We start from the raw sequence: 69,095 nt of genomic DNA, 5'->3' as shown, positions 1-69,095 counted from the left end.
TTTTTTTTTTCAAAGCATAAAAAAAAAATCAGTTTTATGACTTTTCCAGCCAGAAAGAGAACCTCTCAGTGTTTACATTTCTGCCCCATGCCTCAGGGGCTGTTGTTCCTGTCTCCAGTGTCTCCATTTTCCTCTAGAGCACTGGTCTCCAAAATGGGGTATGAGCAAGACAATCCATTGGGGTGGGGGAGGAAAATAGTCTTTGTACCATTGATAAATAATATAAAATAGAATAAAAATATTAAAAGACCACTGCCGTAGGGAATGGTTTCTCTCCTTGGGTTGCAGCTCCCATGTCCCACAAGGCTTTTCTGTCCTGAGGGCTGTTTTGCAGGTGATAGGAAGCACACTTTGTTTCTAGGTTTAGCCAAAAATACTTCATTCTTTTTTGATCAAACCACATTACTGGGGGAGAGAAGAAAAAAAGGGGGTGCCTTTTGGGGTTATTGCTGTTTTACAGAGAGTGAAGGTTTTCCTTTCGAAGCTGGGGAAAGATTGCCAAAAATATTTAGAGGAGAACCAATGCTCCATCTCAAAACCATTTCCGTGGTACATTTGTAGCCAGCCCTGCTTGAGGTCACTCCTGACCCCAAGCTTTGGGTAAGGGGCAGATGGATTCACCTCCCTTCCTCTGCCCTGGCCTCCTCATTTGATGGCAAGGGGGATCTTTTAACCCTTTGCAGACGGTCACACAGGATTTTCCAGGTGGCCTGTCTGGGATGTGAGAGGTTAAACTCTCCCAGGCTTTAGCAGAAGCAAAGCTGGGTGACAGCATCGCCCTTGACTCCGGCTGGGCTGCAGCACAGAGGCGCTTTCTTCTCTCTGTAGTGGCTGATAGCTGGCTCCATCCTGCTGGGAGCAATTTCCCTCTGCAGCTCCTGCCAGCAAGCAAACACACACACATATATATCCACGTGTACACCCAGGCATGCATGCTGGCTGCTCACAAGGCTCTCATTCAGGGGCTCCCCACCTCCTTTCTTTTGCAGCCTGTCCCCGAGATGTCATCCTGCCCCTGATAAGGTGCAGAGGCTGCTGCGAAAGGAAAGCTTCCCCTTGCTCCCGGCGCCAGGCTGGGTAGAGGCAGACATGTCTAACCCTAGCCTTCTCCGGCAGCGGCCAAAAACAGATGACATCACCCTCTCATCTCCTGTTGTCCCCCCCCACCCCAGCATCCCTATCAGCCCCATGGAGAGTCGCGTGCATGGAGGAGTGAGGAGGAAGAGGGAAGGTGGAGGGGGGAGGAGGGAGGAGGTCAGAAAAAAGGAGGGAAGACGAAGGCTGGAGCTGCAAGTTGGTTACTTTGGCAAAAAGACAAAGTTCTGCAAAACTTCACCGGCTAGACTTCAAAAAGGTGGAAAAACTGGAGGCTCATTTCTGGCAGGTCTTGTTATCAAGGGGAGCCTTATCTGCTCGATGGGACTGATGGCTCGAGCGAGCCGGAGTGGCTGCTAACCTCTGGCTGAGCTTTCCGAGGCCCCCGAGAAGCTGGACCATCACTCAACGGAGAGGAGCAGCATCCAGGAGAGGGGACTGCGTGAAGGCACTGCCGCTGTGTTTGCAGCCTGCGGGGTGAGAGAAGCAAGGATGGGACCATCCCCAGACTGGGAGCCCATTTCCTCACTGGTTTAATTCACAGTGGTAGAAGGAGCGGGGGCTCTCTCCCTGCTCAAAGTCCAGACAGGGATGGGACAGATCTCCACTGGGTGTCAACCAGCACAGTTGGGTCACTGGTTTTACTGGTTTCCCTCTGTTTCCTCCAGAACAAGACTGGTCCCTCTGGGGTAGATAGTGGAGTGGGTTTAGGTTAAAGCCAAGTGTGTAGCTGGGTGTTTTGCAGTACAAGAAAGCTTTTGGGAGAGAATTTTGGCCACGTCCTTTCTCATACGTCCCACATACCACGCTGGGTGTTTTCCAGAGGTGAACCTTCCAGCTTTTCTCTCAAGGAGACTTTAATATCCCTTCATGCCCTCTCTCTCATCATGCCTACTGGACATCTCTATTCTTGCTCACCACACACCCCCTCTTTTCCTAGGTGAGGACCTGCTCCTGGGGTCCTGCTCCAGAGCACATTGTGGTGGGCAGTTCCCCTTCCTTCTTAGCACCACAGCCAACAACATTTACTCCCTGGTGAGTAGCTGGTGTCAATGAGCTTGGCCTTGGCCCATTCCCACTCATAATTCCACCCAATAGATCAGTATATGCAGGAAATGAGACAGTGATGCCCCTCATGTAATGTTGGGATATGGTTTGACATACAGGAGTTTATCACCTTTCACTTCTCAGAATACTTTGCATGGATGAGGAACAGGTGAAACTGTCCCCAGGCTTTTAGCCTCTGCCAGCTGGTCCAGGCATGACCCTGGCATGGCTCAGGGGACAGCGTACGCCAGATGGTCTTCCTACCAGGCAGTTTCCATGCAGGCATCAAGCATAGGGGTGGAAAGCTTTTCCCTTCCCTTCCCTTCCCTTCCCTTCCCTTCCCTTCCCTTCCCTTCCCTTCCCTTCCCTTCCCTTCCCAAGGCATCTGGGACTGAATTTCTCCTCCTTGCATGTCCCCCTCCTCACCAAGCAGCCGCTGCTCGGTGCTGTGCCAGGCCCTGGGGTGACAGTGATGGTTGTGCATGGTGACATGCATCCCAAGCCTCCCTTTTTGGGGGGTGCCAGGGGAAGAGGGGTTTGGAGGGATGGTCCCCAGCCTGGGCGGTGCTTTGCTGGCCCTGATATCTCCTTCTCCTGCTCCACAGGCATGTTCATAATTTCCTCTCTGCAAGAATTTTCTTCCTTTTTTCCCCACTAAGAAAACAGCGTTTTTTCAGCTATTTTATACCCACCCCAAAAGCAAGTGCTTCGTACACATCAGCGTTCAGAGCCTGTCCAAAGCCAGGTTGGACGCTTTCATCCTCTTTCATCCTGCCCCCAGACCCACAGCCACACTCAGTCTGGGGTATCCCTTGCCAGCAACTAGCCGTGAGGCAAGAAAAGTTCCTTTTGCTTTTCTCAACATCCTTACGAGCAGTTTATATTTTTATTTAAACCTCGCACTGTGCAAGTCAGATTTCACATGAGAATTGCTCCGTGCAGAAGCGGCGCAGATGCAGAGCCCACCACGCTCACTGTGTGACCACCGGGTGAATCCTTTTGCCCATGGGAGTGGGATTTCTCCATTTCACCCACTTTTACCTCCTCTCAGAGGTGGATAATGTGAGCCATCCGCCCAGGTTCACCTTGTCCTTGTTATGGGGGAGGAAAAGGGACTTCCGGAGGGCAAAGCATACCTCTGCCTTGGTTCCATCTCCATGAAGAGGATGGATTCTGCTGTGGTGTCTTCTGTAGATGGATAGGGCAAGAGGTAGAGACTGAAAAAGGCTGTGACAGAGACAGAGATAGGGGTACGGGCTAGAAGAGAGGCTTCATAACTGCTTGGACAAGCCCAGCAGGTCCCTCTCTTGCTGCCACACTGGAAGGGCACGGTTGTCCCCTTGGTCCTGTGCCACATCTGCCAGCCTTGTGCAGGTGTTTTGGGAACTCCAGTCCATCTCAAGCAGCTCTAAATGTGGAAAATGCATCAAACCCCAAGCGTTAGGCAGGATGGTCCATCTCAGAGGGAAAGACAGCTGCACTCTGGACCCAGAAGGATATATAAAACCGACAGGTTTATTGGTGATGGACAAACCAAGCTGTGAGTGTAGATGAGGTGTCTGAGAGCAGATCCTACATGCAGTCGTGGTCACAGGGTCACTGGGCTGGTCCCCCTAGGATGCCGAGGTCCTTCCCAGCGTGGCCCTTCTCATCGGCAGCAGCGCAGGCGGCCGTTGCTGCAGCTCCCTTCCCAGCGCTCCATGTGGAAGCAAAGCCTCCGGCAGTGGCCATGGTTGCTTCTGCACTGCTGGCTGTCTGGAAGACCTCTTGCTGCGGGGGAAAACAGGATGGGAGACCTTCTTAGGGGAGACTTGGGAACCCACTCAGAGCCCTGCTGGTGTCACTGGCTGAGCAATGAAATGGTTGCAGTTGGCATCAGGGAAATTCAGCTGGTTTCATGGTGAAGATCAGATGTGCTTGGAAGGAGCACCTCCCTCCAGCAAGCACTGGGAGTCTCTTAACAAGCAACCCAGGCAAGACAACCGGTTTTGGGTTGGATCAGTTAGGTTAGATGAGTTAGGTGAGGTGGATCCCTTGGGCAACATCAAAAGTCAGAGTGTCTTTTTGGAAGAGGTGTTTTATCTATTGGTTTGTTTGGGGGGTTTTGTGATTGTAGGTTCCTTGGTGTTTTGGGAGGGGGGTTGTTTATTTTTTTAAATCTTCCTGTTTTGATGAAAAGGGCATGTTCTGCTTCTCTTTACACACAGCAGGAACAGCAAGTTTGGGGTTTCTGGAGGGATACACTGGTGGATATCCACCATCAGTGGAATGGACAAACCCTTCTTTCTCCTCCCTGTATCCCTAGGACTTAAGTTAACTAAATGAGAGCATAAACAGGCTAACCAAGTAAATCTCCTCTTCTTGGTTATCAGGTTTGTTTTCTGTGAAAGTTATGCCACCATAGTCCTAGTAACACCGTAGTGACCTTACAGCTGAATGAAACCTGAATTCCTAACATAGATATGCAAGCAACCAGTGAAAAAACCCAGCCAGGGGAGATTTTTCTGATAAAACAGAATCCCAGAAGAAAACAGACAAAAAAAACCCCAAACCCAACAAAAAAAACCCAAACTATTGGTCTTTCCCCCCACTTTTTTCCCCCTGAAAAATGCTTTTTGATTTTCTGGGGTTCTCCTTGGTTGTGGAAGATGAGGCTTATATCTTGGCCAGGAGCAGAGCTCAGACTCCTGGGTTAGGCTTAGCATTTCTGGGTGGTTTTTGAGGTGATAGAGAGGAGTCTGTGAACCTGGGACACTTGTACCCAGGAACTTCACGGAGACCATTTCAGAAGAAATTTGTTCCTTGGAAGCCAGAGTGAGGTCAGCCTCAACTTGACTTGGTTTCACTTGAAGGCCCTGTCTTGTCCTTTTCTATCTCAGAGTAGGAACCTGACTTTTCTCTCTCCACAGTCCTGCAGAAACCCCTGTGAGCATTTTGTCCTTACCGGGAACGTCCTGGAGGAGGAGAATGACAATGACTGCAAAGAGCAGCTGGAGGATCCGCATAGCTGAACGTGAGTGGGGGTTCCACCACAAGGAAGAGTGAAGGACCTTAAAGAGTTGGAGAAGCGTGAAATCCTGGATTTATAGTGCCCAGGGGTTGTGTAATGCTCCTGGAGTGGAGGGAACTTTGTCAATCTCAGATGCATTTCAACATGACAGCAAACAGTTGCACTGGGATGTGCCCGCTCTTGGACACATGATGTTACAGGGAAAAAAAAGGGGGGGGGGCGAAATAAGGAAAAAAAAAAAGGAAAAGAAAAAAAAAAGCAGGGTTTTGTCAACAAATTACACTAAGCACTGGGGAGTCTGCTACTGCTTGCTGCTGGAGACAGGATGTTGGGGCTGACCCAGTCTGGCTCTTCTTGTGTTTGTAGGCTCAAGCATGTGATGTTAAAATCCCACCCAAGTATTTGCAGTATCAAAGTCTGTTTTGGTTTGGTTTTTTTTTTTTTATTTCCAGCTCCCAGTCTCTGCGTTTAGCACTGACACATTCAAGAGTGAGAAAATCCAGAGTCTCCTCCTCACCACTCCACAGCACACAAAGTTGGCTTGAAAATCATGAGATCCTTAAAAGTCAAAGGTCTGTTTGGATTTCCCAACTTCTAGGGTGCAAAGAGATGTTTTGCCAAGGTTTAGTTTACAACTGTCAAGAAAAGTGGCAATTTAGCATCTTATTCATTTATGTATTTATTAAATATGAAGCTGGGATACCTCCCTGTAATTATCAGGAGCAGGAGTGTTAGGAAAGCCTGTGTATTACAGCTGTCCCAAGAAAGCTGGCAGGCTCTCTGGTTTGTACTGGTTCTCCAGGTCAGTTCCAGGAAATCATTGGAGGTGGGACCCGAGTTTCAACTTTGGAAAGCACCACAAAGCAAATAATGAGTAGAAATCTCCCTCAACCAACAACAAATAGAGGAAGAGGAAATAAAAACTTTATAAAGGTTTCTTTTTATAGCAGTGATGCAGCAGAGGGCATCACCAAGTCTTCCACTGGCTCAACAACAGAGCTCAGAGGGTTGTGATCAATGGGGCAGAGTCTGGCTGGAGGCCTGTCACTCGTGGTGTTCCCCGGGGATCTGTGCTGGGTCCAGTCCTGTTCAACATATTCATCAATGACCTGGACGATGGGACAGAGCGTAACCTCAGCAAGTTCACTGACGATCCCAAGCTGGGAGGGGCGGCTGATGCACCAGAGGCTGGGCTGGCATCCAGCGAGAGCTGGCCAGGCTGGAGAGCTGGGCCCGGGGGAGCCTCAGGGAATTCAACCAGAGCCAGTGCAAGGTCCTGCCCCTGGGGAGGAACAGCCCCCCGCACCAGCACAGGCTGGGGGGGACCTGCTGGAGAGCGGCTCTGCTGAGAGGCCCTGGGGGTGCTGGGGGGCAGCGAGGTGACCCTGAGCCAGCACCGGGCCCTTGGGGCCAAGGGGGTCAGCGGTGTCCTGGGGGGCATGGAAAGGCGTGTGGCCAGCAGGGCGAGGGAGGTTCTCCTCCCCCTCTGCTCTGCCCCAGTGAGGCCACAGCTGCAGGGCTGCGGCCAGTTCTGGGCCCCCCAGTGCAAGAAGGGCAGGGAACTGCTGGAGCAAGGCCAGGGGGGAGCTGCCAAGGGGATCAGGGGCTGGAGCATCTCCCTTGTGAGGAAAGGCTGAGAGACCTGGGTCTGTTCAGCCTGGAGAAGAGAAGGCTGAGGGGGGATCTCATCAGTGCCTATAAATATCTGAAGGGTGGGTGTCAGGAGGATGGGGCCGGGCTCTTTTCAGTGGTGCCCAACGCCAGGCCAAGGGGCCACGGGCACAAGCTGGAACACGGGAAGCTCCCCCTGAACATGAGGCCAAACCCCTTCCCTGTGCGGGTGCCAGAGCAGGGGCACAGGCTGCCCAGAGAGGCTGTGGGGTCCCTTCCCTGGAGACATTCACCCCCCGCCTGGACGCGGCCCTGTGCCCCTGCTCTGGGGGTGCCTGCTCACGCAGGGGGTGGGGCGGGACGGTCTCCAGAGGTCCCTGCCAACCCCTGCTGTTCTGTGATTCTGTGATTTTCCCTTAATAAGTCACCTTGATGGTTTTTTATTTGCAGGCTGGATGCCAGGTAGTGCTGGAAAATGTAAAACTGATGGCCTTCAGGCTGCTTGAACAGAACAAGGATCACCTTCATCAAACAGTGCAGATAAGAGGCCCTTCACCAGGTGGACTTTGGACCACAGGACACTGAACATTTCAGCAGGGTGTCATGCAAACTGGCCACACACAAAATGGGAAAAGAAAATGGCTCTTTAACCCTATCTGTGGGAGGGATGGTTGCAAGGATGTGTGCAGAGCCTCTCTAGAAGTGTTGGTGCTTTGCATGTCTGGTGCTACTGCTTGGTACAGCAGGTGGAAGACCACAACCCTCCATGTGCCTCTGAGGATCTGCATCTCCAACGTGAGAGATGATGCAATGGGGCTGAGGCAGGGTTTATCTAGCAGAAATGAGATTGCATCTCTTCAGCTACAACCCGAACAGGGAGGAGCATCTGGAGGCTCATATGAGTGTCCTGCTCTGAGTATGTGACCTGACGTGCCTGAACGTGTGTGTGCAGATGGCTTCACACACTCTAGAGAGGAGGTTTAGCACAGAGCCAGAGTACCATGTGGCCACGATGTTCCCAACGATGGATGGCAAAATGCCATCTTTTATCTCCAGCTCAGCTGCTTTCCCTTGGTGGGAGCAGCACCATCTCAGCGGATGAGCCGTGTCTGGAGCTGTTAGAATGCTGCAGTCTCCACAGGGGAAGGCACAAAGATGGCCAGGATGCGTCCTCCACACCACCACAAATCCTTGCTCTGCAGCTGCGGTGCATGGGTCAAGTTGCAGAACGTGTCTTGGGAAAGAGAGCCAAAACCAGACAATACCAACATAAACCAGATTTCCCAAAGAAACCAGGGGCAGGAAGCCTCTGTCCCCTGGGCGGCTGCTCGGACAGCAGCTGGGCTTGCTCCCTCTGGCGTGGTCCCTACGCTGTGTTGGCTTCAGCCTCTGGTGAGCCTACCGGGGCTGGTCCATCAGCCTCCCGCCCTTTCCTGCTCCCCAACCTGCCGCCAGATGTTTTTTTTCAGCACCCACCACGCACAAAGGCTGATCTGTGCTCTGCAACATGCTGCACAGAGATTAGCTCCCAGGTGCCTCAGAGGTTTCGAGGCTGGGGAGGAATCAAGTCAGTCTGCATCTGCCCCATGGCCCCACATGGGAAGGACGTCTCCACTGACTTCATCTGCCTTCGGTCCAGGACCTGAGCAGCCCAATTTTTAAAATGCAGCCTGCGATAAATTTATGCCATCAGGAGCAAATCCTTTGGCGACTGGACCCTTGCCAGCTTGTGATGCTGCCTCTGCCTCCCCATTTCATTGGTGACATTTTACCAAAACACAAGCTGAGCAAGTGCAGATACAGCCCTGCAGTTCAGCCTGGGAAGAAACGACCCTGGCTCAGCTCTGGCTCAGCTCCGGCCCAGAAACACGCCGTGGCCGTGGGCAGGCTTTCATTACAGAGTGCAACACAACCGTCTTCACCAGCCCGCGGGACCATCCACCTTCTGCCTATAGCAGCAGCCATATGGGGAGGTCTGAATTAGAGTAAGCACAGAATGCCTGTGGTATTTATTTCAACTTCTCCTGCTCTCAGGCTATTTTCTGGTCTGGGGAGAGAAGTTTTACATGGCAACATCCTTCAGCAAAGAGTTTCATAGGTCTGCAGCTGGTTACATAAAGGAACATTTTTGTTTGTTTTAAATGTGACTCCCACCAGTTTCCCAATAGTTCTTGTGCATGACGAGACCTCGTACAGTCAGACCCCATTCACCCTCAGCACGTTTCGGCAGACTTTCCTGATCCTCTAGACTTCTGCCATATCCCCCCTAAACCACTCAGTGCCAGTCCTGCTTTGCAAGAGATGCTTCTAGACTCAACCTCAGCCCAGCAGGCTCTGTCGTGCCTCCTGCCCACTCCCCAGGTCCCCCATGAGCCCAAGGGATATGTTTGTAGATAATCCCCAAACCCTGTATGTGTTCAGGCATCTGGTGGGTCATACATATCCCTTAACACACATAAGTCTTCAGTCTCATGAGATGTCCAAGTGCTCACCGAACTTTGTGGAGGTCTAGTGCTCATGTCAGTCAACTAAACAGGCATCTGTTAGGATTTGAGATGCTCTGGGGTACCCGAGTCACCCATGCTGGGCTGGTAGCTGTGACACCAGATCCATGTGCCCTTCTGCTGTGACAGCAGGGCCAATACCCTGGATGTCTCAAACACCTCTAGGTACCTGATGCGTGAACCATATCACATTTCTTTGACAACTAGACTTCATGCTGGTCCTGTCCTGCACCATGCTCCTCTCCACCTGTGAAACCCATATGCTCCTGGTCTCACAGCCTGCTGCAGCTTATTTGCTCCCTGATTAGAAAAAAATTTTTATTTTATATGGTCTGAATCTGCAAATCCCTTGTTTTTCTCCTTTTTTTTTTTTTTTTTTGCAAGATGCTGTTCTTTGCCCCATGGCAGACACAGCACACCGTGTGTCTACACATCTGAGCTCTCCCCGCCAGTGCATGACCACATCCATATGTCTACAAGGAATGGTCCCTGGCATGTTCCCACCTCCAAGCTGTGCTAAGGAATAGTTTGGGAAAGTGTTAATTTGCTGATAGTGTGGGTGGGTATCTGCTAATGTCTGAACCTGAGCCTCATGTGATTTGATTCTTGCATCTAGATACAAATGCTGAATCCAGACCCACTTTAGCTTCCTAGCATGCCCCTGGGACTGGGCTGTGCCAGGGTGATGATATCTTTCACTCTGCAGGAGGTGGAGGAGCAGCTATGTGAGCAGGCTGAATATGACCCCCTTTCTCCTTCATGGGAGGTGAAGGGAGAGCCCAGCATGCAGGTGGTTGCATGGGTTTGCATGGGGTTGCTGGAGATGTAAGGGACAACCTGGATCTAAGGGTCCTGTCCAAGCCTATGAGATCTCAGCTTCCCCAAGCAGGAGCCCATCTGACCACTGCTCTGCTCCTGATTACACAGCTCCATTTACAATGGAGTGTTCAGAGCAGAAGTGGAGGATTTCATTGCTGTCTGGCTCACTCTGCCAAACAAACACTGGCCTGTTGCCTGGGAACAGCAAACACATTCCAGCGAGGGGGACAGTCATGCCATGCTTTGATGAACTAATATCTCCAGTTATTCACGAGACTTGTGCTAGTTGACAGACCAGGTATGAGCGTAGGGATCTACCCTAGCTGTCCTTATGGCTGCAAAGACACAAAGTGTACCTCCAGAGACCCAAAATATACCTCCCAAGATGTCTGGATGGTTTCTGTGTCTCCCGGAGGAGCTGTTATGGGTCTGTTGGGGTAGTACTGAAGAACTCATCTTTTTGTAGCCATCTAAACTCTGCCTGGTAAAGGTAGACGGAGTTAAAGGTTCAACCAAGCCTTTAAAAATTCCCATAAAAATTATCCTCTTCATTTCATTTTTTCCCATGTAGGCAAAAACTTGATGCCTTTTCAGAGTGGAAAATTAATCTGATTTAAATTCTCACCATCCTGCATCTCTTCAGAGATGGTAGACTTCACCTTCTCATTTCTTCTACTATTCTGACTTCCCCACTAGCTTGCCTGACTGTCTTCTCTACTGCTGCATTCAGTTCTGCAGGTAACAGGTTGGATTCAGATGAACTCCACTGACCATACATCAATCTATACTCTGGGAAATGGTCCCAGTTGGGCAGCAATGCTGGTCATGGGTGGAAGTCCTCTGGCTGCATCAAAGGGTCACACTGGGGATGACTTTTACAGAGTGCCTCAAACAAGGAATATTTTTGGCTTTTGGCTATAAAGGGTTGAAAAATTGGGTTTGAGGGCCTGTAGGAGTGAGGTCTCATGGTGATGCTACAGGCTTGGGGAGGAGGAGCTGGAAAGCTGCCGACAGAGAAGGCCCTGGGGGTGCTGGCTGACAGCCGGCTGGGCATGAGCCAGCAGTGCCCGGGTGGCCAAGGAGGCCACCAGCCCCCGGGCTTGTGTCAGCACTGGTGTGGCCAGCAGGAGCTGGGCAGGGATGGGGCCCCTGTGCTCGGCCCTGGGGAGGCCCCACCTCGAGTGCTGGGCTCAGGTTTGGGCCCCTCGGGACAAGAAGGGCCTTGAGGGGCTGGAGCGTGTCCAGAGAAGGGCAGCGGGGCTGGGGCAGGGTCTGGAGCACAAGTGTGCTGGGGGGCGGCTGAGGGGGCTGGGGGGGTTTAGCCTGGAGAAGGGGAGGCTGAGGGGAGCCCTTCTCGCTCTCTGCAGCTGCCTGAGAGGGGCTGGAGTGAGGGGGGGTCGGTCTCTGCTCCCAAGTCACCAGTGACAGGACGAGAGGAACCGGCCCCAGGCTGCGCCAGGGGAAGTTTAGGTTGGATGTGAGGGAAAATGCCTTCCCTGCCAGAGGGGTCAGGCCCTGGCACAGGCTGCCCAGAGAGGTGGGGGTGTCACTGTCCCTGGAGGTATTTAAAAGATGTGTAGAAGTGACACTTGGGGCCATGGTTTAGGAGGCCTAGTGGTGTTGGGTTGATGGTTGGACTTGATGAAGCTAGAGGTCTTTTCCAACCTTAATGATTCTATGATTCTAGAAAAGAAAACACTCAGGTGAAGAGCTCTGCTAAGTGGATGAACGTGGTCACTCAGCCAGAGAAGTTTAGTTCCTTCTCCTCCCTGTTGTTACAGGATACAGCAAGCTGGGGGTAATTAATCTGAACAACATTCCTTATCATACACTCACACCACAACATTTTATACTGTTGTTTAACCAGCTCCTCATGAGCTGTTCTGCTGGCTGGGTGCTGTGCCCGAGGTGAGGTAATGGGGAATAGTTGTGTAGGGTTAATGGAATCGGGGGTGCTTTTCTTCACCCTCCACCATATCCTGGGTGCTTTCTCTCTCCTCCCTCTGGGTCAGACCAGGTCGCTGGAAGGGAAGTCAGTTCATCTTATTCATCAGGCAGAAATGATGTTGGATTTTTTGTTTTTGTTTTTCTTGGGTTGTGTTTTGGGTTTTTTTTAGGGTTATTTCCAAAAGGATCAGCAAGCAAGGGAACAGACAGCCAGGGGAGAGTGGGACCATGCAGCCTGCTTTTACATTACTGCCAGAGGAACAACGTTGCCTATAAACTGTCTGAGCATTTCCACCTTTCTTGACTGTAATTTGGCTGGCCAACAGGTTCAAAACAGGTCCAAAATGTATAGGGGACAGAAGGCCCAGCAACTGGCAGAGAGATTTACAGGGTGAGCTACATGAACCCATATGTTTCACTTTCTTAGGAAACCAGGCTATAAATATGGTGGCTAAGTGTCTCCCAGATAAGAGGTGCAAATCATGAACTCTGTGGACAGATGTGAGAAACAAACTGTTTGATTTGGAAATGCGCCTTGATTTAAAAGCCTGCCTGTGCTATACTCGTACATCAGCGCGCGTCGGAGAGACGGGCTGGATCTGGGGAGGAATTTGGCTCTGGGTTCAGCCTTGTCTCTGTTTTCAGCGATGGTTCCCAAGCCAACAGCCGGCTCTGGGTAATCCGTCTCTCCTGATGGTTCATCCAACTGCAGAGGATCTCCAGGGGAGCGCTGGCGTCTCCCTGCATGTGTTGGTGTCCCGGACTGTGTTATGATGACCTGAGGAGAATAGCCGGGCTGCTCGCGGGAGAATGGAGTTGCTCGGATGAATTAATTGTTGGACCTCTGAGGACGGGTCCTGACCCTGGTGAGGTCAATGGGAATTTTCCTGTTTGATTCATCACAGCAAGAATTTCAACTCCCAGGGAGGACTTTTCCCTGGCTCTGAACAACACCTCAGCTCATTGGCATAGCTCTCTCATTACATCATTGTTTTCTTGCTTTCACGGAAATGATTGACCCAGAGAGAAATATTTTACCTGGAAAGGAAGACCAAGAGCAAACTCATAAAGGCAGGGGGGGTGTCAAAATTTCATGCTTAAAAAACACAGAAGGGCTAAGAGTGGATCTGGACAACAAGTGGATTTAGGCTGATGCAGCTGTTAGGTGCAAACAGGCTAATTGCTTTGAGATTATTGCTGTGTGATTCCAGAGGAAAGGAAGAACATCAGAAATGCAGTCTGTGGATGAGGAGAGCAGCCTATCATAGGCAATGGTACACAACTTTCAGACTCCTTCCCACCATGTTTAAAATAGGCAAGCCTGGGGTCTTCCTTGGTCTTGCTGAATTGTGGAAGAGGGATGAACCTGGGACAGCCCTACTGGGCATTGCATTTTCTGATCTAGGTGGTGGCTGATGGACAGCGCATTCCTGCTATGAACCCCACGGGCAAAGGGGTCTGTATGTATGTGGGGAACCCCTGCTCCTTTTCTGTGCCTTATTTCTCTGGCCAGCCCTTCCCAGTGCCTGTAAGAACCTGGCACAGCCTGGAAAGGAAGAGTAGATATGGGGGGACTTGCCTGAGAAACACAGACCACGCTTGCCTTTATGTCAAACCAGGTAGCTTTTGCACCAAAAATGAAGGAAAAAAGGCTGCCCCCATCGCAGCTGTTTTCTCTGGAATGAGAAATAAAGACACAGAGCCACTCTGCTCCGCTGGGACAGTGTGGGCTGCTGTGTTCACTCCCAGTCAGTGGCAGAGTGCGCATCCCACCACTGGCAGCTTTGCTGAGTGTCAGCAGGAGTCACAGAGGGGCACTTGCTGGTCTGTTAAACTTCAGATTTATTGCATTCAGGTAAGGGGAAAGGCAATTTCTCACTTGTTCATGACAGGTAACAACCAGATGCCAAAAGGGGCAATACATAGTCTGGGTGGCCCCAGTTTCTTCTTGTCACAGTGTTTCCTAGAAAATCACAGCAAAAGCAAAAAGCAGCATGTTCAGAAGTCCACAGGTGAATCCACAGCCATGTTCTCCCAGGGCTGCAACCGCCACAGAAAGGCACAACACTTCCTTCCCAACAGCAGCTCATTCTTTGTGAGTGGCACCTGCAGCTCTCCACGCGCTGCAGTTTGCTGCTTCAGAAATCTTCAGCTTTTTAAGGTAGTGGGTGATAAATTTTTACAACAGAGAATGATGGGTTCAAAGCAGTATCTAGCCAGATATTCACCAAGAATGCAGTTCCCGACTCGACATAAGCCCCCTTCATGGTTACAGCTGTCTGGTCCATGAGCATCTCCTGTGCAAAGAAGCAGCAAGTTGGTTAAAATTGCATGGAGCTTCCTCTGGCGCCATGTGCCTGGCCAGCCAAGATAGGACTGTGAGTGTCCATGAAGCCTGGGCATGCACAGCTGCAAAGAGCACACCAGGGAGATCCCTGTCCCTTCAGACATCTGTTAAAACACCCAAGTTGCAGAGCCACCCTCACTCAAGGAACATTTTATCATGAGGTTGTTTTTTCAGGACATTGGCAAAGACCCTGCACGGGAGGTCAGAGCGGCTGTTCTCGCCCTAGCAAGGAGGAAACTGCAGCCCGAGAAAAGGCAGAAACATTTTCCCAGAGTACAGGACATCTTCTCTAGGGCTTCTTCAATCAGTCTGCTCCTAGAAAGCCAGTGAGGTGCCCCATTTTCACAGCTTCTTCCCTGATCATTTTTGCATTACCCCAAGGGATTAAATCATACATTTTGCCAAAGTGTCTGACCCACTATATCATCCAGAAACCTGAGGGCACCTTCCACCCTCAGTACCTATAATACTTTGATTTGATTACAGAAAAAGTGAGGAAAGATTATTCCTGTTCCCAGATACCTCTGGTTACCACCCTCGGCCTTCCTGGTCTTACCGTGGCTGCTCAGAGAGATGAAGATTAAGATGAGCCAAAGGATCCCCATTGCTTTGGTCCTGCTGGAAAGTCACAGGGCTCAGTGTGAGATTTTGCAGAAGCTTCTGCGTGCTGCTGGCATGCTGGATGGCATCCAGGAAGAGGGAGGAAGTAGGCAGGAGTTATATTCCAGTCTTAGGAGTAACATTTGCTGCTGAGAAACCCTCTGTGTCGTTCTGACCCAGTGCTGCAGCTCCAAACAATGCTGACTTGCTTTATGTTCACTGGTTACCGGCTTCCCCGATCCCTCTCCTCGGCAGTTGGCATTTTGGACTGGTAGATTGCCAGCTGCAGGCAGCTCGGTGGAAAAAGTGGCTCAGGGGGATCCTCCGCCTTTCACCTGCAGCCAGCAAAGTCCCCAGGGAGCTGATGGGTGGGAGGGTGGCAACCTGCACGGGAAGACTCCTGAGGAGCTGCAAGGAGGAGAATGGGGCAGGCTAGGCGTGATTCATTTTTTTTATCTGAGCTCATGTGAATATTTTCTCCAGTTGAAACCTGGCTGTGATTTTTTTTTCCTGCCAAAAAGGCTATTCCAGCTTTGGCTTCCGAGGAATTTGGGAGGCTTCATTCCTGAGTGTGATGAACACACAGCACTGGTGGAGAAGGTAGCCGATTAGCTCAGAAATACACCACTTGGTGGTGACTATGTGATAGATATGCAGCTCTCGCTGTAAAATCAGCCTGTGTTGTTTCAGCTACCCTCGCCTGGCTGCAGCCCCTGCCTGGTCTTGCTGTTTGCTGTCCCTTCAGCTGTGTTAATAAAACAGTATGTGTGAACACATCCTGAACTGGATAGTTGAAAGATTGAGGTTAAAAATTCCCTTCCCCCTCAAAAAATGTAGTTCAGATGTACTAGATAGAGTCAAAGATTTCTGTCCTGGGTCAGCAGGCATGAAAAGCTTGATTTATGTCCCTTGAGATGCCTAGGTATTGGGGATTTCTCCATGAGTGACAGCGGCAGACAAGTCACTCTGGAAGCCTGTCGTGATATCCTGGGTCATCTCAAGTCACATCAACATCCAGCTGTGGGCAACTGAGTCTGGCCCTAAAGCCAAGAAGGACAAAAGACAGATTTTGCCTGTCTCTACGCTCAGACGCGCTAAAGCGTCATGTTCAAAGGCTGACCAGTCCTGATCTGGGGCAGTCAAGTGCTGGGAAAACCTTGATTTTCCTTGTCCACTTGTTATTCTCATTATGCCATGGTCACCTGCTGGACCAGACATAGGTCCACCCACTCTCCTGGAGTGAGAACTAGTCCCTTAGGAGTGGGCCTGTTCCCTTGGGTCTACAGCAAGGAGCTGGTCTGGGATCTCTACACCACTATTTGCACATCACAGTGTTTGGACTTGCCCCTCTGGGCTATGTGGTGGGAAAACCTGTAAGGCAGGTCTGGCAAAAGAGTTTCCAGCCTGGACCATTTTGTGCTAGACAGATGCTGATCTCAGAACAGCAGAGTCAGCAGATTGCCTGCTCTCCCATGTTATTCCAGGTAAAAGATATGTTTTATATGGATCACAGAAGACATACTTACACATGAGGAAAGCTCTGCCTCCTGCCTAATGACCAGATCTGCAGCTGACCTACAGCTGGGCCTGGAGAAAGCCACCAGCCCTCCATATAGTCGATAGATTCCTCGTGCTTAGAGTTGCAATGGTCACAGAAAGGCCTGTTCCCACTTCATCCAATTTACAGGCAGACAGGACTGCTGGAGGCTTTTTCTACGCATTTCTAGGCATTTCTATGCAAGGTGTGAAAATACAAACAACTGCAGAGTTCTGTGCAGGGTTGTTTTAATCACTATGTTAGTCATTAGCATTAATAAGATTAATCACCCATGATTTGGCATCTTCTGTTTTTTGGCTTTTGGTGGAGTTTGTCTCAGATACATGCAAATCACAAGCGGGGTTCCCCTCATCCCACTTGAGATATCTACAGTTTAGAGCCTACATTGGAGCCAGTCATGTAGCCAGCGCCACTTCTACAATGTGATATTCTGGCAGACTCACCCAGTACTTGCTCCTCTCCATTGACTATGAAGGAAGGGTAGAAATCTAGTTCAGATAGAGGCATCTGTAATGTCACCCTCCAAGAGAGGTCAGGTGAAACCCACCGCAGCTGTCTAATCTAACATCATCTTCTGGTTTTCCCTTGGAGTCAATGGAGACACAAGGACTTCCAGGGGGGACTTCAACCCTGTCTTGAGGTATGTGTCTGAAAGAGGTGGGATAGACAGTCTTTGGAAGATGGAAGATGGATAAACCCTTTAGTGATCTTCCTGTTGTGGGGTAGATCTTGCTAATCCTGACTTCCACAGCAATATAAAGTGCCCATATAGTAGCATCCCAACCCACCTCATGTTACGTTAGCTAAATTAACAATAGCCTGAAAAATGTATTCTAAAGGTATCAATCCCACCAGGAGGGTCATCTCTTCTGATGGGGGCATGGGAAGCATTGAGTAGGTATTTAAAGGTATTTCCAGAAGATGCCTGCATTCCTGCTGCGATTGGTGGGGAGGCATGCAGCAGTCATCAATACCATATGAAAACTGGGTGACCCAATGGATTGACTTCTAAAGTTGCAGAAGGCCTGGCCATAGAAGAGCCCTCCAGTGCTGCAGCAAGCTCCTCAGCCATGGGCCTGACAGCCACAGACGTCTCCACCAGACAGTTCTCACCTTGAAGTCCCCATGATGGCTCCTGAGAAGTGTCTGCCAGTTGAAATCATTGTAGCTACATGTCCTCGAGTAGGGATATGCTGATGAAGATGAAGGTCTATCTGAGCGGCACACAGAAATGAGGGAGAAGCTTCCTCCATCATGTGAAATGTCTGTTCTCTCCTTTTGGTACACTCAGAAAACTGTGAATCTTTCCCTGGGACTCACACGTCCTTTCAGAACATGAGGAAGGGTGTATGCAGGAGAAGGGAGGGCATCTGTTTAATTTTTAATTCTTCAGTCAGTGGGCCTGGGCTAGCCCTGAGGTAACCTGGGACACTAAAATTACGGGAAGCATTTACATTATAGCAATGTAAATCAGCAGGATTTGATTGCAGTTGGGGTGCAGGGCTTCTCGAACTAGCTGAGAACCAGACCTTATTTATAACATTGTAAGGAGTTGGAAAAGGGTGTTGGGAGAGAAATGGTGTGTTCTGCTGAGGAAATTGAAAATGCCAGTATTCTATCAAACTGATATCATACAGACATCAACATATTCTGCTTTAAAATAAAAATAAACACAGCAAAGCCAAGTGTCCAGAAATACCTCCTGTATCTCTTCAAGATATTTTATGGCCCTAGTAGTGTATTGCCTGTCTAACACACAAATATACCCCTGCGTGAAGACACCTACTTTAATTGTCCAAATCTTTGAGCTTACTCCCACATCCAGGCAGGATTTAGTTGCCTCTGCATAATATCGCTATAGATGCCCTGGAGCATCCAAGATATCTGCATGGGACGGATGTCTACGGGATACTCAGATGCTTCCAGAGATGCAAATATAGACCAGGCAGCATATCCCATAACACAGCACTAGGTAGCTGAATTTGGGTGGATGAATCTGTCCCATTATGTCATGCAGTTGGAAATTAAGCAAGTACCAGAGTGGGATAGATGAAGAGAGGTGCCACTGCGAGGTGGTCAGCGGGGAGGAGGCAGCAGGCGAAGCTCCCAGTGACCATGTCTGAGGCTGCACTTCTAGAAAACTGGGCTGATGGGAGGGAAAGTCTAACAGTGACCAGTGGGACTGAATAGCCAAAAAAAAAAGAAAAAAAAAAAAGGCTGTGGAAAAAGAACTGTATTTCCAGGAAGGAAACAAGCTGAATTTCCAGCCTGGCCTAGGGATAGAGGGTCCTTCCTGAGCAAAATACATCTCCAGCCTGGCTTTGCAGCTTGTGGAGCCCATGAGCTGGTTCATGGCTCCCTCTTGCGGGAGGACATGCTGGCGGAGGGACAGCAAAGCTGCTCGTGCGGGCTGGGTTTGCTCTGATGGAAAAGTAGGTGCCAGCCTCTTTGCTCCACCTTCAGCACTGAGAATTCACAGAGTAACTACCTGACCATTATTAATATGTCTGGAGAGCAGGGATGGCTTTTGGTTACAGACACTAAACTTTAGGGACTGGAGTGAGTTGCCCACATTCAGGATGAGTGTATGACTATGAAGTTAAACTTCTTCTAGCGTAATACAATTTTATATAACTTTATAAAACTTTTAAACTCTATTAATAATAGGAGTTGTGCTGCCTAAGGCACAAGTAGGCACCCTCCTTGTAGACACATTCAGGTGTTTAAAGCGGCATCCCACCCCAGGAGACCTTCCCCTAGTGCTTCAGGCCTTGCTAATCAATGCTACCTCACACAATCAGAGAGCGGTAACCACATGATGCCAATTATTGTTTTTAAAACAAAAAGTCATTTTCAAAAGCTTGAAAATTAAGGATTTCTGAAAGTCTTCTGCTGGGATTTCTTTTTTTCACAAGTGAAGAACATTTCCATGTAGAAATGTACCCTACCATTAGCCCAGGTGAGATTGCTGTGACTCACTCCCCAAAAAATTATCCACAAATAGAAATAATAAAGTTCACCTGCAATAGAATTAATAGAGTTCACCTGCAGTCTTTGTCCCCAAGCGGATACTGTTTATCTCATGTATTTGTATACAGTACATATACATGGTGGACAAGTAGCTCACTGGCTATGAAATTCAAGCAAACTGCCTTAAGTGTAGCTACGTAATTATATTAACTGCAGAAAATAAATGCATTTATTAAACTACCAGTTATGCCATTCCTCATTAGGGTGCTGTAGGTTTTATTTGCATTTGTTAATAATTTCCTCTTTTTTTAATCCTAATTTCTCAAGGATTTTCTGAAATGGATTATTCTTAATAACAACAATAAATCCTGCTTTACATAACAAGCTTGTACACATATTAAAGCCCAGCCCCCTGCCCATATGGTGCCCCCACCATGTCCCTGCCCCAGCCAGCCTAGTACCCAGCAGACTTCCTCCGGCATGCTGGGGTGGGCATGGAGTTGGAGAGGAAGCAGCAGTTTCATCTCCTCTCTGACACCTTTGTCCATGACAACCTTGTACTAAACACCCCTGGGGAAAGCACTGGGCAGCCAGAGCTGGCAGTGAAACTTGCCTGCACTGTTGGTGGATCTTGCGTGCACTGGTGAGGTGTCTTGCCTTCCTTGCAGAATGTCCAGCTGCCATTCCCAGATGAAACAGGGCTTGTTTAGCTACATCAGGAGCTGTAGTGTCCATCTGTGCCTGGGCTGAGCCCTTTAGCTGTCTGCTTTTAACACGGTCTGCCACCATTTCTGAGTACATTCTCAGAGCCCACCTCAGGCTGTGCTGCAGGAGGGGACCTGGCCCTTCCCTGTGTTCTGCCCTGGCCATCATCCTCCCTCACAGCATCCCTGAGCCTGGCTCCTGCCCACACTGACCCCACAGATCATCCCGACCAGCACATTCATCCTCCAGCCTGGACTCATCCCTGCAGCCAGTCCTTGACCTCCCTTCCCCTCCATAGATGCACCCTTGGGAGCTCCCCATGGAGAAGATGTCCCAACCGACCAGGCTGGAGTCCGTGCCAGGGAGCTACGTTCCATCACCCTGACCTCGTGGCGCAACGGTAGCGCATCTGACTCCAGATCAGAAGGTTGTGTGTTCAAATCACACCGGGGTCAGCCTCGGGGTGCCACCCTCTGTGTTGCCCCTGCTTTTCTCCCGGGCTGTGGCATGGCTCGGCAAGGCCTTGGCCAACCATCAGCAGGCACCTCAGAACCTGCTCAGGGGTGCAAAATGTGATGCCCAGAGCTTTCCTTTCAGCCCAGGCGCTCTGCTGTTTGGGAGGGGTCAGCTGAGAGGTTATGGGGCAGAGGCCAAGACAGGGGCAACTTGGGGGAGGGGTTCTGACACAGTTTGCCTCATCCACAAGCTGAAGAAAATGAAATGCCTTCCTCAGGAAAGTGCAAGAAGCTTCATAACTGCACACTCAGCTGCTCCTTGGGACCTTCACTTACCCGCAGGCAATACTTGCCTGGGAGGGAAACGTGAGGTGCTACAGTCGGTCCCGGGGCATTTCTGGAGGGGATCAAGGGCAATTACTCAATGTAAGATCATGGCAACGGGGACAAGTTTCTGAAGAAGAGCAGGAGAGGCTTTTTCAAGAATATTGAGAAGGTGGATCTGGGAAGCTCTAGTCTGATCAGTCTCTCCTAAGAGCCCACAGGGAGGCTATGGAACAGATACTCCTGAAAGCCATGCCCAAACAAAGGAAGGACGTGAAACAGTGATCATGGATTCACCAAAACCAGCCCACTCTTGGCCAGTGCGATGGGTTTCTTTGGAGAGGGGACTTGCTCTGTGCTCAAGAGGACACCAAGGGCCATCATGTATCCTGACTTTGATTTAACCTCTGACGGGGTCTCCCAGACTTATCGCTGTAGCAGGACGCAGACAGAGCATCTAATCTGAATCACAAGGCAAAGCAAAGTGGCTGGACCGCGGAGCCGAGGGAGTTGCGGTCAGCAGTTGGCAATCCAGCTGATGTTCCTCGCCGCTTGATGTTGCATTGGATGTTGTCTGGTGTCTTTGTGCTGAGCACAGAGGATGTTCTACAGAGCAAAGGGCACGGGCAGCCTGCCAGCTCCACGGGGCCAGCAAGGGGCCGGGGCCAGTGGCGCAATGGACAACGCGCCTGACTACGGATCAGGAGATTGCAGGTTCGACTCCTGCCTGGCTCGATGCTTTTAGCCCAGCGGTGGCTCTTCCTGCTCCCTCCGCGAGGGCCTTCCTCCCCCTGCCCATCACCCTACCTCTGCAGGGCCAAAGTGTTGGGTCATGGCAGTTTGTCAATGCCTTGCAAATTTCAGCATGCAACATCAGTGAGCCCCATGGAAAGCATGGATAGGCACCACTGTCCCACGCCTGGCCCCTGTGTGATTCAGACACCCAACCTTATCATGCAAGTGCAGACTCTCCTTTAGTGAGTTGTGACATCCCTCCATTCCCACTGCTTACTCATGTTCCACACTGGGAATACTGCACATAGCTTTGGGGGCCCCTGTATAAGGACCTTGATCAGCCGGAACAAGTATAGTGGAGGGCCACTAAAATGGCCCTGTGTTGGCCCAATGCCTTCTCCTCATATTCGCTGTACAAGGAAAAGCCATGGGATGTGGCTTTATTTGGCCTGGGGAAAAGGAGGTTTCAACAAGGATCTGATAGCAAACTTCTAGTACCTATGAGGAGGCTGTCGAGCCAGGCTCTTCACAGCACTTCATAATGAAAGGGTGAGAGACAACAGGTATAAATTGAAATGGGAGGTTCTGTCCAAATGTGAGGGAAAAATATTTTCCCAAAATTTTTGTCACCGATGAAGGTGGGTAATAGAGACAGATAGAGAAAGGGAGTGGAAAAGGGAGGGACCTGCAACCCAGGCATGGGAATGGGGGCTCAGCAGTAAGTTTACTGGTGGGTGCCAGGCTTAATGACTGAGGCAGGGCAGGCATACTTGCCCGCAGGATGCTCAGCTGCACTGCCCAGCTTGTCAGGGCTGGGGTCATCCTGGGTCTCCTGGGAGCTGTAGTGGCCAGCTCTGGGGTGGTCCCCATGGGGAGGGTATCCCCACCACCCAGACTGGGTCCATGCCTGCGCGCTGCATCCCTCCATATCGACCTTGTAGCACAAGAGCAGCATGTCTGACTCCAGATCAGGAGGTTGTGGGGTTGAATCACACTAGGGTAAAAGTTCCCATGTCTGTAGGGTGCTGCCGGGATCCTTCCTCCCCACGTGGCAGGGCTTTAGTTTTGTCCTCTTTAAGGTTCATGAGGTTCCCATCAGCCCATTTCTTCTGCCTCACAAGGTCCCTCTGAAGACCAGTCCTGCCCTCCAGTGTATCAGTCTCTGCTCCCAACTTGATGTCGTCCAGAAATTTGCTGAGTGCACACCCTACCCCACCATGCAGACAGTATGTTAATGAGGACAGTATCAGTACCAACACCTGCAAACTCCATTACTAACAGGACGTTTGCTACATTTCCAGTTGGTAATCCCAACACTGGGTCTGGTGATCCAGCAGGGTTTTCACCCACCTTTTTAGCCTCTCATTCAGGCCATATCTTTTCAATCCGGATATACAGGAAGACTTGGAGACTCTATTTAAAAGTCAAGATAAACAAGTGGGGTTTTTTCCCAGGTTCCAGCAAGGAAGGTAGTTGGGTAGGTCAGGTAGGACCTTAATAAATCTATACGGGCAGTTTGCAAGTACTTTTGTGTCTTTCATGAGTCCATTTTACTCAAGTGATTCCTGACTTGATCATCCTCTGCCATGAATAATGCATTGCCGTGGGCTCTGTCAGAAGACAAAGGGACATAAGGCTGAGAGCAAATCTCATCAATAAAGAGAGAAGCAGAGAAGGCATTGAGTACCTCAGCCTGCTCCATGTCTATTGCTATTTCCCTCACTCACTCAGAAGTGTTCCCACACTTTTAATTTTCTTTTGCTGCCAGTGTGGTTCTAAAAGCCATTTTGTTAACCTCCCACACCCCTACCGATCCCAACTACAGCTGAGCTTTGGTTTTCCTGTGTCAGCAGCTAATTCTAGCCATTAGATTAGGGGAATGATTATCACCCTGTTTGACACTTGTGGGACAACATCTGGACTCTGTGGCCAGTTTTCGGATCTCCAGGACAAGAAAGACTCTTACAAACTACATTAAGTCCCAGAGATGACCATCCAGATAAGGAGGTGGTTGAGTGCCTGCTGAGGAGTGGCCTGGAGAGCTCGGTTTCTGTAATGCAAAGAGGTTAAGCAAGGGTTATAATCTTGTTTTATGCTATGTGTGTCTACAGAGAAACTGGAGCCAGGCTTTTCTTGTGGATATAGGGGATGGAGCTCAACAAAAACAGATTACATCAAGGAAAATCTCTATTAGATGATAGGAAAAAGATTTCACACTTCAGTGGTTATGCATTAGGACAGGGTCCCAGAGGAGTTCTGGAGTTCCCATCCTTGGAGACATTCAAAGCTTGAATAACAAAATGACCTAATGTGAAAGACACTTGTGCGCTGAGCAGGTAATTAGATCACTTGGCTTCCAAGGATCTCATAAAATCTAATTTTTTTCTATATTTAACTAAATCCTTTTGCACCGTCCCCTGCTCTCTTCACAAAGCCCATCCAGCGATGGGAAGCCCCCAGAGCTCCAGGAGGACCAGGGCCAGTGGCGCAATGGACAACGCGCCTGACTACGGATCAGGAGATTGCAGGTTCGACTCCTGCCTGGCTCGCCATTTTCCTGCCCACAGCCTGGCTCAGTAGTACTGATGGTGACAGGGACCTCTTTCTCCATGGTGGCCTGGCTTTGCCTGGAGTTTGTCCCTTCTTGCTGGGCTTCCTGCACAGCAAAATCTTCCCTCACATCAGGGGAGGCTCTGACTGTGTATACTGGCAAAAAAAGTTTCACCATTGAGGGCAGTAAATCACTGAGAGAGAGGCCCAGATAGACTGTCGACTCTCCATCTTTGGAGTTATTCAGAGGTCAAGCAGTCAAGGGACTGATCTTAATGTCATAAGTTGAGCAGAAATTTAGACTAGAGACCTCTACATGTCATTTCCACCCCGAACCACTCTATTATTCAAAGGCAAGTTTCTGCTTCCATGTTTGCTGCTCCATCCCACGTTGGCAATCTCATGGGCTTGTCACCACCTTTGTGGTACCTTCATCCTGCATGTGGCTTGGACAAGGAATGTCAAAGATGCCCATGTACAGGCTATCCCAGACCAGTTGGCCATCAAGAAAGGTCTCGCTACCCACAGCTCACCTCATCTGCCCTCTGTCATCAGGCAGGAGTAAGTGGACAATAAAATAGGTGGCCTTGAGCTAAGCTCAACCCTCAGCTGTGCACCACGGCTCCAGAGAGCCCTCTGCTGCTCCAAGCCCTGTGTTGGCTGGGAATTGTAGCCACATCTCCCATGGGGCTGGAGTCCACCATCTGCTCTTTTTGCCTGGCCTCTTTCTGGGTGGACTCAGCAGGGGCACCACTTCTCCTGGGTGGTGGGACTAGTGGGACCAATACTGACCTCTCCTCCATAGGTGAGTGGGGCAAGGCTGTCATGGATAGGACCAGAGGCAGGTGGGCAAGGTTTTGCTACTTCCCTTTGACTACCAACACACCCAGGTTGTACAGAAAGCACAGTGGGGGCACCAGGTGGGACCAGAGGCAGGGGCCAGTGGTGCAATGGACAACACACCTGACTACGGATCAGGAGATTGCAGGTTCAACTCCTGCCTGGCTCGCCTTGAAACTGCCTGGCTGTTGCGGAGGTGGTGGGACAGCTGCCTTCAGGAGGTCCTTCCCCTTCCAGGATTTTTTGTCATCTTTCTAACATCAGCACCACAGCAACATCATCTTACAAAACACTTTCTCAAAGCTGCAAATGTGTCACCTGCTTTGAGAGCCACCACTCCTCAAGTCATGAAATTCAACCTCAGGGAATTCAACCAGAGCCAGTGCAAGGCCCTGCCCCTGGGGAGGAACAACCCCCCGCACCAGCACAGGCTGGGGGGGACCTGCTGGAGGGCGGCTCTGCTGAGAGGCCCTGGGGGTGCTGGGGGACAGCGAGGTGACCCTGAGCCAGCACCGGGCCCTTGGGGCCAAGGGGGCCAGCGGTGTCCTGGGGGGCAGGAAAAGGCGTGTGGGCAGCAGGGCGAGGGAGGTTCTCCTCCCCCTCTGCTCTGCCCCAGTGAGGCCACAGCTGCAGGGCTGCGGCCAGTTCTGGGCCCCCCAGTGCAAGAAGGGCAGGGAACTGCTGGAGCAAGGCCAGGGGGGAGCTGCCAAGGGGATCAGGGGCTGGAGCATCTCCCTCGTGAGGAAAGGCTGAGAGACCTGGGCCTGTTCAGCCTGGAGAAGAGAAGGCTGAGGGGGGATCTCATCAGTGCCTATAAATATCTGAAGGGCGGGTGTCAGGAGGATGGGGCCGGGCTCTTTTCAGTGGTGCCCAACGCCAGGCCAAGGGGCCACGGGCACAAGCTGGAACACGGGAAGCTCCCCCTGAACATGAGGACAAACCCCTTCCCTGTGCGGGTGCCAGAGCAGGGGCACAGGCTGCCCAGAGAGGCTGTGGGGTCCCTTCCCTGGAGACATTCACCCCCCGCCTGGACGCGGCCCTGTGCCCCTGCTCTGGGGGTGCCTGGCTTGGACAAGTGCACTCTGTGCTGGGTTAAAAACTGGCTGGACAGCCAAGCCCAGAGAGTAGTAGTGAATGGAGTCAAATCCGGTTGGCAGCCAGTCACGAGTGGTGTTCCCCAGGGCTCAGTCTTGGGGCTGGTCCTGCTCAATATCTTCATTGATGATCTGGATGAGGGGATCGAGTGCACCCTCAGTAAGTCTGCAGATGACACCAGGTTGGGTGGAAGTGTTGATCTGCTGGAGGGCAGGGAGGCTCTGCAGAGGGACCTGCACAGGCTGCATCGATGGGCCGGAGCCAATGGTGTGAGATTCAACAAGGCCAAGTGCCGGGTCCTGCCCTTGGGTCACACCAACCCCAGGCAACGCCCCAGGCCTGGGGCAGAGGGGCTGGGAAGTGCCAGGCGGAGAAGGCCCTGGGGGTGCTGGCTGACAGCCGGCTGGGCATGAGCCAGCAGTGCCCGGGTGGCCAAGGAGGCCACCAGCCCCCAGGCTTGTGTCAGCACTGGTGTGGCCAGCAGGAGCCGGGCAGGGATGGGGCCCCTGTGCTCGGCCCTGGGGAGGCCCCACCTCGAGTGCTGGGCTCAGGTTTGGGCCCCTGGGGACAAGAAGGGCCTTGAGGGGCTGGAGCGTGTCCAGAGAAGGGCAGCGGGGCTGGGGCAGGGTCTGGAGCACAAGTGTGCTGGGGGGTGGCTGAGGGGGCTGGGGGGGTTTAGCCTGGAGAAGGGGAGGCTGAGGGGAGCCCTTCTCGCTCTCTGCAGCTGCCTAAAAGGAGGTTGTAGCGAGGCGTGGGTCGGTCTCTTGTCCCTAGTAACAAGCGATAGGATGAGAGGAAATGGCCTCAAGCTGCGCCAGGGGAAGTTTAGGTTGGATATTAGCAAAAACTTCTTCACCGAAAGGGCTGTCAGGCATTGGAAGAGGCTGCCCAGGGCGGTGGTGGAGTCACCATCCCTGGAGGTATTTAAAAGAAGGGTACATGTGGTGCTTGAGGACACGGTTTAGTGGTGGGCTTGGCAGTGATAGGATAGCGGTTGGACTCGATGATCTTAAAGGTCTTTTCCAACCTAAATGATTCTATGAGTCTGTGATTCAAGCAGGGGGTTGGATGAGATGATCTCCAGAGGTCCCTTCCAACCCCCACCATTCTGTGATTCTGTGAAGTCCTTTTTGGCCTGGCCTGCTGACCTCCTAGACTGCTGGGCAGCAGAATTGCTTCTGACGTCTCTGAGTGTGTGTTTTCCTCATAAGCCCTGTGCAGATCTCCTGTCTGTCTCCCTGAGTACTTCTGAGTGAAAGCTGGCTGAAGCCTCACTAGGAACAACTGTGGGTAAGGGGTGGGTGGAAGGTGGGCTTTGGTTTTTAAGGGTTGTGGTGGGGGGCTGGAGGTGGGAATGGTGGTTAATTGCTTCTAGTGCTCCTCAGGGGTCAGTGCTGCCTCTGATACTATCAAACATCTTCACTGGCATACGCAGTAATGGGACAGGCTGAATGCTATTGGAGTTCATGGATAACACCAGTAGGGAGAGGAGCAGTTGGCACTGGCAGGGACAGCTGTCATTCAGAGTGACCTGGACAGGGTGAAGGAAGCTCAGCAAAGGTAACACCATGTCTGGCCTCTGGGATGGAATAACCCCATGGAGCACTACAGACTGTCAAGAAGAGGGTGTAGAGGGGCCTGGAAAACAACAACTTGAGGCAAGAGTCAGCACTGTGCCCTTGCATCTCTGAAGGCCCATTGCATGCTGGGCTGTCCTACCAAGAACATCGCTACCAGCTCAAGGGGAAGGACTACTACTCTCCAACAACCACTTCTTAGGTCATCATTGGGGCACTGTGTCCACGACTAACCTCCTCAGTACAAACAAGACACCGACAACATGGAGCAAGTCTAGCTTTGTCCTTTCCCATACTTTTCCACACCTCCTTCAGCTTTTCACCTAGTTAAAATTTTTAAAGCCTGCTGGCAGACATACCTCTGCCTCTTCCTGTCTGATATACCTTGTAGTCACCTGAGCAATCCTAAATCCTAAAAGAAGGTTGCAAATTGATAAAAGTGAGGGATCTAAGGTGCCTGGGTGCTGTACCCTTCCATCCTGCCCATGTGGCACAAGGGCAGCATGTCTGCACTTGCATGATAAGGTTGGGTGTCTGAATCACACAGGGGCCAGGCGTGGGACAGTGGTGCCTATCCATGCTTTCCATGGGGCTCACTGATGTTGCATGCTGAACTTTGCAAGGCATTGACAAACTACCATGAGACCGCTGTGGGCCTCAAAGGTGGTTGGGGACCATAACACACGATCTGCCGGGCTAGACAGAGAGTGCTGGTTCTGTCCAGCCTAGAGGGGAGCTGCTGAGGTGGTGTCTTCTTTCTGCTGTGGGATTTGCTGTGGTGTGGGCCCCAGCTCTGCCCGTTTTGGGATGCCCAGCTCAGCCATAGGGGCTGGAGGAATTCTTTCCATCCTGCAGAGCAGAGCAACAGCACAGCCCCAACACTTTGGCCCTGCAGAGGTAGGGTGATGGGCAGGGGGAGGAAGGCCCTCGCGGAGGGAGCAGGAAGAGCCACCGCTGGGCTAAAAGCATCGAGCCAGGCAGGAGTCGAACCTGCAATCTCCTGATCCGTAGTCAGGCGCGTTGTCCATTGCGCCACTGGCCCCGGCCCCTTGCTGGCCCCGTGGGGCTGGCAGGCTGCCCGTGCCCTTTGCTCTGTAGAACATCCTCTGTGCTCAGCACAAAGACACCAGACAACATCCAATGCAACATCAAGCGGCGAGGAACATCAGCTGGATTGCCAACTGCTGACCGCAACTCCCTCGGCTCCCCGGTCCAGCCACTTTGCTTTGCCTTGTGATTCAGATTAGATGCTCTGTCTGCGTCCTGCTACAGCGATAAGTCTGGGAGACCCCGTCAGAGGTTAAATCAAAGTCAGGATACATGATGGCCCTTGGTGTCCTCTTGAGCACAGAGCAAGTCCCCTCTCCAAAGAAACCCATCGCACTGGCCAAGAGTGGGCTGGTTTTGGTGAATCCATGATCACTGTTTCACGTCCCTCCTTTGTTTGGGCATGGCTTTCAGGAGTATCTGTTCCATAGCCTCCCTGTGGGCTCTTAGGAGAGACTGATCAGACTAGAGCTTCCCAGATCCACCTTCTCAATATTCTTGAAAAAGCCTCTCCTGCTCTTCTTCAGAAACTTGTCCCCGTTGCCATGATCTTACATTGAGTAATTGCCCTTGATCCCCTCCAGAAATGCCCCGGGACCGACTGTAGCACCTCACGTTTCCCTCCCAGGCAAGTATTGCCTGCGGGTAAGTGAAGGTCCCCCCGGAGCAGCTGAGCGTGCAGTTATGAAGCTTCTTGCACTTTCCTGAGGAAGGCATTTCATTTTCTTCAGCTTGTGGATGAGGCAGCAAACTGTGTCAGAACCCCCCACCCCAAGTTGCCCCTGTCTTGGCCTCTGCCCCATAACCTCTCAGCTGACCCCTCCCAAACAGCACAGCACCTGGGCTGAAAGGAAAGCTCTGGGCATCACATTTCGCACCCCTGAGCAGGTTCTGAGGTGCCTGCTGATGGTTGGCCAAGGCCTTGCCGAGCCATGCCACAGCCCGGGAGAAAAGCAGGGGCAATACAGAGGGTGGTGAGTGGTGCTCCAAGGCTGACCCCGGTGTGATTTGAACACACAGCCTTCTGATCTGGAGTCAGACGCGCTACCGTTGCGCCACGAGGTCTGGGTGATGGAACGTAGCTCCCTGGCACGGACTCCAGCCAGGGTGGTTTGGATGTCCTTTCCACAAGGACCACTCCAGGGGCATCCAGGCCACCCCAAGGGAAGGGCTATGGGAGGTGGAGAGGAAAGGGCCACACCTTGAGGAGAGGATGCTGAAGTCCTGCCCACAGCACGGTGAGCAGGCTGGAGGGTGAAAGCCCAAGGAGGGATGGACCTGAGATGCAGATGGAACAGCGTAGGAGCAGGATATGCGGTGGCAGCTGAACTCAAAGCACACTCCATCCTTCTGTAGGGAGGAAAAGGACCCCAGCCATGCCATGCAAAAATTGTGAGGGTCCCTCCTGCTGCAGGGCATCTGCCAGCAGAGTGGGCCTCTCTCCCCAGAGAGGTGGTGGGCCACCATCCCTCCTGTCCCTCTGGAGACACTGCACTCAGGAGCTTGTTTCTGCAGACGGCTGCCCTTGCAATGGTCATGTGAAGGTCGTCTTCCTCTGAAGTGCCTCATTTAGAGCCCTCCTTGCAGGCAAGGCAGCTGGCAGAGATGCTCCATCCTTTGTCAGATGAACCGAAAGTCCCCTGCCTTCAAAGAACCGCCCATGGCCATAAAGTCCTGGATGACGTTTCAGCACAACATCCCCCATCCCTGACCTCGTGGCGCAATGGTAGCGCGTCTGACTCCAGATCAGAAGGCTGTGTGTTCAAATCACACCGGGGTCAGGATGTCCCACCTCCATGGGGTACCACTGTGAGATGGGCAACTTCTTTTTGCTGTCCCACTCCGTACTCCACAGCCCTGCTGAAGGGCAGCAAATGAGCTATGGCAGAGTGGTCTTTCCTTGCTGGACTGGTGTTGGGAAGTATCTGGGTATCTTCAGCCTTCCCCTGTCCTATGTCTACAAAGGAGATAGGATTAGTGGACATCCCAGCTGTGGCTCCACAACTGGGTACCGCTTCTCCTGGTTCCAATCCCCCTCCAGAAGGTCAAGGGCATCTGACTCCAGATATAGACTTCTACAAAAAGCCCAGCCTGCTGTCTCTTGATCCATAGCAGGGCACATTATCCATTGCGGCACTGGCTCTTGCGAGCCTGGCACCCCATGGCAACATGTTCCCCTGTTGCTGTTTGTGCTTTTTACCTCCCATCTTATCACTGTGCACTTTGAGGAAAGTCTGCATCCATCTACTCTATACACTGCTGTTAGGTGGTTGAAGGTTGGGATAAGATCCCTTTGTGTATTCTTCCTCAGGCTGAATAAACCCAGTTCTTTCCACCTCACCTCCCACCTCAAGTCCCCAAGTCCACCTTGGTGGCTGTCACTGGACTTGCTCCACTATGTCAGTGTCTTTCTTTTGATTCTGTTGAAACATCTGGCTGTGAGGAACTGAAACCCTGCTTATCAGGTTAAGGGTTGTCAGGCATTGGAACAGGCTGCCCAAGGAGGTGGTGGAGTCTCCATCCCTGGAGGTATTTAAAAGAAGGGTAAATGTGGTGCTTGAGGATATGGTTTACTGGTGGGCTTGGCAGTGATAGGTACTCGATGATCTTAAGGGTCTTTTCCAACCTTAACGATTCTATGATTCTATCAGGACTAGTCATCAGGTTCCTTAGCACTCTACTTACTCTCTTCCTGCTCCCCCATGCATTTCTTGGTGAGATGGACAAAGGGGATGAAGGTCTGGGAAAAAAAGGAGACTCAAAGCTATGGGAATGACCTAATCTAAGCTATGGTTCATTAAAAGTAGTTGAACTCTTTTAAGGGCTCTTTAAAGGTGAATTTTAAAAGACATAAACAGGGATCATAATGAAAAGAGACAAAGGAACGATGAGGAAAGCAAGAAAAGAGCAGGGGGACAAAAAAAAAAAGTAATTTCTACAGCTGTACCCACACCAGGGGTGCACCCTCCCACGGGAAGGCCAGGCTGCTATGCCTGTGCCAGAATCACCCGTTTAGCAGGAAGAAAAGTCCCACAGTTCTGCATCCTGCACACAGAGGAGGACATTGATCCAAACATCCATGAGAACACAAGTGTGGGACTCACCTAACAAGGCAGCCTTGAGCTCACAACTCCAATGAAGTCAGGCATGTTCCTGACGTTTGGACAACAGCTGAATGGTGAGATCTGAGCACAGTACTGGATTGACATCTTCAGAAGGTCATGTAGCCACCCAAATGTTATTTAGCTAGTGAGGAAGATCAGCTAAGGGTATCTGGTAGATGGAGTGTCTCAAAAAGGTCATTTCCATGTATTCATATGGTGGGACTGCACATGGGCTTTGGCAATGCTGTTGGCCTGAAAGGCCAAGGGGCTTAATTGACCTGGACACAGGCTGTCCTGTCCGACCACCCAGCCCTGGAAGTTCCCCTTTCTACCCATAGCTTGCCTGGCACCATCCACAAGTGTCTTGGGGGATGGAGACAGAGCAAAATAGACAAACCATGGGCTCAGACCATCCCACAGTTGGAGATCACAGCTCTAGAGCGCCCTGGGGTTGCCTTAAGCCTGGCACTGCCTGGGAATCACAGCTGCAGACAAAGGGCAGAAGAATCTGATGAACAAAGTAGGGCAAGGTCCTACAGGGTGCTTCCGCTGTCCCTAACCTTGTACCCAAAAACTAGGTGTAGGTCCTTCCATGACTCCCATTCTCATTTATCTGAAGAACGTGGACCTAAGGGCCTCTATCCCATGTCCCAAAACTCCTGGTTTGTCCCAAACCGATGGGTTGAGTGAGCAGAAGATTTAATTGGTGGCTGTCCTCCAGATGTCGCTACCTCGCTGTTGTTGTATGACCTTGGGGAGCACCCAAAGGCAGGGGAAATGTCTCCTGGCTATGGACCAAACGCACCTAGCTATGACATGGGGAAAACACTGCAGCCAGAATCTCCACCTGCCAAATCCTGTATGAGCTGAGTGCATTCACTCAGCTGCGATCGCTGCTGACCGGAGTAAGATTTATACCACTACCCTGTAATGTGATTTTCTGTCCCTTTAACTTCTCTGAATGGAAAGAAACTCAGGTATTTCCTTTTGCAGATCTTCTACAGCTGAAAAAAGCCCCAATACAGTACAGGTTGCTAGATCTTTTGCTGGGAGTGCTAGCACACACCTGAAAGAACAGTATCTGGTAAGTATTATTCTGGCATAGAACTTCTGGTTAGAAGAATTATTTGCACTGCAGCCAATGGGAACAGTTTTAATATTTCATAAAAGAAAAACGCCGAGATTTACTATTATTCTCACTTTTCAGTGGGATGAACTTTTAAGACTTTTTAAAGTCTATTTTATTTTTTTTAAAGCAGGAGTGACTTGAGTCACAATACAGGCAAGAGCTGGCTGGTGATGAGGTTTAGCCAAGGGGACGGTTTACCAGCCAATAGAACCTGATGTCTCCTGTGCAAGGAAAGTTGTCACACATTACTTAATAACCGAGTTATTTAATAATCTTGAGGGTCTTTGAATTTTTCTAGTTAAAACACTCTACCTCGCATAAACAAGGAAATTTTGGAGGCTGTATCAGATAGGGAAGTGTGAGGGAGCAAGGCTTAAAAATATTCCGTAAAAATGTAAATCCTTGTAACAAATGCTATTTCAGATATATCTTTATTTTCCAATGAAAATCCAGTGCTCAGGAAATTATTATAAGTCCTAATGAGGTGCATTATACAAAAGCTTACTCGAAATATCGACATACAGTGAGCTTGACCAGAGGATGACACGAAGCCTGTAAGTACAAACCCCACTTTCCTGAGTTGGGACCCCTGTCCACAGCACTGGATCGGGTCCAGCTCTTTATTTCCTGTGTCTGGTGAAAATAACTACAGATACTTTAAATAACCGTCAGGCAGCAAGAATTTTTTCTGGCTGTATAAGCATCTGCGCCACTCCTGTGTCACTGGGCTGTGCTCACTTCTAGCATGATCCCATGACTGCCCTGGAAGCTGAAGTTTCGTTTTCATTTCCCTTCACCCTCTTTGCTCAAGGCTCAGTGTCTACGTTGAGGACAAGGTCATGCGTTCCTGTTAGTGATCAAGGTAAGGCCATTTTTGTTCTGCAGGGTCATTTTTAAGCATGAAGATCCTCCTGTTTGTGGATGGAAACTAACTCCTAGGCACTAACAACAAGGTCTTCGGCCTCTTTTTCCCTCAGTATCTGAATCACCAATGAATTCAATGCTAGAGAAGTTATGGAGTCTATTAAGACCTAAACCCCAATCCTTGGGTCTCTTGTTTTCTCTGGTCAGGTCTATGCCTGGAGGTTCTTATCCCTATCCTTATTTACACCTAAGGCTCATCCCTGCCTTAGTGCAAAGGAGGATAGAGGTCCCAGGGCTGTGACCGCCGGTCATCCATGGGGTGTCCCAGTCTTCAGTGTGTGGATGAATTTTTGTAAATATCTTCAGGATTGACATGGAAAAAGAAGGAAATAGTGAAATCTCCAGGTTTGCAGTTTTTATTTCAGATATTTAAAAGCTGTGCCTGTTGCAAGAAACTTCGTAAAATGGAGTGAGTGGGAAAATAGGTGATGGAAGTCCTTCAGTACACTACATCTAGGGGAAAATAACCCAGACTGTCACACTGGACTGGCAGTTACAACCCAAGAAAGAGATCTTGACATTTGCAGGTAGCAACCTTGTCAACCTTGCTGCCATGGGAGGCTGTGAAGGCAGGCAGTACCAGCAAGGTCAAAAGGGTCTAGACATAGATGGTCAAATACGGCATTGCTTGTTCTTATGTTATAATGTGGGGCCAAGACGGCCCCAGCAGACAGTTGCTGGGGATTATTTCTTTCCCAATATATACTTTGGTAATAGCATGTGGCTGATACCAGGAGGCAGAAGAGCTTTCAGATAATACACTGATATCTTTAAAATCAGACCATAAACCAGATGTGGTATGAGATGGATTATCAGCCAAGACATCCACAAGAAATACTTCCTTTGAATGATTTTAGGGCAAAACATCAATAAAAGGGCTCAAAGCAATTTCTTAGATCTACCTCTGTTGCAATCTCCAAACGTGTAAACACACACACACACACACATATATATCTATGGGGTGCACCTTTCTCTTACATAAGGTTTTTGAGCCAAAACTGTCTAACATGTTTATTCCACTGTTTCAGCCAAATATTCAAATCTCTTTGTGACACCGGGGTCAAGACCTGCATTCATAATGGTATTTTTTCACCTCTCTGCTATTTTTCACTTGCTTTTCCAGATGCAGACCCAGGATATACCCCTGAGTGAATGTCAAATTGTCTCCTTAGGAACTGGACAAATGTTAGAACAAAGTCCAAAAAGACATAGACAAAGCACAAGGACCACCCTTGTGAGCAGACATCAATGCTAATAGTGAGATGCAATCAAGAGTAATTTTTTTATCTAGCAGGGTGAGATCCCTACTTCATACAGCTGAAGAAAGGCAGGGGGAAAGCCATGCAGCATATCTGGGTAACGTTCACTTCCCCACCTGAAAGAGCTGGGAGACCTGGCAGACCTCACCTTGCTATTATCAGTACACTTTTCATGAGTGCCTGATCTCATGGCCATATTGTTCTCCCAGCACACCCTTTTCACCAGGTTTGTACCAGTGGAACATGAACAACTGCTTCTTAGTCTTTTGTGCATGGAAAAATCAACCAAATTCTCTTTTCTTTGTATGCATATTTCCCTGGGGTTTTGTCACTTATTTAAGAACAGGAGCTGTCTGCCAAATAGGATTCAGTCCCACAGCTTGCTTGCTTGCTTGCTTGCTTGCTTGCTTGCTTGCTTGCTTCCTTCCTTCCTTCCTTCCTTCCTTCCTTCCTTCTTTCCTTCCTTCTTTCCCTCCTTCCCTCCTGCTTCTGGCATTTTAAATCATATGCCTGTACTCAAAATTGTTCTTGCAACTGAATCGCTACACAAGACCCATGTCCTTTATACTGGTGAAATGGCTGATCAAATAAAGAACTGTTTTAATCAAAATGGCCAATTACATCATAGGAGAAAAGCCTGAGATTTCACTTATTTGTGGTGTGATTGCAACAGCTTTGGTCCAAATAGAATATAAGCATAACTGATGAGTGTTCTGGGGACAGGAGGAATGAGTGAAGGGGAAGGAAAGAGGGAAAAGCTCTATCTACCCTCTCCTGTGAGAACATCCGTAGCAAAATTCTCTGAGGCAGCATCATGCCCATGTTGGGAAACAAACCAGTGTAGGGGCAGAGGTACAGGATCATGGCTCTATAATATCAATTAACCCCGGCACAGTTTGGGCCCAGGACAACTAGCACCGACCCAAACTATCCCTGGGCACAGCTGGGGGTTGGCATGGGCCAAGGACCATTCCCAATAGTTTTAATTCAACCACCTTGTTCTGTGAAACAGTTTAACAGTACAGGGGTGGCCAGCTGTCTTAGCTGCCTTAGGAACGGCCCCTGTCATATTTAGTTCCATCGTTGACACAACTTTCCTTCCCGTCCTTCCTCTGGCAACCTCCATCTGGCCCACTATTGAACTGGCTCCACTGTCACCCATCACAAGCTTCCATCAGCACATCAGCACAGAGAAATAACTTTTAGCATACCAAAATTTCCCTGTTCACCATCTATCCTTCTGCCCCAACCCAATGGAAGGAGTTAGAAAAGAAAACCCAGATTTTAAGGCCAAATATGTACCTATCCACAATCAGCATCTGTTGTTCTGACCAGGCAGCCCAGAGGACTCTGTCTTGCAGGTCCTACCTAAAGAGCAGTGATCCGTGGGGCTTGCCTGTGAAGAAGTGACACGTCTTTGCAATGATAAGGAAATAGGCTTTTTTCTATATTTTTCTAATCTATTACTAAGGCCAAACCTTTACATGTGCTCTTTGTACCAAAACCCACAAAACCATACACAGTACCCCTCTGAAGGGTGGGTGAAAGTGTGTTTTAGACCCCCAGCAAAGAGGTGGGTGTGAAAACTGTACAGAGACCTCTTGAGAAATGCAGCTCCTAATACTGCTAGCAAGTCTTGGCCTTTCCAAAGGTCATTTGCCTGGCAGTGTCTGGCTCATTACCCAGGAGGAATCCCATCCTAGGAGCAGGGGGTTGAGGTGCTGCTGTTAAAGGCATGGTTTCCCAGCAAAGTCATGCACAAGGGAGCGGGAGCTATTAGCCGTGGGTGGCTCTGTGGAGACCTTTATACAGGAGGCTGGAAGTGACCCTTTAGCTGCTGTGGGTTTGGATCCTTTCAAAGGGCCTTGAGCATTTTGTCAACCTCAGCAGATGAAAATCAGGTTGGCTTATGCCCTATAAGTGTATCTGTGAACAAGGGAGCTCGAAAATTAACAGCTCAGTGGCTTCCTTTTCCTTTTGAAGGATTCTTTCAGGCTGGCCTCTACAGATGCTGCAGTATCAGTCCTGCTCCCAGCTAAGACTGGATCCCAAATACTCCCAGCATGGGGACCAGAGTGGTAGGGAAACATCATCCATGGATGGGGAGATGAAATAAGGAGAGAGGTGGACAGCAGGTTTACATGGCGTGCCCAGAGGCTTACCTGATAGATGCTTATCTCTCCTTATCCTCAAGGAGATATTTAAGGGACAGAGACAGCAGATATCAAGGAGACACTTAGGGCCCTGCCTCCGACCTCTAAGAAACGGCATAGTCATATACTAAGGTGTTTTCAACCTGCAAGGGCACAGTTCCAGCCAGAAAATTAACTGAAATGTGTCTTAAACTAGAAATTGGGAAGCAATTTGGTGATGAAGGCACAAGGAAAGACCTCTTGGTCCCCAGCCAGGTGCTGCCCACTGGGTGGTAGAAAGCAAATACCACATACACCTCCAGCCCCTGCCTGCATTACACAACGCACTGATCATTCAGAACATTGGAAATTGGTTATGTACTTGATTACATCATTATTTACATAACTGGGTTTTGCCTGTGATATTGACTTTAGAAGATGTGAGCTGCTTTCTAGAGGGCTAGAAACGAAGTAACTAAGTAAAATGCAGTAACTAGGTATTTATTATAAGGGACATCTCCCAGTGGCTTCTTTAGTTTGTTCTTTAAAGGATTATATTTCAATGCATCTTTTCTAACTCTATGGACATATTTTGTTTGTTAGATTGGTGATAACGTTTACTTTTACTATTATCCCCCACTGTGTGTCATCTGTTCAAGCAGAGATCTGCAATGGCTGACTTCCAACGTGGGATTTAGATGTCACTCACAGGCACCTAATCACTGGGACAGGCATGGGGAGAAAACCCTGTGCAACTCCAAACTTTAATCAGGACACAGATCTGTGTAGAAGATAGTTGTTTTAATCCCAAATTGTGTATGGCAAAGGAAAGATTGCTAGCAGCAGGACAGAGGGGTGTTCAAGACAGCTGAGCTATGGGTAGAGGGAAGGAAAGCAGTTGCACGAGCAGCTTCTTAAAGGCTCATTTGCAATTGGTGTAAAAACAGACAAATACAAATACCTGTAATATGATTAGCTGCAGATACAGTCTGGAAAGCTATACTTGTGTACTAGCAACAGTGCCTTGCTTTAGGTCCTGAGATCCTCTGGCATGATGCGACCATACCCATATTGTGTAACTGTCTTGGCCTCCAAAACAAGGTTACCACATCAGACCGCCTACTGGAATAGTTCCTAGCCAGGAGTCATCTTTGAAACAGCCCGGGAATTTTTGGCAGAGAGATGGCAGAGGTCAAAACTGCTAGGGCTGTCCTAATAATTTAATATTATGGATGATCGAGTTTCAGTGACCATGTCCTGGTGTTTTTAATCTGTTTGTACAGATACAGAGAGATCAGCTGAATCACTGTTCAGACTCTAACTGTATTAGCTACAAATCGACAGGTTATAATGAGATTTCAGATGTAGCAGACACAATGTCTATTACACATGAAAACAAGCATGCATATGCAGGTGAAGGTCAATGGCACGCTGACCTGTGACATATATATATATGGCTCCAATTCTTGTGGCTGCAGCATTAGCAGCTTCCTACCTAACAAGAGCCAAAGGAGCTCCAGTGATTTTACTTTTGATGATGCTGTACCAGAGTCAAAAGAAATCCACCCGATACATCACGGGAGTAGCCATTTTGGTGCTGCACAGAGAGAAACATGTAGACACTGCTCACCATCTAATGAAAACAGTTCGGGTGTTTTAGTTCATAGCCAACTGCACAGTAATTCTTAAAAATTAAAGTTTCTGTACTATTTCATCTGATAGCACCCACACAGAAGCCTCAGCACCTTCCAGGAAAAGCATCACTCCAGCAACATTAGCACTGTGTGACAGATCAGGAAACTCATCATGCAAGACCAGAGAAGTGCTAGTCTTCTCTCCATAATATGCAGGAGATCCTGCCTTCCAGACTTCTTCTCAAACACTGATTATTTTTCCTTCTCACACCTCATCTTTACAGGGGAACCTTCCTTTTGCACAGGATTTAGGGGAACAGAGGATATTACATTCTATGCTTATTTTCAGTGTCATCATGTTACAGGTCTATTTAATATTGACTCACTGTATGGATTGCAACATGAGGCCAAATGCAACTGAGATCAAAGCAACCAACAGTAGGTAATTATTGACTAGGTTCCCAGACCTCAACATTGCAGCATCCCTGAACCTTACATGCATAGAGGCTCTGCAGCCTCCTCTTCTGCCCACCTCAGATTTGTGCCTTTTCAGTGATGCTAGCAAGTCTCTTGCACATCAGGGTTCTTAACTGCTCTTTGCTGTACTTTTCTTCCTCTAAAGGTTTTAAGGAGTTTCTCTAATAAAGAACTATTCTGGCTATCACAAGCACAGTGAAGACTGATGGAAGAACAGAGGTAAAAAGTGTCCGATAGCCATTGCTTTGAGCCTTGTGTAGTCATTTAGCCCATGTGAAATGCTACACGCTTGGGGCAGTGGCTGGAAAGTGCCCGGCAGAGAAGGCCCTGGGGGTGCTGAGCATGAGCCAGCAGTGCCCAGGTGGCCAAGGAGGCCACCAGCCCCCGGGCTTGTGTCAGCACTGGTGTGGCCAGCAGGAGCCGGGCAGGGATGGGGCCCCTGTGCTCGGCCCTGGGGAGGCCCCACCTCGAATGCTGGGCTCAGGTTTGGGCCCCTCGGGACAAGAAGGGCCTTGAGGGGCTGGAGCGTGTCCAGAGAAGGGCAGCGGGGCTGGGGCAGGGTCTGGAGCACAAGTGTGCTGGGGGGCGGCTGAGGGGGCTGGGGGGGGTTTAGCCTGGAGAAGAGGGGGCTGAGGGGAGCCCTTCTCGCTCTCTGCAGCTGCCTGAGAGGGGCTGGAGTGAGGGGGGGGTTGGTCTCTTCTCCAAAGTTACTGGTGATAGAATTAAGAGGAAATGGCCTCAAGCTATGTCAGTGAGGTTTAGATTGGATATTAGGAAAAATGTCGTTACCAAAAGAGTGTTCAGGGACTGGAAGCGGCTGCCCAGAGAGGTGGTGGAATCACCATCTCTGGAGGTGTTAAAAAAATGTGCAGACGTGGCACTTGGGGACATGGTTTAGGAGGCCCGGTGGTGTTGGGCTGATGGCTGGACTTGATGAAGCTAGAGGTCTTTTCCAACCTTAATGATTCTGTAATTCTATGAAATGACATACTGACAAGTAATGTGGGAATACTGTGCAAAAGAGCAAAGTGTATCTATTAGAGGATTTCCACTGATGTAGCTCCATGGATGAAGAAATATCAGCTCTCATCTTCCCATTCTCATTGTGCCTTAGCAAGATGATGCCAAAGGATACCCTGCAGGATGGCAAGTTAATAAATGGACATGGCAGTGGTCGAGACTACACACAGTGATTGGTCTGAGCTACCCCCTCCCCGAACTGAGTGATAAGCCTATGTGTCAAGAGATGTAAGACGCAATGGAGAAGCAGCTTGGATGCCAGCTTCACCTGTAGCTATCCAGGCAGAGAGTGCATGTCTCTTACCACCAGCTATCTGCAGTCAGCTGTGGGAGAGAACCACCCCCTTACACTGCAAAGGAAAGAGCTGTAAATTCGATTGACGTTGGTTTCCCCAGTAGAAAACTGTAAAAGCAGGCTAGCCAGCTACGAAAGTAGGAAAACCCGAATGTGTGTTTTAAAATTGCCTGGTGTGTACATGATGGTGGTGATAAAATGAATGTGAGAGTTCAGTCTATGCTCTTTTATCTTGTTTGCTAAAACTTGGAAGCGTCAGACAAAGGGCACAATTAAAGAACACATTATTAACGTAACTAACTTACTGGTGACTAATGGATGATGAAGCACTGCAGACATAAATCACTCTACATGTATTGTAAGGATTTGTGCCATAATTAGGAAAGCCAGGAGAATACTGAAGTATGTGCTAACATGGACTTGGTTTTAGTGGGATGTGAGCATATGCTTTCATAAATAACCATATGCCTGTGCAGTTTTAAAGGCATACTTACAGTTTAAATTACACAATCAAGTCTTACCAGTGTCCAAATAAATGTATTCCATTATAAGTAACCATTCTCAAAGGTATAATATTTTTTAGGCTCTAAAAAACCCTCATCTCAACATTTTATTAGCCATCGGCTGTTGTGCTTAAGAGAACTTTGAGAAAACGTTGATGCCAAAAGCTCATTAACTTTTATGGGACACAGTTTGTCAACCAAGAAGGGAAAAAGAGAAGAAAAATACCTGCTTTGCAGAAGACTGAGAAATCTGTTCAGTCATTTTATGCTCCTTTATTGGTAAGAAGGAGGTAATGTTTGCAAGCGCTGGCCCCACTCAGCATTTCAAATTTTGCTCGCGATATCGCCTTTGGAAAGCTGTGCTTCTAAGGTAAAATTCAGCAGAACTGTTCAGCAAACATCAAAACATAAATATCTATTCATACCTTACAGATTTATAAAACAGAGAGAAGGAAGGGGAGCACCATTCTCAGATATTGTGTCCTTCATGATCTCCGTTTGCTGATGTACCAAGTTCTTCTTTGGCGTTAGCTGTTGGAGCACAGGTAAGGGAGCTTCTGCTATTATAAACTGGCCATGTCTTCCTGATGTCAAAGGCAAAATTAAATGGCTTTTGAGCATCATCCATGTATTTCCTTTCTCTCATTTCCTACCAATATTCTCATGGAATCTTTTATGTCTTATTTGCATTGCCTTATTCTTGCATAAGGTTTTAAGTAAAGTCCCCCCAACACCTATTTGCTTAGAGAGCTTGATTTATCTGGGGTAGGTACCTACAACTCCTTGAGTTCCCAGCTCATGTCTGGAAGTTAACGTTCAACAGGGATCTCCAGGAGTCCTTCCTGGCCCTGACTGCCGTGGGACACAGCTCCATGCATACACTGTCATGTTGCAGCCCCAGGTCGCTACTGTGCTGCACAAATTGCTTGGCTCTTCAGGCATTTTATACAAATTTGGCCTGGTATTAAACAACCAGCTTGCACCTCTCTGTGTTCACTAGGAACTAAAGTAATGGAATTTTCCTATTGCTCTGAATGACATGTTCAGGCTCCCTGTGCTAGTAGGGCCTAAAATGTTGCTCAGTTTCTTAGAGGGCTGCTTTCCTTTGGCAAGAAGTACAGTTGTTCAGCGAGATCTATGAATGCTATGGCAATTTGCATCACTGAAATTTGAACAATTTGACTCTGATAATAGGTTTATAATATTCCACAGGTGATGAGTGCCCCAAACCCATACTTTTGTTTGCAAAATGTTGTAACACTGTTGCCCTGTCTAAAGGAAAGGCAGATGGGGAAAATTCACATTTCAGTGGGTCTTCATAAAAGCCAGAGCATTTCTTCATGTTCGTGTTGCAGGTCAAGTGTCTGTCTCTCTGTCAGGGTGTCCCACCGACAAATCACTGAAAGGGAAAAGAAAGGAGTGACAAATCACCTCTCCTCTGCATAGAAACGGAGAAAGCTGGAGGGTTGCTGGCAAAAAAAGACATCATTTCCAAGGCACGGGTACAGAAAAGGACATTCTGGAGTTCTTGGCATTTCCTGGTTAATTAGATTTCATGGGTGGAAGAGGAAAATCAGTGTTTATCACACTGTCATTTGCTGCATAAACACTGAAGTAACTCACGTTGTTGCTACTTTCCCAGCCGCTTAAGCTTGCCTGTTAGTACATAGATTAAACATAAACATTGGTAATGTTTTTACCCAACTAATAATTCTTAGAACAAAAATACCATTAACTCCCAGCTAAATGTAATAAACGAGGTAATAAGGAAGCAAACCGCTGAACCAGAATGCCAGAGCTAGGAACTGCAGAAACATCTGGGCTTTGACAGAGATTAACCTGTTTATTATGTGTGACAGTATTTGGGCAAAGGGAGGATTCCCACGGGTGCAAAACTTGCAGTCCTTTGGCATCTACAAGCCAAGGATTTAATGAAGAAGTACCTTCAGTGTTTCGATCCCCTACCCAATGTTTCTCAGAAAATTTACAGCCACGGGAATCATGCTCTGAAGTGAAGCCCAAGAAGATGTTGCACTTCGAGGTATTATGTTCGCCCATCCATTTCAGCTGAACTCAGTTTTTTAAAAACAAGCCAAAGGTCTTCACTTCACAAACTCGGCTCTTCCAGGGCTAAAATTAGCCACTAAGTCATGCAGAAACTCAGAATCAGCCCCATTCTCCCAATCTTTTGGGGCAATATGAGTGGAAACAAAAAGGGGACATCAAAAGCTGGTGAAAATAGCAAGCACTCAAGGGAGCCTATAAGCGAGAATTAAAGGAGGGAGAGAACTTTGTGTCAGTCCTCTGCAGTGGGTGAGGATGTCCTGAAACCTGTTGAAAAATGCCAAAGCAAAGTTGAATTGCCTCAAATGTTTCCCAGTGCTTTCCTCTGCCTTTGACATCATCTGCCTGGTGACAGGGATGGGGAGATGGAGACAAAATGTTATGTGACTTGCCAGTGAGTGACTGATCCAGGGCCAACACTGGGACCAGACCCCAACGGTGGCTGACTCCCAAGCCCTCTGCCTGACCCATGCCGTGCCTGTGATGGAAGCAGGTCTGCAAAAGCCGTTCGAATTGGTGCGGCTCGGTCGGGCTTGGCTGATGGTCACATTATATAACCGACACGGTCATTGGAAATTCACCCTTGACGATTGCAACATGTTCACTGCACATTTCATTGCAACCTGCGATAAGGGGGATAACCAGCCTTTTTTCCAGAAGGTTGGTTGCAGTTACTTATTGACGAAGCACTCAGCCATCAACCTTGCATAATCCCGCAGGCCCTATAAATACCAGCTGACTTTCCTAGCCTCTTCCTCAAACTTCATCCTCCGTCGATCTTTCAGGCGCTTTGCAGGGACACACAGTCCACGACTGACCGGCAGCCATGAGGATCCTCTACCTCCTCTTTGCTGTTCTCCTCCTCCTCTTCCAGGCTGCTCCAGGTGAGAAGCAAAGTAAACCCTACAAAGAATAAAAAGGCTTGTAGGCAGAAGTGTGTTCATAGGAGGGGAAAAAGCAACCATCATGCTGTCGGCATGGTGCTGTGCAGCAGATGGGACCAAGAACATCTGTGCTCATGTCTTCCTAAAAATGCAACGCATGATATATTGCATATTTATATATACACTGTAATTTTAGACTGAAAAGTGATATTTTAATGTCTTCCCCTTCCCACAGGTTCTGCAGATCCTATTTTTGAGGACACCGCACAGTGCAGGAGCCAGGGAAATTTCTGCCGTGCTGGGGCATGCCCACCCACCTTCGCTGCCTCCGGCTCATGCCACGGGGGGCTGCTGAAATGCTGTTCAAAGTAAGTGCTGCAGGACTGAAGGGCATCAGAGGGCATTTTTGTTCTTCCATTTTATCTACTGTTTCTTTGAATAATATGCACAACCCCATGGGGCTTGCAGGGCAGCCATTTGTGAGAAAGTCCAGATGGAGGATGAGCATGTGGATTGTGGATATGTGTTTAAGGAGACAATTCATTCTGATGGAAGTTATGTATGAGAGCAAAAGTTCAGGAGGGTCAAAATTTCCCAGAATTCAATATTTTTCCTTTTATTTTGAATTTTGATGGGGGAAAACAAAGACTTTTTTCCAAGAAATTATTAGGAAAATATCTCACAGTATTTTCACCCGTCAAGGGAAACAATGTCTCTTTCCTTACTCAGTTGTTTTCATTTCCAAAATGACCTAAAAATTAAATTTTAAAGGAGGAAAAATGTTCACAGAACTCTGCTTCTCATTCCCATCTCTTCTTCTACCATTGTGCAGCTTGTAGAAAGGTGAAGAAGAATGAATTTGTTAGTGACTGGAGACAACTGGGAGTGCATTTCGCTTTTGATTTTGGAGACCGTTTTCTAATAATGTCTGGAGTTTCCCTGATAGCAACACTTCTTTCCTTAAGGTTTTGAACATGTTTTGGGGGCATGCACTTTATCTTAGGATAACATATGCCTCAGGCATTCAATTCTTACAAAGTTTTTGTTCAAGTGATTACCTTGTGATGATCATTGCCACCTGCAGTAACTGTCTATCACATACACGATATTTAGTGGCAAATTAGGAGAGATTCCTGTGTCTTGATGAAAAGGACAGCTGTGATGACACAACTCGTCCCGACAGGAGTTGTTCAGTCCTTGATGTGACTGGACAGAACCCAGTTCAAAAGAAAGGATGGACTCGGATCCATATTTTCTGAATTTTCCAGAACTCTTTATTCTGCTACTTATAGACTTGCCAGGGTTTAAAGGTTCCCAGAAACTGAAGAAAGTGCAATGAGAAGGCTGTAGGGAAGAGGTTTCATAGTGTTAGTTCAGCACATGGGGATCCTCAGCCAGGCAGTGGTTTCAGGAAACCCAAGTTAGACCAACATTAGGACCTGTTTGTTGTCAGGAGATTAAGATGCCAAGGAAGCACCCACCTAGGAACTCAGGAAAGTAAATGGTACAGAAGCAACATGATATTAAATGGTTTTATAAAGGGATGACTCTGTCCCTTTGAATAGTCTCTGTGAATCATCATTCTCTTTAGGAAGCTATTTCTACTGACAGCGAACAGGCTGGTAGGAGCAGATGACCAATCTCCAACACCAAACTTCTGTAAAAACATCTGTTGGGCCAGATCCAAGAAGAATTTGGGCTGGGAAAACAAGAAGATATCTTGAATTTAGTTCCAGGTGTTAATTTTTCTACAGAAACACTCTTTCTCAGAAGAATGTACCCATAACGTACCCATATTGATGGATGATAATGTTCAGGATTAAAACTCTTCTTATTGGGCTGTTAGATTTTCAGCTGGGTTGATCAATACAGCAGCAGAAGTTGAAACCAACAGGGTATTCTGAAGTAAATATAATTTTTTTTTTCCAGCTGAGGATTCAACCTGAGTTGTTTGAAAAGAAATCTTTGAAATTGAACACAAAAAGTTTGAGTAAGCTACATTGAGATGCTTAGTGTCATTTGAGGTGCCTTGGAGTATTTGAACTCAAATCTCTGATCTTTATTTTGGGGTGAGCTGAATCAAAATTTAATTACCAGTGGTAACACAAGTAGTTTGCCAGTGACCATAGTCGTGTGGAATGGATATCTGCAGACTTAAATACCCAGCACACATGTAGGCATCTAAATATGGGGTTTTAAGCCTGCAGGCTGAACCCACCCTGTACATTTATTCTGAAAAGTAATTAGAAGGTATTGAGGCTTTTAAAGCCTGAATTCAGATTACACTTCAGCAAAATAACAAGACCCTTTGTATCCTTACAGGATTTTGGCAGAGTAAGAAGAGAAGGCTTTCCTGGGTCAGAGTCCTTGTACCAGCAACATTGCCACTGCCTTGAGGAGGTAATTTTGATGGATTCCTCCTTTATCTAAACCCTCCTGCAAACAAGCATTAAAAGAAGCTTCCAGGGAGCACGGTCTGTTAGCACACCGCTTCTGGAGATCCAGGCTTTTTCCTTGCTGAAGTCACTCCCTTTTTTGCTTTCAATACACAAGCCACTTTGGTATCTTGGCCACCTATTCCAGCCTACCTCACGGGGATGTTTGGATGTTCAATCAGTTCAGGTTCATACAGCTCTTGGAGGATGTGAAGCACTATAAATATTATTATTTTATTCACACACAAAAATAAATGTCTTCTTAAACCAATAACTGTGATCTTTCATTGTTACAAATAGTAATTTTCTCTGTTTTGACTCAAGGTTCATTGAGTCATGCATTCTTTTTAAACAAGTAAGTCTGTGCAGTCTCATGTGTTCACTTGGAACATGTGCACTTGGACAACGCCCTCAGAGACACGGTGTAAATTCGGGATGTCCTGTGCAGGAGCAGGAGCTGGACTTGATGATCCTTGTGGGTCCCTTCCAGCTCAGGGCATTCTGTGATTCTATAATTCCCAAGTGATTTGGAAAAGGGAATGGCTAAAACAGCGACCAGTTTTGATGAAGATACTAAAGTATACAGGATGGCAAGACTGAACGTTGAGTGTGAAGAACTGTACAAGCAACTTTTGACAACGAGTGGTTGGATGACAAAATGGCAATCAATAAACACCTCCAGTATTGCAATCTCTCCCTCTTCCCCCCTTCCTCCCTCTCCCTCTCTTCCTCCCCCTCCCCCCACCTCCACTTCATAATCACAGTGATGAGGTCTGAACTACCTCCACCCAGAAACAAGATTTGGGGTGATATATAGACTGTTTTTGAAAATATCAGACCTGTGTTCAATAGTAGTCATAAAGTAAATGAAATGTCCTGTTCTATTCAATAGTACAACTATAGCCATGAGCTCTATAGTGCTAAAAGTCCAAAACCAAGGTGTTTTTCATCGTTCTCTTCAATGGTTACAGATGCAAAATCGATTTCTTTTCTCCCATCACAACTAGTCATGGAGGCAATAAGTCCAATTTTTTTGCAAAAATTTCCTATATCTGTCCTGAAAGGATGTTAGGGCAACACAGGACTGATTTTAGCATTAGGAAAAGACTAGAGGTTTCACCATGGCACTGGAGCCTATTTTTAAGCAATTTAATTGATTCTCATGTCGCTGAATCTGGAACTGTATCAAGCCAAAGAAAGAGATGCTTCTTCCCCACAACTTTAGCCCTTTTTTTCTAAAGAGTCTGAAAATAACTCCAACCAAAAACATGAATGAAAAGCAGAAATCAAAAAGAGGTCAAATTAATACAGAGATTGTGCAGCATTTTATTTCCTTCCTTTCCTCTCAACTTCCCCATTGGCAACCCTCCTGTCCTGTTAGTCTGAGGAGGACAACATATCCAACATTTCCCTGTTATTTTGCAAAGATTCTGTAAAAGATTTTTATAAACTGTGTTTGTGCAAGAAAAAGAAACATCTCTTGACTCCTGCAGCTTTGGATCTGTCAAGTGGGGCTTGATCATTTTCTTCTGAATCAACATCTATGACAGGACCATACCCTGTAAGTATTAAATGACACCTAAAGGCTACATATTCCACCTACTTCAGTTGTTTTTTTGAGAGAGAAGTCTTCCAGATTTAGCAGTAACCCATGTTTGAAGCTGCCTTGAGTAATCTGCCTGACTGAAATAAACTTACATCTATATTAGCAACTAAAAAGACCAGGGACAGTTTTCTGGTGAGTTGGAATACTACTCACCAGATCTCTTTGCCTCCAAAATAAGACTGTTGCATATAAAATGTGTACCAAGAACTGTCCTTGGTCTATGCTAACCCCTGAAGCATGCCCCAGGTTTGTTCAGGACATGGCTAACTGACCCAAACAAAGATCTTGATAACATTTAAATATCAAGCTAACCATTTAGCGAGGACATCTCACTGCCCATAACCTGGTCCCGTTCAACTTAGTACTGCAAACATGGATGTTCGGTTCTCCATCCCTCAAGTCTTTCCTGAAAAAAACCTCTGGTATTTAGTCTGGATAAATTCAGGACAGAATGAGCCTCCGTTTCCCCTCTTGTCCCAACAAAACACATCTCTAGTGTTTAAGTCCTAGAGGTGTTATTCCAAACAGGGTGATCTCCACTTTGGTCTCTAGATGCTGCACCTCATGTCTGTTAAGGTCTTTTGTTTCACCCCAGCAGCCACCCTCACTGCTGTACATAGGTAACTTCAGGCTCACTTTCCCCTTTTCAATCAATTTTCATGGAACCCATTGAGTCTCTTTCCCACCCCTGCACTCCCCGTGTCCCCTGAGTGGAACCCGAGGTTGGTCTCGTGTGGGATGGGTCACACAGCTCTCCTGTGTCACTTCTCCCATGCCAATTTTTTCGTTTTTCTCTCTCATGCACTGACCACTGAGAGTTCTTCTCAATAAGTTCCTCATCCCATGTCTATTGAGAACTTCCCTCCCTAGAAAACCTTTGGTTTTTCCTTTGGAGAGCTGGCAGGAAGGCAGCTGGACCCAAACTTGATAGTGCAGCTCAAGCTATGGTACAAGCCAGATGGTAGAGAAGAGATCTCTTAATTGATGCACACCTTCCAAAGGTAATGCAGGACCTCACAAAACCTCCTTGATTACCTGATGAAGGAAACAGTTTTCAAAACGACTGGGATAAGGACATTGCAAACAAATTGCTGATCAGTGACTTTTTCCCCTCACAGCTGTCTTCCACAGGCAGGCAGCCAGATTGGAGGTGGTCCCATGGCTCATCTGGGACAGGCACTTCAGTCACTAGGACTGGAGTTCCCCCACTGAAACCTAGTTTCATGCATGAGCAGCCTCTGCCAAGTGCTCCATCAAGGGGAACAAGCATCATGTACCTTCTGCCCGCTGCCATCTTCACTGTGTCTGTAAACGTCTGTGCCTCTCACCATCATTCTTTCCTTGCACTTAACTTTGGGACAGGGGAACTCAACGCCTTTGCTTGCTGCCACCTGTTTATTTATTCCTAGACCATAGGAGATTTTAACTAAATTAATTCTGCCTTTCTCTTCTGGCAGATTAGTTGTCCGTCTGTTGTAATTAAAAGCTGGGACTCTCCAGGTTGAAAGACATTTGCGCTCCTTGTCCTACAACCCAGAAAACAGACCACAAGTAGCGGTTTCTCAAGCTGAAAAGGCAAACCACAAACCGAGAAGCCCCCTGAAGGAACAGTGAGCCAAAGAGATGAACTCACTCTTTCTGGGTGACGAATTGAGGTTTCGTCACAAGGACAGGTCCACGCAAAATTCCCCACCCACTCCTTTGCTGCCAGGTCAAATATTAACTCTAACAGATCCCTCAAGATCAACACCTTCCCATCAGTAACAGCCCTACTGCTTTCTCTGCATGATGGTGACTGTTTGGCAGCATCTTCTCCTGGTGTTCAAGGAGACAGAAGAAGTGGGACATCTCGCCCAGGCTCCCTTTTCCCAGTGCCAAGCAGTCTTCAAGGGGCTGTTTTCACCCCAGGTGTATTTACCTTTCAATTGAGGGAGCCTAGAGCTGGGACAAGTATTGCTGCTGCTCTACAGCTGGAGCTGGGGGAGGGAGGTGAGGAGGATGGAGCTGCTCCCCATTCCCTTCCCTCTCCCTGGTGTTGTTTGGTTCCAAAGAGCATTGAACAATGTGTGATGCTGTGGGCAGACCCTGGCAGGGTTTGCTCAGCAGCCTCATTCCCCAAAACAAACACATCTGCCCCCTGGGACAGGCAAGCGGAGAATTATGCAAGTAGACAAGCGCATTTTCCATCTGCACTAAATCCAGGTATTTTAACAAGTAGCTTCGCCCTTAATGGCTAGCCTAGTGCTGGCCATGTTTTATGATTACGGACTACCCCTTTCTTACCCTCTTTCCGCCATGCCCTGTTTTCAGAAATAAAGATGAGGGTGCATGTGAATGTTGTGCCCATCACATGAGACAGACAGATAATGAAGCTTCCCCGCCTTCCCTTGGGCCTCAGGGGGCCGTGGCAACGCTGCCAGCATTGCATGGTTTCCCAACCAACTGATTAGGGACAACAGTTCGTGACGCAAGGAGAGGAATTTGTCTGCTTTGCCACCTGCCTCCTCTTACACCTCCTCAATCTTCTCATCTATCCTCCACTGTAAAGAAGGCTTCTGCTTGTTTCTAAAATCCTAGTCCTGACAGAGTGAGCTAAGGTGCTTTTTCACAAAGTGAAGCACTCACTTCATGCCCTATACCCAATTGGTTGTGGCCAGTTCAGCAGACGCAGGTCTCTCTGCCCTCTGTGCACAGGCATAGCTCACCTCCTGCTGTTACTCTCCACTGCTTCGGTTTGCGGCTCACACTGAAGCAGTAAAAAATTAAGCGCCCTCATGACTTGATTTCATTAATGATTCTTGGCTTATACAGTTTGTCTGCAAAAAAAACCTGCACTTGCAGTTCTCACATGTCTCAGGCGTGGCATTTCTTGGAGACAAGCACAAGTATTAAGAGTGTTGTTCAAAGCTCTGGTGACACTTTGTCTGCTCCATCTTATATATGGCTGGTCCTTCACATGCATGAAAAAAAATCACTTTTTTTTTTTTTCAGATACAGAAAAAGGTTACAAGGTGATAAGAGATGTGGAGACATCACACAAAAGTAGATTTGGCATGTTGAATCTAAGAACTCAGAAAGGGACATGTGTTTTCTTCATAACCGCATCAGGGAGGTGACTAGCAGCAACGGAAATATATTAAACTGAGGTCACTTGGGGCAGAGAATGAGTAGGTTTAGGCTCTCCACAAAGGCTAGACATTGGAAGAAGGTTCAGACTGTCAGAGTGGGGTCAGGGAATTCAGTGCCTGTAGCAGCAGAGACACACACGACCTCACTGGTTTCAGGGCAGAGCTCACCTGATTGATGAAAGGGACTTGGGATGCAGTTTCCTATGACAGTTTGGCACAACACACAACGGTGCCCAGTTCTTTCTGTCTAATGACTTCTTCAAGATTTGGTATTCTTCAAATCCATGGCTAAAGTCACAAATATAAGATGGAGAGGGTAGCTGAGCTCTGAACCATGGTAGAAGAACATCTGGGAGAAGGAGCTACTCCCATGTCTGCAGATTTCATGGCCGGGAGGGGGAACGGCCACAACCCTTTCACCCCTACCCTGCCTTCTTCAGCTGCAGCCCCACAACTCTTATCCAAGCAAGGACTGAAGCTCTGATCTCTTCCTGTGCCCAAGGAGGAGGGTCTGTTGCCTTCTTGTTTCACACAGCCTTGCAGGCCAGCTACGCAGCCTTTGCTACAACCACTGTGCCTGGTGGCTGGGGGGAGGACAGCCTGTCACAACACTATGGCCAAAAGCCATGGGGCATCAGCAGATCTGCATGGTTTACAGTATTGTAGATCGGAGGAACCCACCTCCCTCCTCCTCCAATCCTGTGCCCTCCCCAGGTGCAACCCACCAGCTGGCACAGGGCATGTGAGCACAGAGTGATTTGGCTGCTCAGGTCAGCTGGTGTGATTTGGTCATTGCTCAGGTCACGCATCTTCAAATGTGTTAGGTTGCAACATCTTCATACATCACCAGTCTCTATAGTGACAGGGCAATGAACTCGCTGTTCTTCAGACAGCCACTCCTCCGCCCCCTAGTTGTCTGCACTGCTCCATCCAAGAGCCTTTATAAGTACAGGGACTAGCCACCTTCTGCCTGGAACGTCAGCTTCTGACCACCTTCAAGTATCTTCAGAGCTGCAAAGACTATCCCACTACCAGCTGACAGACATGAGGATCCTTTTCTTCCTCGTTGCTGTTCTCTTCTTCCTCTTCCAGGCTGCTCCAGGTAAGATAGAAAATAGAAGAGATGGAGGCTAAAAGGGTGCCTGAGCAGAGAAGTCCATTAGAGCCAAGAGCTGAGGTTCAGATCACTTCTGTGTCCTCAGCTTGCATGACTTTTGTGTTAGAAGTCCTCTTCCGAGTCATAGTCCTGATCTTTAAGCTATTGAGTCAAGGTCCTTCATAATCTGACTGATGGTCCCCTTCTAGCCATCTTGTGTTGCAGTTGCATGATGACATGATGGAATAAAGATGCTCCTGGTATTCAGGCAATTCTTAGCCTGATACTTAAGACACCATCATTCAGTGTGAGAGATTTGTCTCCTCACATTTGCACCCCTACCTTCTGTGTATTCTAGATCAGTAGACCTCGTGTGTTTTTGGAAAAAAGTAGTTATGACTGTGGGGCTTTACCTGAACTCCCTACCGTCCATGTGCATTAAGTGGATTTGCTTTTGTCTGCAGTAGACTCAATGTTGTACTTAATTTCCTAGTCAAGCAAGTGCCTGTCTACTCAATGAAGAAATGTAGAACTACTTAGGCCAAAAGCAGGCACCTGTAGGAGCTTTAGGTAAAGCCTGTACTGCGTGCTTCCGGATTGCTTTCTTGGACTACTCCTATTTTATGCATTACAAAAAAATATTCTCATTTTCAAAGCAAACTGTGATCCCTGAGATGGCTGTAGGGATGGTGCAATTCCAGGAGAGCCTCTGGGAAAGGGCAACAAGTCATTTTATATCTCTTCATAAATACTTACACATAGAAAAGACCCATAACACTGTAGGGCTTTTTAATTTAGGAGACAAGGGAAACCAAAGTCTGATGATGTCTTTAAAACCCGCTGAGTGAAATCAACAGCACACAATCCTTGAATAATATGTGATTAAGAGAAAAAAGTTGAGAACCACTAGGACAAATCGGGTGAAAGGTGGTACACCTAATTTAGAATAAATCTTGCATGACTTTCAAATTAAGGATAGAGTCCAGTTTGACAACTGGTGTGAATCGAGCTAGGTACAGAAGGTACTGGGTGAAGTGACTGGGTTTGTGCTTAGCAAGAATTTGGGGCAGGTGATAAAGGGCCTCTTCTGCCTTTTAAGTGCACAGGTATACAAGGCTCCAGGGGATATGAGACATCCATTTAAATCATTAAAAAAAAAAAAGATAATTTGAATCTCAGGCTGAATATCCCAGTGGGAACAAGTAATGTCTAGCCTGGAAACACTCTGAACAGAGCCTTGGGGCTGGCTTTTCAGCCGGAATAAGCCCGGGCAGTTCCCCTGATGATGTCTGCAGTCTTTGCCACCACCTGAGCACTTGGCCTTTCAGTTCTGAACACACTGGCCTGGTAAAACCAGCATAGCATCTCTACAGTATACAGTACTAATGACAACAGTCACTGACTTTATTTTATAGTGTATACTTTAGTGTATAAAATATTTTATCTGGGCGTAAGTCCCAATGATTTGGCTGCGATTAAGATTTATCTTTTATGAAGGTTTATGCCATCTGTGTTAGCCTCACCATATTTTATATGGTAACACAGTGCACAGGTTTCCTGTGAGCATGCTGCTCACAGTCAGAATGCTCAGTGCTTCCTGCGAGGAAGATCTTCAAAGTAAGAGATAAAGTTTATAAGTCATAAATGCACTTTACATTTGCTGAAACTTGAACTGAAAGTTTGACGAATTTAAGACATTTATATCTGACTATCATCATTCTTTTTCTGAGAGTAATGTGAGATTAATCTTAAAAATATAATTTTCTGTGTTTCCTATGGCTTTTTCACATAAGATGGTATTTCTGTGTGTAACTGGAATGACAAACACATGTCTCCAGGAGAGATGCTAAGGAAGCAGACAGTTATCTTTGGGTCACTATTAATCAGGCAGACTGTCTCCCCATGCTAGTGTTACAGCCTGCTCTTCTGGTTAGTTTGCATTTCATAAGGATATACAGAGCTTAAGGAGATGTGATCAGGTTACCCCAGTCACAAACCAGGCACTGTGGCAGGAAACCACATACCACACCATTTAGTCCAATGCCACAACTCTCCAATCCTCTGCCTTGACAAATGAACATAAATTTTCCCTTGGGTTTTGTTTGTTTTGTTTTTTTTTTCCAGCTTACAGCCAAGAACCTGATGACACCTTAGCATGCCGGCAAAACCGGGGCTCCTGCATGTTCGTCGCATGCTCTGCTCCTCTGGTTGACATTGGGACCTGCCGCAATGGGAAGCTGAAATGTTGCAAATGGTAAGACGACGTCCTCCAGAGAAAAGCCACCGCACCAAGAACAAACAGACTTACTGGGCTTTTCCCCCTTTTCGGGACACAACAGGCCACCATGTCCAGTCCCCTACACCCTCCAAAACCCACTCTAATTGCTGGGTTTTGTGGCTGGTAACAAAAAAGCAGAGCCCTGTGGTGCCAAAATATGCCAGTCTGCTTTCTCTGAAAAACCACAGGGAGAATTTGGTGATGAGCAGGGAGAGTCCTGGAGCTTGCAGATGACGGAGCCAGGGCTGGCTGCCTTTGCAGCAAGGGAGCCATTTTCTCCATAAGCTCTCTGCGACTATACCTCAGCTGTGACAGTAATGCAGCTTTGATCTCACACTCAAGCCTACACCCTTTGAATCTCTATATCACTAGTAACATCTATCACCAGTTACATATCACATATCACTACTAACTTCTTCCGGCATGAGTCTGGTACCAGGGCAGAACCAGCTCGTGCTCAAACTCTGTCTCTGCTAAGCAGGGTGGACACAACTGTCTTGAGACAGCTCGGAGGACTCCCCCTCAGTCCACACAGGCAACAGCATGGAGCTTTGCACTACCAAAAAAGAAAGCTTATCAGCGCAGAATAACCATTAAACAAACCAGGACTCATACCAGGGATGCAGTTCTCCATCTTGGTTACTTTATCTGGTGCAAAATGCCAGATATTAGACTAAAGGGCCACAGGACATTTCCACCCTTTAGGAATAAAGCATTTTTTCATCAGCATCAGTGAGAAAGCATCTGCATCTAGAGGAGTTATCCCATGTAGAGTGATGCTGTAATATGCCACAGTCCAGCTCTGCAGTTGGTGACATTTCATACCAAAGGAGCTGTAACAGATCTACCCCTTTCTGGACCCCATACATATTTTCTTTTTTTTTTTTTTTTTTCTTGTTTTTAATCATTTGCATTTATATTTAATCTAATTGCATTTCTGTGAAACATAATGCTGAAGGATGCAAGAAAGGGGAGAAGCCTTGTCACCTTTTTCATAGAAAAAAGGCATGGAGGAAAGGGAGAGGATCAGCCACTTTCTCCAGTGCAGCTCTCTATTCCTAAACTAGTGTTATTCTTAAACTATAACCTGCCAGGTATTCTGGGTCATCAACAGCTGCAGCTGAATAGTTGTGGTGCGTGCTGAGTAGTAGTATCCACACCCTTCATTTTATCTGGGTTGTCTTATGGCCAGAAACACAGGTCAGTGGTCCAGATCACAAGGATCTCCAGTAGTCCTTAACCCTATGTGTTACCTTATGTCTACAGTAGTCTGAGATGGCAAGGTGTAATTGATTTTTGGATTGAGATAGATGGACTGGCTAATCACCCAATTTTTCTTTGCAGGACACCAGTCAGTTCCTAAAACTGACACCTCACTAATCACACAGACAAGAGCTCTAGGCATCTAAGGCATCTCCCATTTTCTTACATCAATGGATCCCAGCCTCAGTGCAAGCCTGGGGAGCCTTTCCCATTGGGGTGAAGACCCTCAGGAGATCAAGAAGATCTGAAGAGGAGTTCTTGTACCCTGATAAAGAGATTTGCAGCTTCAATTCTAATAAAAGCAAGTAACTGTGAAACCATGTATGTCCATGTATGTCAGGATGTTTTTTGCTGTTGTCTATAAAAATCAACCTGTAAATGAAATTTATTTAACTAAATTAATTTAAATGCATGTGTCACTGAGTTCTGTTAAATCATCCCACATAGTGTCTGGGTTGCAGCCATTTGTGTGGCAACATATTTATTAATAAATCAAGAAGCGCTAGAGCCCATTCTCTCTGCCATCCCAGTCCAGGGCACCAGGCTGGGGTTCAGGAGACAGGCTCACTCCTCCACTGCTTTACAGGGTTGCTTCTGCTAGCCCGACCTGAAGTTCTGGGAATGGCAGTGCAGAGAAACCCCAGGGTGCCAGAAGGCCAACTTTATAGGTGTTGAAACCTCCTTGCCACATTCATATCGTTCTGCTCTTGCTGCCTCTATTTAGTCTAGACCAGCATCATGTCAATGGGGTTTTACTTCTCTGGATCCTAAGATAGTAAAACTATTTATCACTGCTCTGTGTTGTCTGGAGACAGGGGTTTGCATGTCCAACAGCCTCGAGTCTCGGCACCTGCTGTTACACAGTATAGACACAGCTACTTGCTTCCCTCTCCCGTCACTAACATCCCAGAGTGCTAATGCAAAGGCCAAAAGGACTTGAGGTTAAGGAATGACTAAAAGTATCCATGCTTTCCATGCCATGAGCTGCTATGGGTGGTTTTAGGACTTCCACAGGCTCTGAACATGGTCACCTTGTGCCAGCTTTCTACTTGCCTAATAAAGGGGGTGCTGGCTGACAGCTGGCTGGGCATGAGCCAGCAGTGCCCGGGTGGCCAAGGAGGCCACCAGCCCCCGGGCTTGTGTCAGCACTGGGGTGGCCAGCAGGAGCCGGGCAGGGATGGGGCCCCTGTGCTCGGCCCTGGGGAGGCCCCACCTTGAGTGCTGGGCTCAGGTTTGGGCCCCTCGGGACAAGAAGGGCCTTGAGGGGCTGGAGCGTGTCCAGAGAAGGGCAGCGGGGCTGGGGCAGGGTCTGGAGCACAAGTGTGCTGGGGGGCGGCTGAGGGGGCTGGGGGGGTTTAGCCTGGAGAAGAGGGGGCTGAGGGGAGCCCTTCTCGCTCTCTACAACTACCTGAAAGGAGGTTGTAGCGAGGCGGGGGTCGGTCTCTTCTCCCTAGTAACAAGCGATAGGATGAGAGGAAACGGCCTCAAGCTGCGCCAGGGGAAGTTTAGGTTGGATATTAGGAAAAACTTCTTCTCCGAAAGGGTTGTCAGGCATTGGAAGAGGCTGCCCAGAGAGGTGGGGGAGTCACCATCCCTGGGGGTATTTGAAAGACATGTAGATGTGGCACTTCAGGACATGGTTTAGGAGGCCTGTGGGTGTTGGGTTGGCAGTTGGACTTGATGATACTAAAGGTATTTTCAAACCTAAATGATTCTATGATTCTGTGATTCTGACTGTAACTGCTCAACCTAATAATGAATAGGACTAGGCCATATCCCTGTCTGTATATGGGTTCAGTTTCTTCTCATCTTCTTGGAGAAGGTTACCACGAGGAACATGTCACACTGACCCCAGGTGAGAGGAGAGCCAGATCTTCCAGCAATGACACCCACCAAGAGAATTCCTCACAGGTATAAGGATCAGGCACAAGGTCTTCTGGAGCAAGTTTATTAAAATTTATGGAGATATGTAGACTATGAAATACGAACACCCCAGCTGAGCATCCAGTGTCCCTGGAGACTTTGTCTTATAGTGCTAATCACATTATTTCTGACTCTAAAAGGAAAAGAATACAATGTGTATCTGTTCTGAGGGGCAAAGGAAGAACTTGCTCTGCACCCTCTCGTGAGGACAGACTTCTACATGTTCGTGATCTATTCTCTGGGATAGATGTTGGTGGCCGCCATATAGTTTCAATAGAAAAACATTTTAGAAAAATAAGAAATATTGGTCTTTTATGGGTGGTTCAAGAACAGCTGTGGAGTTTCTTCAGATCATTATGTTTGTTTGTAGAGGAGGTTTTTCCCTCAGTTGTTCATGCTTTGGTGTGTGCACGTGTGTGTGTTAAATGCATATTTTCAGCTCAAAATTCCTGATTTTCAATGGGATGATGCATGTCCTAAATTGCCAGAAGTTCTGCTTAGCCAGTCTGAGATGCCAACAGTCACTAATCGTACTGCAAAAAAGGAAAGTAACTTTCAGATTTTGCACTTATAACCAGGAAAAGATTTGAATAAGAAGCACAGAAGGGATTGAATGACCACCAAAAGCTGCTGGATTTTAAACATTAATTGTCTTCCTATTTTATTTAATAATGAATCGCTAGGTCCCTGTACCAGAAGCTTCCTTCTCATCTTAAAATCTCTGGTGTGGAGAGGAATGTCTCAATATACATCTGCTGCTCATGCTTTGTTTTTAACATCTCTGCTATAGATATTGAACAAAGTTTAAATAAAAGCCTCAAAAAATAAGACTAGCTACAGCATCTTACAGCAAAAAGGAACAGAAAATGAAATATTAGAATCATTGTGGATATTTTTTCTGCAGTTTCAGGTTGGAGTAAAGATACAGGCTGAACTTTAGGATTCTAGTAAGGAATTCAAGAAAAATGAAGATTTTGTGTTTTGCTTTTGTCTAAAAGGAGAGAACTCTGGAACTGGAGAAAACATCTAGCAGAACAACATGACTTTCAGGTTGTTCTTCTGACTGTGAGACCCTGCAGGCTTTGCACTGTGAAACATGCACGTTTCCTACGAACCTGACCCAAATGTCCCAGCATGCGCATTGAGAGACGTGTCGTTTGAAGCCAGTATTGCTCATCACGAGCCGTTTTAACCAGCTAATGGGAACAGCAGAGTATACAGTTCATTTCTAGCTAATTACTTATCTCTGCCAGAGAGATTTGACTGTGATTTTTCCCATGAGGCACCTGAGCTACATCATTAATGGTACACAAGGAACCAATGAGGAAATCCTCAGGAAATCCTATATCTAAGTGTACAGAGTACCTAGTCCCTGTTGGCTCACACTAGAGGAGCTTCACATCTAAAAGGCAGCCTGGATGTGCGAACCCATTCCCCCAAGAAACGCCTGATCTTCGTCAAATCCATAACTCACCACAGTCCGACAGCAAGGGACTCCTTGCTGGCAATGTCCGAAGGACCTTGTATTGGGTAGAGGACAGTGGTCAGTGGAACAGGTACCCCCAGCCTGTTTGCACTGCACATCATTACCGGGTGCACGCATGAAACCTGCACAAAAAATACCTGAGTCTTGATTTTCCTTCCCAAAGAAGACTAAGAATAAGTTAGGGTTATAGCATAACAGCGGTATTCTAGTCTTCCTAGAGACTAGCCACATCTGTACCATTGAATTCCCTCATTTTCCAAAGCGGGAGGGTTCAGTACATCCCAAGGACCCAGCCGGGGTCTGCTCACTGCTAATGTCTGCCCAACACGCTGGCAGCGCTAGTTGGCCTTGGGCAAAAGGGACTAAAACCCATTTTATTTCCATTTTGATTTTAGGTACTCCATACTCACAATCTACCCTCTGCATTTCCTCTGATTTTATGTAACTCTTACCTAAAGTGCCTTGGAGCATTAAGAGGAGAACAGCAAAGAAAAGGGAAAAGATCTTCATGGCCAAATTCAGTGCCACCAAATCGAACAGCCACTAAGAAAAAAAACAGAAAGAGGTCATGCATTTTTCCTACATTTGTGATTACCTGATCCAAACCCTGTTTATGACATATGAGCTGCAATTTTTTGATAAAAATGCTCATTTATGCAATAGAGTAAATGTTCTAGAATAAATCTAGTGAAGTACCACTCTTAGAGGGAAGATATCTTAGAAAGCACATTGCATAAGATCAAGAAAATGTATTTTTGCCTATAAAATGTAAAAGAATGAGATTAATATTTTGATTTTCTTTCCATCAACTGCAAAGATAGTCTACACCAGCTCCAGTGAAGACTCCTATGTTTGAATCCCTTGCATCCTGGAAGTTAGAATTTTTTTAAAAAAAACCAACTTCCTCCAACTTTTATCCAAATATTATAAAACAAGCAAGAGTTTAGAATCATAGAATGGTTTGGGCTGGAAGGGACCTTAAAGATCGTCTACTTCCACCCCCCCTGCCATGGGCAGGGACACCTTCCGCTAGACCAGGTTGCTCAAAGCCCCGTCCAACCTGGCCTTGAACACTTCCAGAATGGGACATCCACAACTTCTCTGGGCAACCTGTTCCAGTGTCTCACCACCCTCACAGTGAAGAGCTTCTTCCTTATATCTAATCTAAATCCACCCTCTTTCACTTTAAAGCCACTGCCCCTTGTCCTATCACTACATGCCCTTGTAAATAACTTATAGGTAATGCTGCTACATGCATACAATCATTGATCATTTAGGGTTTTATCCATTTTTATTTGAACAACCATACCGGGTCTGGCAGGGATGGAGTTAACTTTCTTCATGGCAGCCCATATGGTGCGGTGCTTTGTATTTGTAACAAGTCGCTTAATGACTAAAATGTCCATTTTTTTACATTATCACATATTTTGCTTCAGGTATGTGTAGATAATGACTTAAGCCATTCTAATTTCTCTGGATAATAAACACTCAGAAACTTGAATTATTTGAATAGTAGTCACTTTTGTAGCTTACAAACCACTAGTAATTCCTTGAAAATGTCTTTAAAGAAAAATCTAAGGAGCCATCTACCTCTATAATGTGTGCCAGCTGAAAGCCTCAAACTATATCTCCACCATTATTTCTTGCTGCAGATTCCAACCAAACTTTGAAAAGAATATGAGCTACTACAATCGTTCAGAATCACCATTATGGACTGTAATAATAAGCCAAATACATTAGTGAGTTGTTTATGAGCATTTAATTAAGCTGCAAATGATGGAATGATGAATTTCTTTCTAGAGAAGCAAAGAATACTACCAAAAAGAGATGTATTTTTATCCTTATCAGTTGAGGCTGGTGTGGAAACTACACCTTCAGCTCACCCTAGACGACTTCAGAAGTCAGTAGCAGGTGGTGAGGAGTCACGGTGACCAGTCCGTCCTACCTGGTTCCTCTCAATGGGGAGCTCCACGGAGTGATGTCTTGCCCCACAACACCTGTCTTTATATATTCCTGTCAATGACAGAGCTGCCACAGACCAGCTGGCCAAGGACATGGGCTTCTTACAGCGATTCCTGGCAGCTGAAATGTCACTTCCCAGCAGATGGTGAAAAATGGTGACCTCTCATGAACTCCCTCCCTTTTCTCTGGCACGTGAGTTGGCTTTTCGAAAAAGCACCTTACACCACCCCGGTTTGTGTACAACGCATCGATCCATCGTGAGCTGTGAAAAAGCGTCCTGGGACATACAGTGAAAACTGCTGGTTTGGCTCCAGCGGGGACCTAATTCTACAGGGCTGCCCCATGGCCATGGTGCCCTGTGCTGATGGCAGAAATGTCCTCTTTGAAGCCTGGAGATACCTACCACAGCACCTAAGCAGATGCATTAGGGAAGTTCAGTTTTTGCACAAGACTTTAAAAAAAAAAAAAGGCTCCTGATAGGTCTCGTGGGCTGTAGACAATGTCTTGAGAGCAGAGAGGAGTTGAGCATTGAGCCTAGTTCTCGCAACCCTTTTGCAGCAGCGCGATCACACAGAAGAGCATGCTTCTCTGTGCACAAAAGAATAAGTTCATTTTCACACATCTACCACATCTGTATTTTACTCATTGCAGAGAAAATAACTATTGTGTGAATAAAGTTTCAGGGAGGCACCCACTTCCACGGACCCACTTGCTGGGTAGTCAAAGGACACAACCTCCACAAAACATGCTTTGGTCAAACGTGTCCCCAGAGGACTTGGACCAGAGAGACTGATGGCAGCACTGGTATCTCTTGGACCCTGAAGGCAGCCAGGTGAGTGCAGAGTTTTCCAGACTCTAGAGTCTAGGAAAAAACCCAACATCCTTGTGCTCCAAACAGCCATCCAAACATCCATCTATCCAGATCACCCACCTCCCAGAAGAGGGCAATAAAGAGCTAATACTGAAATTTCTCTCCAGCAGCCTGCTTCAGTCAAGAGTATGTAAATTATTCTGACAGCAGGGTTTTATGGATTTTCTTCTTAATTATACTGATGTCTCCTGATCCCCAGCGTTGATATGTGGGAGAATTAGGCTTTCCGACAGTGCGGCCTCAAAGCTCTCCGTGTTTCGCAATCCGCTGTGCATTCCTGCAATGGACAAGAAGCCAGTCCTTGCTCTGACGATCGTATTGAACCAAACAGGTACCAGAGGCAGGTGCAGGGAGAAGGAGAGAGGGGACTTCTTTTGCCTTGGCAGCTGGAGACAGCCAGTGATGAGCGCCTCGGGAAGTGGGACACATTTGCTTCCTGTGGAAATCATCAGTCTCTGTGTCACAGGAGCCTGAAATCCCATTTACTTGGGCCCGAATGATACAACAGGAAAAATCCAAACACGTGCTTTAACTGCCCAGAAGGAGACAGCTATTTTAAATTCCATTCCTGTATAATTTAATTGATGGCACATGTATATGTGCTTTACAGTAGGCAGGAGCATTCGCTTCTATTGTTTGGATTTGGTTTTTTTCCTTAAAAAAAAAAATTACTTAAACAATCCAATGATGAAAAGTAAAGTGACAGGAATAAACTCTGTGAATATTAAATCCATAAATGTGTTCCTAGAGACACAGATCTCTGAACTGAGCTTTTGAGGTGTGGCAATTATTCACCTCTTGAACAGGACCCTGAAATAGGATAAAATGACTCTTCCCTCCTGTTTCCCACTTTGTGCCTGTGCCACCTGCCCGAAGCGGTACAAAACAGATCAAAGCTCAAATACGAATCAAGACTGGGATAAGATCTTCAACTAATTCATTATATTTGTTGTTATACTTGATGTTAAACTTACTCTTTATTTTTTAAATATGTAATTAAGCTATCTGTTGTTTTAATTACAGAATAATATTATTGACCCTAAATAGTTTTGGCTACTCAAGCTCACAGAAGTGGTACATTTCCGTAACAAGTTTCTTGGCAATTAAATATGTGTAATGAAAGAACGAATACTGAATATCAATTAATATTGTGTACTGAAAGCATTTTGACAGCTGAACATCTTGTTCAGTTTCCTTTCTCTGCAGTACTGCAAAGGATAATCTGTGGAGCGCTTAAAAATCATGTTCTTCTTTAATACAGGGAACATATGCAAGCACATAGATATATATTTGTATCCTTGTGTATATGTATGTTAATAATAATAATAATAATACTAAAAAATATTCCAAGAGGAATAAAGGCTGAATTTTCTAAACTGCTTTATATTTTATCTTAGCTGAAGAAGATACAAATAGAAAAGAATCCAGACATTCTAATCTGTGATTTACTCAGGAATAGCCTGGAAATTAATTTAATTATTTGTTTATTTAAAGTTACACATATTCTATAATTACAGCATTTCTTACTCTCCTATTTCTCTACCGTCCTCCTAGCAAATCCACACTAACATATATATTCATATTTATATATAAAATGTTGTTAATACGGACATGTGGAAGGACTCTTCTAAATCTCAGCTGGCTTTTTTATCCCTCAGCATGCCACAGACTCCCGTCCTCTGTAAATATCCAGGACTCAATTCTTTTGCTCCCACTTAACCTAGTGCCACCTGAGATGCCTCTGTGTCCCACCTAGCCTTCCCGGCTGCCCCAGCAAGGCTTGGTGTCCCCTCTCCTGACCCATGTCCACCAGCCCCAGGTGGAGACCTCAGCCAGTCCAAAGTACCGCAAATTGCTCTAGATGCTGGTGTGAAGGCAACTGGGCTAAACCCTCTGTGTCTATATAACGCCTCTGTCATGCTGCTGCTTACCTCTGATGATGGGATGTCCTCAGCCAACCTGGAGCCTTAAGGATCCTCCACCTTCTCTCTGCCATCCTCTTTCTCCAGTGTCCTCTGTGCAAATGACAGGAAGGGATGTCAGACCTTTGGTACAATTGCCCAACCCTTGTCCTTGCAGCATGTCTACAATTTGCAAAAAACAGCATGAAATCGAGCCGGGGAACAGCCTTGATGTCCATTCAGTGGCCTTGGCCAGTCCCGTGGAAACCTGCCCAGACGTGGCTTGGCCAAAACCTGCCTGGAAATCCCAGCTGCTGCCTGGTGTTTTGTGCAGCGGCGCAGAGGCAGCTGCCCCCTGCTCCCTCTGCCCACAGCAGCTGGGCTGCACCTCTCCCACCCGCAGAGACCCTCAAGCTCAGAGAAGACACAAGCAAACAGAGGGCTTGTCAGCTGCTTCCAAAGCCCTTGAAATATGAGGGCAAAGGTGCTGCTCAGGGCACTAGAGAGCAGAAATTCAGCATTACGTCTACAGAGAAGCAGTAATATTTACCTGTGCTTCACCGACCATATTGCAAAGCCAGGCTTTATGCCACATGAAGAGTTTACCCAGCTGGGACAAAAACATAGGTTTAAATAGCTTGAAGGCATACACCTGAGCTCCCTTTCCGTTCGGGGCACTTAAGCAACTCAAAAGCTGATGGCTGATCTGAAGGAAGATATTCCCAGAGCTGAGATTTCTTAAAATGATCCACGCAGAGTCCTGCAGGGACAAACAACCTGTTCCAGTCCCCTTCCTCACCCAAGTGTGGCATCCCTCCTGGGGTGCAAGGTTTATGATTACATGGTCCAGAAGACCTATAAAGCACTGCAGCAGTCACCAGGGGAAGTTGGCGACACTGCCAGGGACACCTATTCTGTTAGACATTTATTTTTATTACAGTGGGACATTGCCTCACGGACACAGTTGTTGAGGGAAAATTCAGGACTCTAAGCCATCGTAGCAGCTTTAAGCTCCTCCTCTTCCTTTCATCCAAGGTGATTTAAAGCATTTTTACACATATGGCCCAATTTAAGAGCAGCAATGGCTCATGCAAGTTTTGGGCTGCTGCGGTACTGGGTTGACCGAATCAGGAATCATCACAGCGTATTTAAGACAGCCCTAGTGTTTTCTTTCACATAAAGAGGCCACAGCCAGGCAGTCCCTGGGCACTCCTGCTCCAGCCCAACATCGCCAGTGCAATTAATGTCCATGAAACCTGGTACCGCTCAGCTCCTATCTCCAGAAGATTACCCTTCTTCCCTGTGCAAGCAAGTCCATGCTGCTTTTCTCAAGCCACACACTATTCCGAAGGGAATAGGGTAGACACAGTGGTGTCTATAAGGAAAACAACTGGAATGAAAATGAATAAAGTCTCTGGGAGAGAGACGGGGAGTGTTCCTCCTTTGGGCCATGCTGCAAAACTCGGACAGGAGCATCCTTTGAAGGCTGCAGACTGTAATTTGAAAAAGAGCACATATATATGTTTTGTAGAGGTAAGCACTGTGGTACAGAGAAGAAAGAAGGAAAACATTCGGTGTTATTTTCCCACAGCTTTTACTTCTGTGTCTCTATAAACCCCTCTGGAACCTTCTATCGCAGCCCAGGTTTCAGCTTCCCCTGGCCCAGTGCTCAGCTCTGCTCCAGCCCAGCTGCACAATGGGGCCTGGGATACTGAGTAACTGAGCAAGCTGGGTTTAAGAGCTGTGATGAATTAACCTCTTTGCTAACCCTCTCTTTGCACCTAAAGATGCCTGAAAAAATAATAAATAAAAAAAAATAGACAAGTGGGGATTTATGCAAACATGAGGCATGGCACAGCCAGGGTGCCGCTGATGAGCCATCTCATGTGCTGTCAAACCTCTGGTTACTGCTGTGCATCCACAGCTTCCTCCCACCTCTCCCGTCTATAACACCAGATGCACAAGCACTGCACAGTCCAGCTGCAAGGCAGCAACTTCCAGACGAGGGCACCACAGATCCAGACCTCCTGCCCGGTGGGACAGCACAGCGAAGTGTCTGACGGCCAAGCTGCCAGCAGCCGTGTGCGTCTGGCTCTTCCCACCACCCTCCACGTATGGAAATGAACTCCCCCAGTCGTGGGTTAAGAAATCTGCTACCTCAAAGCATGGCTTGACTTTAAATTGTTGGCTCATGGCAACTATTTATTGATATTTTTGGGGGGGTAACTGTTCTGGAGCAGAGAATGGGATAAGCAGAGACGCATCCAGGGGAGATGGCGTGGCACGGGAGAGTGGGAAGGTCCCAAAGGAACAGGGACCAGGCGTCTTGTCAGGATGGGAGTGAGGAAGGGTGGAAAGGAAGAACATTTCTTGGTGTCACAGAAAGGACTATGTTCCAGAAAACCACATAAAGGTAAACCTGGAGGAAAGGTTTGCTCACCAGTAGACGCAGGGGACAAGGAGGTCTGCATTTTCTCCATGCCAAAAATCTCCTCATTTGACTCTGTGCTCCAATAAAATCAGAGTTGGAGATCCAGAGAACTTTTTCAGTGTGTTCCATGTGAAATAAAAAACACAGAAAATTTCTCCTCTGTCCCATGGCTGACTTGGTGGACTATCAGGGGTTTAAAAAAAAATGCGGCCAGCTACATTGGTCCCTGATGTGGAAGAGGAGGCAGAGCCCCAGCAACGCTACCTAACCGGGCTTATCACATGTATACATCCTCCCTACCAGTGCATTTGCTAGATTGTATGGAATAAACTGTCAATAAAGGTGTGCTGAGAGAGGATGGATTTATTCATATGGTTTAGACTTGGAGCAGAAGCCCTTCGGAAATAGGAATTGCTGCTCCTTTGGCAGCTCATGGCTTAGACAGATGTACTCTTTCCTGGTTAACAAATTGACTGGATGGCCAAGCCCAGAGAGTTGTGGTGATCGGAGCTAAATCCAGTTGGTGGCTGGTCACAAGCAGGATTCCCCAGGGCTCAGTGTTGGGGCCAGTCTTCTTTAATATTTTTATCAATGATCTCTATGAGGGGATCGAGTGCGCCCTCAGTAAGTTTGCAGATGACACCAGGTTGGGTGGCAGTGTTGATCTGCTCGAGGGCAGGGAGGCTCTGCAGAGGGACCTGCACAGGCTGCATCGATGGGCTGAGGCCAGTTGTGTGAGGTGTAACAAGGCCAAGTGCTGGGTCCTGCCCTTGGGTCACACCAACCCCAGGCAGCGCCCCAGGCCTGGGGCAGAGGGGCTGGGAAGTGCCCGGCGGAGAAGGCCCTGGGGGTGCTGGCTGACAGCCGGCTGGGCATGAGCCAGCAGTGCCCGGGTGGCCAAGGAGGCCACCAGCCCCCGGGCTTGTGTCAGCACTGGGGTGGCCAGCAGGAGCCGGGCAGGGATGGGGCCCCTGTGCTCGGCCCTGGGGAGGCCCCACCTCGAATGCTGGGCTCAGGTTTGGGCCCCTCGGGACAAGAAGGGCCTTGAGGGGCTGGAGCGTGTCCAGAGAAGGGCAGCGGGGCTGGGGCAGGGTCTGGAGCACAAGTGTGCTGGGGGGCGGCTGGGGGGGTTTAGCCTGGAGAAGAGGGGGCTGAGGGGAGCCCTTCTCGCTCTCTGCAGCTGCCTGAGAGGGGCTGGAGTGAGGGGGGGGCTGGTCTCTGCTCCCAAGTCACCAGTGACAGGACGAGAGGAACCGGCCCCAGGCTGCGTCAGGGGAGGTTTAGGTTGGGTGTGAGGGAAAATGTCTTCCCTGCCAGAGCGGTCAGGCCCTGGCACAGGCTGCCCAGAGAGGTGGGGGTGTCACCATCTCTGGAGGTGTTAAAAAGATGTGTAGACGTGGCACTTGGGGACATGGTTTAGGCCTGTGGGTGTTGGGTTGATGGTTGGACTTGATGAAGCTAGAGGTCTTTTCCGACCTTAATGATTCTATGATTCTGTAATTCTGTGTCCCAGAAAGGACTTAGGCTAAGTAACAACAAATATGTTCATGGCTCAGAAACAGTAAAATATTGACAGCCTTTGAAGTAAATATTCTGTGCTTGAATACTTGTATGTATATTGATCCATGTATCATATGGATATACAAATATACATGCACATGGATATAGAGAGAATATGTGACTTCTGATTGCCATTCAAAATTGAAAGGATTAGAAATGAAGTTTCTTCTTAATAAACTGCTACTCTCTTATAGGTAATTTGAGTAATATATATGATGTTGGCCGGTGTCCTGGTTATCCTGCCAGAGGCTGGGCAACCTGAGAAAGATTGAGTAAAGGTTGATATCAGGAAGGACACTGAAACAACAGGAAGAAAAAACAAGACTAATCCAGAGACAAAGTAGTAGAAATGAAAATGTAACCTATTATCAAATTTTATATGAAAGATTGTATTTGTGTTATAATTTCATACCTCATAATTTCATTATGCAGTAAACTATTAACCTAGTGATTCATAAGCTGACAGTTTAGCAATGTTTATTCTTTTACTGACACAGAAAAGAGGCAACCAGAAGGTTAGATGTAGGGCAAAATGTTATGAAGGGAGAAAATTGCCATCTTATAGCTGCAGATTAGACAATGAAGCTGCATACCAAAGGCAGAATAAGGAGCCTGCAGGACCAAAAGGAGCAGTTGTTGCGTGTTCACAGGTATTTTACGTAACCCTGTGGCCTAACGTATCTTACACAAACTTGGATGGTCTAAGACGGGTTGCACAAAGATCAGGGGCTTTGTGGTGGAAGCAGTCTCAAAGCAGACCCTCCTTTCTCAATGGAAGATACCAAAGTACAGGACAAATTTGGCTTTTTTCATTGGCCCGTGACTGCACTACCCAAACCTTTATGTAGAGGCATGTTTGGGTCTGAGGCACCCACTGGAGAAGAGGGACTGACC

The 69,095-nt window shown here is 47.7% G+C and overlaps 5 protein-coding genes and 7 non-coding genes across 13 annotated transcripts; 7 read left to right on the top strand and 5 right to left on the bottom strand.

The window, feature by feature from the left end:
• Positions 1-3,639: 3,639 nt before the first annotated feature.
• Positions 3,640-5,900, bottom strand: LOC135312907 (gallinacin-13-like). The gene is made up of 2 exons (XM_064448652.1): positions 5,087-5,900; positions 3,640-3,912 (listed from the first exon to the last, which is right to left on the bottom strand). The coding sequence occupies exons 1-2, from the start codon at positions 5,145-5,147 to the stop codon at positions 3,791-3,793; spliced, it is 183 nt and encodes a 60-aa protein (XP_064304722.1). The 5' UTR covers positions 5,148-5,900; the 3' UTR covers positions 3,640-3,790.
• Positions 5,901-13,865: 7,965 nt separating this feature from the next.
• Positions 13,866-15,535, bottom strand: LOC135312906 (gallinacin-12-like). The gene is given in 2 exon segments (XM_064448650.1): positions 13,866-14,330; positions 14,937-15,535. Coding segments are annotated over 2 exon segments (336 nt in total). The 5' UTR covers positions 15,124-15,535; the 3' UTR covers positions 13,866-14,181.
• A 5,061-nt stretch (positions 15,536-20,596) lies between these two features.
• On the top strand, positions 20,597-20,668 carry TRNAW-CCA (transfer RNA tryptophan (anticodon CCA)). The gene has a single exon. It is a non-coding gene; the product is annotated as a tRNA-Trp (tRNA).
• A 986-nt stretch (positions 20,669-21,654) lies between these two features.
• TRNAR-ACG (transfer RNA arginine (anticodon ACG)) lies at positions 21,655-21,727 on the top strand. The gene has a single exon. It is a non-coding gene; the product is annotated as a tRNA-Arg (tRNA).
• A 2,476-nt stretch (positions 21,728-24,203) lies between these two features.
• TRNAR-ACG (transfer RNA arginine (anticodon ACG)) lies at positions 24,204-24,276 on the top strand. Its single transcript has one exon. It is a non-coding gene; the product is annotated as a tRNA-Arg (tRNA).
• A 937-nt stretch (positions 24,277-25,213) lies between these two features.
• On the top strand, positions 25,214-25,286 carry TRNAR-ACG (transfer RNA arginine (anticodon ACG)). Its single transcript has one exon. It is a non-coding gene; the product is annotated as a tRNA-Arg (tRNA).
• Positions 25,287-28,758: 3,472 nt separating this feature from the next.
• Positions 28,759-28,831, bottom strand: TRNAR-ACG (transfer RNA arginine (anticodon ACG)). Its single transcript has one exon. It is a non-coding gene; the product is annotated as a tRNA-Arg (tRNA).
• A 998-nt stretch (positions 28,832-29,829) lies between these two features.
• Positions 29,830-29,901, bottom strand: TRNAW-CCA (transfer RNA tryptophan (anticodon CCA)). The gene has a single exon. It is a non-coding gene; the product is annotated as a tRNA-Trp (tRNA).
• Positions 29,902-30,545: 644 nt separating this feature from the next.
• Positions 30,546-30,617, top strand: TRNAW-CCA (transfer RNA tryptophan (anticodon CCA)). The gene has a single exon. It is a non-coding gene; the product is annotated as a tRNA-Trp (tRNA).
• Positions 30,618-44,120: 13,503 nt separating this feature from the next.
• On the top strand, positions 44,121-44,633 carry LOC135312693 (gallinacin-10-like). Its single transcript, XM_064448249.1, has 2 exons — positions 44,121-44,261; positions 44,497-44,633. Exons 1-2 carry the CDS (start codon positions 44,204-44,206, stop codon positions 44,631-44,633), a joined length of 195 nt encoding a protein of 64 aa, XP_064304319.1. The 5' UTR covers positions 44,121-44,203.
• Positions 44,634-52,338: 7,705 nt separating this feature from the next.
• LOC135312692 (gallinacin-9-like) lies at positions 52,339-56,479 on the top strand. Of its 2 annotated transcripts, XM_064448247.1 has the most exons (3): positions 52,349-52,532; positions 54,651-54,780; positions 56,149-56,479. In XM_064448247.1, exons 1-3 carry the CDS (start codon positions 52,475-52,477, stop codon positions 56,165-56,167), a joined length of 207 nt encoding a protein of 68 aa, XP_064304317.1. In that variant the 5' UTR covers positions 52,349-52,474; the 3' UTR covers positions 56,168-56,479. The 2 variants fall into 2 exon arrangements, with proteins under 2 accessions (XP_064304318.1, XP_064304317.1); XM_064448248.1 differs by lacking the exon at positions 56,149-56,479 and having other exon boundaries at positions 52,339-52,532; positions 54,651-54,784.
• A 2,913-nt stretch (positions 56,480-59,392) lies between these two features.
• Positions 59,393-64,324, bottom strand: LOC135312797 (gallinacin-8-like). Its single transcript, XM_064448582.1, has 3 exons — positions 64,241-64,324; positions 59,929-60,019; positions 59,393-59,598 (listed from the first exon to the last, which is right to left on the bottom strand). Exons 2-3 carry the CDS (start codon positions 59,984-59,986, stop codon positions 59,393-59,395), a joined length of 264 nt encoding a protein of 87 aa, XP_064304652.1. The 5' UTR covers positions 59,987-60,019; positions 64,241-64,324.
• Positions 64,325-69,095: the final 4,771 nt, after the last annotated feature.

This window comes from Phalacrocorax carbo, chromosome 3 (assembly GCF_963921805.1).
Source record: "Phalacrocorax carbo chromosome 3, bPhaCar2.1, whole genome shotgun sequence".
Lineage (NCBI taxonomy): Eukaryota > Metazoa > Chordata > Aves > Suliformes > Phalacrocoracidae > Phalacrocorax > Phalacrocorax carbo.
This window is presented reverse-complemented; position numbering and strand designations above follow the sequence as displayed.

Bases quoted from the DNA above. Each gene is read 5' to 3' on its own strand.
- LOC135312797 (XM_064448582.1), bottom strand. From the start codon at position 59,986: ATGAAGATCTTTTCCCTTTTCTTTGCTGTTCTCCTCTTAATGCTCCAA. The intron at 59,599-59,928 runs GTAAGAGTTACA...TTTTTTGTGCAG, and splicing joins AATGCTCCAAGGCACTTTAG to GTTTCATGCGTGCACCCGGT.
- LOC135312692 (XM_064448247.1), top strand. From the start codon at position 52,475: ATGAGGATCCTTTTCTTCCTCGTTGCTGTTCTCTTCTTCCTCTTCCAG. The intron at 52,533-54,650 runs GTAAGATAGAAA...TTTTTTTTCCAG, and splicing joins CCTCTTCCAGGCTGCTCCAG to CTTACAGCCAAGAACCTGAT.
- LOC135312907 (XM_064448652.1), bottom strand. From the start codon at position 5,147: ATGCGGATCCTCCAGCTGCTCTTTGCAGTCATTGTCATTCTCCTCCTC. The intron at 3,913-5,086 runs GTAAGGACAAAA...TTTCCCCCGCAG, and splicing joins CCTCCTCCAGGACGTTCCCG to CAAGAGGTCTTCCAGACAGC.
- LOC135312693 (XM_064448249.1), top strand. From the start codon at position 44,204: ATGAGGATCCTCTACCTCCTCTTTGCTGTTCTCCTCCTCCTCTTCCAG. The intron at 44,262-44,496 runs GTGAGAAGCAAA...CCCTTCCCACAG, and splicing joins CCTCTTCCAGGCTGCTCCAG to GTTCTGCAGATCCTATTTTT.